Source organism: Trichechus manatus, unplaced genomic scaffold (assembly GCF_000243295.1).
Source record: "Trichechus manatus latirostris isolate Lorelei unplaced genomic scaffold, TriManLat1.0 scaffold00109, whole genome shotgun sequence".
NCBI lineage: Eukaryota > Metazoa > Chordata > Mammalia > Sirenia > Trichechidae > Trichechus > Trichechus manatus.
Window position 1 is genome coordinate 8542538 of NW_004444045.1, and position 71043 is coordinate 8613580.

Here is a 71043-nt window from a genome sequence, read left to right on the forward strand (position 1 = left end):
AAGACCCTGTGGAGCGCAGTCCTACTCTGACATACATGGGGTCACTATGAGTTGGAGTCGACTTGACAGCAACTGGGTTCTGGGGGCCTGCTGGAAACACAGCACTGTCTTTGGTGTTACAAGGAATAAAAACATATAGGATATGACCCCTGCCTCCCCCACAGAGCTTACCATCTAGCTGAGCAATAATTCACTGCTGTCAAGTCAATTCCAACTCCTAGCGACCCTGTAGGACGGAGCAGAACTGCCCCATAGGGTTTCCAAGGCTGTAATCTTTACGGAAACAGATTGCCACATCCCTTTCTGCTGCAGAGCAGCTGCTGGGTTCAAACTGCCAACCTTTAGGTTAGCAGCCAAGCACTTAATCACTGCACCACAAGGGCTCCCCTAGTTACCCCACAAATTCCTTTATTCTGTCATAATCCCACCATCCCTCCCACTATCCAGCCTGAAAACTTAGACTCATTCCTGGCCTATGCCCAAACTTCTGTTTGCCAGGCTCTCCATCTTCAGTCCATCCCACACACTGCCACCGGGTTCAGAGAGCCCCTTAAAGGCCTTCAGTGGCTCCCCACCCTGCCCGCCATCAGAACAAAGTCTGCCTTCCTCCACGTGCCGTTTAGGGTACTGTGTCATGTGGCCCGTCACTGCCAGAGGCTTTGCTTGTCACTACCCTGGGTTCATCTCCTGATCCTAGAAGACACACTTTCATCAGGTCATTCATTCTGCCCGTGAAAACTTACTGAGTACCTGGTACTTGCCAGGCCCTGTGCTGGGGCTGGCAATGTACCTGTACCCAAGATGGCGCATCGGAGCCATCAGGGAGGACAGGCTTTGAACAAGTCATTGTTAAGGGGAGCTCGTATTACCAAGCAGCTGTGCCCCGCATTTTGGAGCATGTAACAGATGGCCTGACCTAGACAGGGCCATGGCAGGCCTTCCCGGAGGAACCGAGGTTTCCACCAAGCCCTGAAGGATAAGTAAGAGTTCCCTGTTTAGCAGCTGTGTGGAAGTGTGTGAGGGGGAGGTGGTGGTTTAGGGTGTGTGTATCCCATATGCTAGGAACATTCCCCTCGAAACTCTTGTTCCTAGAGTTCGTCTCATTTGCTGAGAATGCCTCCTCCTCGCCCTCCCTCCATCCCACCTCCCAAAGGCAGTGCCAACTTTCCCTCTCAACAGTGCTCTCCTGGCTCCTCTCTGCAGGACTACGACTGAGCTCTAGCTCCTTCAATATTAGCTCCTACCTTCTTGGGGACACTCTTTCTGGGCACCCCTGCCCCAGAGTCCTGTCTTCTCAGAGCACATACTCATTTGGCACCACTCATTTGGCACTTAGAATGGACCACTACCTAGTATTTATATATTTTTCTTTCACTGTGTCCCCCCAGCTAGAATGAACCCCCTTGAGAGCAGGCCCCATATTTTGCATCTAATCACAGCTGGTGAGCTCAGCCCAGTGCCCTGTCCCCAGCAGGTGTTTATATGCTCAGGCTGCTGCTTCTTAGTCCTACCTGAGCCTGCCTCCCTGCCTGGCCTGTGTATACGTGTGGACGTCCCTCTCCCCTTGTAGGTGGCTGTGGCGTGGGAAACCTGACAGAGCCAGTGGCCGTTTCGCTGCGGCACTGGGCTGAGGGGGCCGAACCTGTGGCAGCTTCGTGGAGCCAGGAGGGGCCTGGGGGGCCTGGGGGCTGGAGCTCCGAAGGCTGCCAGCTCCGCTCCAGCCAGCCCAATGTCAGCTCCCTGCACTGCCAGCACTTGGGCAATGTGGCCGTGCTCATGGTGGGTAAACTGGGGCCGAGGGGCAGAGGGCAAGGGAACAAGGGAATGTGGGCCAGGTACTCCGATCACCTGCGGCCACAGAGAAGTAAAGGCCGGCAGCCTTACCCAGCCCATAACTGGACTCGGGGGGACTATTCCTCTGGTCTCTCCTACACCTCTCCACCTTTCAGGAGACAGGGAGGTCCTGCCTCCACTCCTACATCAAGAGAGATGGATCTGGAACGAAACTGCCTGACCTTCAAATCCTGCACTTTCTGAGACCCAGATCCTTAAAATGGGGGGAAAAAATTGGGGAATATTTCTCCTCTCTCTGGTCACCCTCCTCACTCACCCCCGTTCTCTCTCCCTCATCACACATCCCCCTCACTTTCCCAGAACCGGAGCAGCATGCAGCTGTATTACAGACAGAACCTTCTGCCTCTTTTCTCACCTCTGATTGTTCAGGCTGGGGATCTCAAAACTCTCCAGAAAGACAGGATAATAGGGGGTGGAGGCAGACAGCAGGTTGTTAGGGCTACTTAAGACCGATTTTCTAAGCGTGGACGTACTGATGCTTACATCCTTATCAGCGCCAAGGCTGATGGGGCTTGGGAAAGGAAAACAGGCCTGAGGACTGGTGAGGTCTCCACTGACAGCCTCTGCTCCTGGTTTCCTAATACTCACTTCCTCTTTCTCGCCCTTCCTCAGGAGCTGAGTGCTTTTCCCCGGGAGGCAGGGGGTTCCGGGGCAGGGCTGCATCCTGTTGTGTACCCCTGCACAGCCCTACTACTACTCTGCCTCTTCTCCACCATCATCACCTATATCCTCAACCACAGGTGGGTGCTTCTTCAGGGAGGGGGCGCTCTGGTGGGAAGGCAGTGAGTGTCACTAAGTATTGGCAAGTGTTTCTTTCTCGGGTGGGTCCACATGACTTTCTCAGGCTCTGGTCTTTGAAGGTTCTGGGGTTGGAAACCACATTTTGGGGGTTGAGGACTTCCTGCCCTGTGACTTCTATCACATACACACCCCTCTATGCACACAGATAGCTGTCTGCCCCCCTTTGGCTCTCCCAATGGCCTGGCCTTAGGTCGGGGCAAGGGGTGGGCATTAACCAAAGACTGTTTCTGGGGCAGCTCCATCCACGTCTCCCGGAAAGGCTGGCACATGCTGCTGAACCTCTGCTTCCATATGGCCATGACCTCTGCCGTCTTTGCGGGGGGCATCACACTCACCAACTACCAGGTGGTCTGCCAGGCGGTAAGCAAAAGGGGCTTGGGCTTGGTGGGGTGGGCAGCAGCATCAGCTCCAAGGTTAGTGATGGCTGCCTAGGCATAGGGTAGGGAGCTGCACAGGAAGAAAAGGGAGGCTCATGTGAATAGGCCCCAGCTCCACATTCTCTCTGTGTCCAGCCTGGCTGGGGAGGCGGGAGGGGGTTGAGGGGGTGGGAGGGTAAGAATCAGGTCAGATAAAATAGGAGACGGGACGTAAAAGTGGAGAGTGGGGACCTGCAATGGAGAGGTCAGGAATGAGCCAGACAGCAAATGACAGGGCCACGGAGAATCCTCAGAGTGGAAGAGAACCCTGGGGTGAAGTAGAGAGGGTAACAGCAAGGACAGAGCCCTGAGGAGTATCTGGGTAGTGGGCTGGGTACAGTAAGAGCCATGGAGTTGGGGGCTGGGAGGATGATGCTCTGGGACAGCCCAGTAGTAGCAGCCCAGGTGCCCCCACCTCAGTGCCTTGACCACACAGGTGGGCATCACTCTGCACTACTCTTCATTGTCTACACTGCTCTGGATGGGTGTGAAGGCCCGAGTCCTCCACAAGGAGCTCACCTGGAGGGAGCCTCCTCCACAAGAAGGGGACTCTGCCCTGCCTGCTCCCCGCCCTATGCTCCGGTACGTTCTTCCACGTGTCAGCTGTGCAACAGTAGAGGGTCTTGGAGAGGGGTGTAGGACATCAAAATCTGCCCACACAGCGTGGATGCAAGGCGGTTCTAAGGTCCCTGGGAGATCACTCTCCTCTCCAAGGAAAGAAGAAGCAAGGCCTGAGGTGGCACCAGGCTGCACAAGGCCACAGAGCGGGTACATCCTAGGGCCTTTCAGCCATGACAACATCAGGGTGATAGTGACTCCAAAGGTCATTAGGCAGGAACCCAAAGAATCTGAGTGGCACCCCTGACTGCTGCACTATTTAGGGCAAGAGAGGGCAATTCTGGATTTCTGTCCTTTGGAACAATCTTGACCGAGTCCCCTAGGGACCTACCAGACCTGAATCCCTGGCAAAATATTCTGCCAGAATTTCAAGGGGAAGGAGGATGGGACAGAGATTACTGAGTCCAAGGGTTCCAAGCACCTGGTTCCTCCTTCTCCCCTTCCCCACTCTCTGACCCCCAAACCCCAATCCTCTCCAGGTTCTATTTGATCGCTGGAGGGATCCCACTCATTATCTGTGGCATCACGGCTGCTGTCAACATCCACAACTACCAGGACCACAGCCCGTAGTGAGTACACTCCCACCTGCCCTAGCGCTGCTCCCTGCCTGCCTCCAAACCTACCCAATCCGGCACCAGATGCTTTTAGTCTATTAGCAGGGGCACCTGCCAGGGACTACCCAGCCAGTGACCCAACCCAAGCCCATGCATGTTGATTACACCAGTCTCTCCCTCTCCACTCACCTATCCTCTACCTCCACAACCACCTCAGCCTATAGGCCCCGCCCTAGACATGCTCCCCCTCCTCACCCACTGCCTCTGTGTCTCCCCTCAGCTGCTGGCTGGTGTGGCGTCCAAGCCTAGGAGCCTTCTACATTCCCGTGGCTTTAATTCTGCTGGTCACCTGGATCTACTTCCTGTGTGCAGGGCTGCGCTTACGGGGTCCTCTGGCACAGAACCCAAAGGGGCGTAACAGCAGGGTCTCCCTGGAACCAGGGGAGGAGTTGAGGGGTTCCACCAGGCTTAGGAGCAGTGGCCCCCTTCTGACTGACTCAGGTTCCCTTCTGGCTGCTGGGAGTTCGGGCGTGGCAACGCCTGGGCCCCTGGAGAATGGTGACGGCCTGTACTCTCCGGGAGTCCAGCTGGGGGCGCTGGTGACCACGCATTTCCTATACCTGGCCATGTGGGCCTGCGGAGCCCTGGCGGTGTCCCAGCGCTGGCTGCCCCGCGTGGTGTGCAGCTGTCTGTACGGGGTGGCGGCCTCCGCCCTGGGCCTCTTCGTCTTCACCCATCACTGTGCCAGGCGCAGAGACGTGAGGGCCTCCTGGCGCGCCTGCTGCCCCCCTGCCTCGGCCTCGGCTTCCCACGCCCCACCCCGGGCCCTGCCGGCCGCCCCAGAGGACGGTTCCCTAGTGTTCGGGGAGGGCCATGCCTCCCTCAAGTCCTCCCCGAGCAGCAGCAGCGGCCACGCGCCACCCCTGGGACCCTGCAAGCTCACCAACCTGCAGCTGGCCCAGAGTCAGGTGTGCGAGGCAGGGGTGGCAGCCCGCGGGGAAGGGGAGCCGGAGCCCACGGGCTCCCGGGGGAGCCTCGCTCCACGCCATCCCAACAACTTGTCCCACGGGCGCCGAGTGCACAAGAGCCGGGCCAAAGGGCACCGCGCGGGGGAAGCGGGCGGCAAGAACCGGCTCAAGGCCCTGCGCGGGGGCGCGCCTGCGAGCGCGGCGGCCGGGGCGCCGGAGCTGCTGAGCAGCGAAAGCGGCAGCCTGCGCAACAGTCCGTCCGAGAGCTACCCGGGCAGCAGCCGCAACAGCCCTGGCTCCGGCCGCCAGCACGAGGGCGAGCCCATGCTCACGCCGTCGGAAGGCAGCGACACGAGCACAGCGCCGCTCCCCGAGGCGGGGCGGCCGGGCCAGCGCCGCAGCACCAGTCGCGACAATCTCAAGGGCGGTGGGGGCGGGGGCGGGGCGCTGGAGAAGGAGAGCAAGCGCCGCTCGTACCCGCTCAACACCGCCAGTCTGAACGGCGCCCCCAAGGGGGGCAAGTACGATGACATCAATATGCCAGGCGCGGAGGCGACTGGAGGCAGCTGCATGAAGACGGGCCTCTGGAAGAGCGAGACCACTGTCTAGGATGGGGGTGGACGACACTTTAGGCAAGCCGGCCCCGGGCTTCTTACCCCCGGCTCCTCAAAGGCGTCTTTTGGTACGTCAACAGATCGGAGGTAGAGGTGCCCGTGACTCACCCGCTTTAGTACTGGAAGCCAGGGGCCACTTTCCAAGAGGGCCATCCTTCTGGGGTAGCAACAATCCCAGAACATATGTGTGATACATTTCCGTCCCAGCCCAGGCTAGTTCTGGCGGCCATGTTATTGGGGCCTACAGAGGTAGGCGGAACAAGTCCCGTCAGTCTGTAGTAACCCAGGAGCAGGGTGGAAGGGCACAGCGCAGCCCAGGTGGGCTCCTCCTTAGGTACTCCCCCGTCCATCCACACTGCCTCATTGGTGGTGGTCAGCCTTATCAGAATAACATGATGGAGTTTGGGGACTGCCTTCTCTCTCTCCTCACTGCCCTCCAAGTCAGCCCAGTCCGTGCCAAGACCTAGGACCCCTCCTACCCAGGTTTTGGCTGATAAGGGAAGAGCCAGCCTAGTGGATAAGCCAGGTGACAAGGACTAATGGGAGGTAGTAAGGTGCTGCTTTTCAGGTTAACTATGCAAGGGGGGAAGATGGGGCAGTGTGAAAGGCAGCTTTGGAGATCACCAGTCCTGTGGAAGGGTAGCTGGCATAAAGAGTGCACAATTAGGGATAAAAACACCATTCTCATGAAGAGTGCCACACAAACCTTACACAAGGCTGAGGGGGTACTTCATGACAGGGTTAAGGCCCTAGACCTAAAAAGCTGACTCTGCCAGATGTCTGAGGATTGTCTGAGGGAAGTAGAGGGAGCTGGTACTTGGATCTAGTCATGACCTAAACTTCGTCCCATAAACAATGAAGAGGGACTCCACTGTATGGCTGCGGGTGGTATTGGGAGCAGCACTTATTGTTCAATTACAAGACCCATATCCCCACTCTCAGCCTTCCAACACCAAGGGACTGAGTAAGAGCACTTCCTCGCCTCAGTGAGGCCACAAGGAAGTACTGTTCCCAGTAACTCAATCTCTAGATCCACAGTTCTGGAGAAACCCCCAACACATGAAACCAGCTTCCTGACTCAGAAGCCCAAGCCGAACACCGCAGTAGTGGCTAGGGTCCCTGCAGCTCAGCTGGGGCCTGTGCCTTCTACTTTCAAACACCAGCACCCATATTTCCCCAACCTAAAAAGCAACCACCAGCCTTTTATTGTAGGGCCAAACGAAAGTGGAGGGAACCTTGGGCCTGTTGAAGAGTAACAGAAAGCCCAGGTCCAGGTCCCCTCCCAGGCTCCATGCCACCCCAGCCCAATCACAAGGTGAAAGAGGGCGCAGGGGAGGGGGAAAGCCCACACTTCTTAGGATGGATCCTGTTATTTATGCTTGCTGCACTGACAGTATTAGAAAGAAAAAAAAAAAACGCTTTGTATTATTCTTCCACATATGCTGGCTGCTGTTTACGTACCCCGCCAATGCCTTAGCACTGGAGAGCTTTTTGCAATACGCTGGGGAGAGGGGAGGGACGGTATGAAAAGTGCCAAAGAAAACATGTTTTTGAAAGCTCGGGTTTTATACAATAGAATGTTTTCTAGCAGATGCCTCTTGTTTTAATATATTAAAATTTTGCAAAGTCCTTTGAGCTATAGCCTTAGTCCAGCCACAATCCTTTTTATTATGAGGTAGAAGATCTCATGACACCATACACACAAACCCACCAACACCTGTGAAGGGATACAGGGTTGAGCGTTCCCCCAGGTCCTGCCCCTCTGAAATGCCAACAGTTCCACAAACAGCAGGAAGCCCCATCAGGCCCGCAGCAGCATCAGCAGCAGTGTGTCCAGTTCAACGTGGGAGCAAGAGCGCGCCTGATTATTTCCCAGCCGCTTAAGAAGAAAGCATCCTATTGCCTATAAATATATGTAACTTGCTCTCTGACACAGGATGTGAGTTCCTCTCCAACCCATGGTCATCCCTGCAATCCTCCTGGGTTCTACTCCAGAACCTGCAGTCGAACTAATCATACAGCCCCTCTTGGTTCCTTCGAACAAGAAAGATAACACCTAAGGTCTCATACACACTTCTCTGGATACGACAGGGCCTGTTATCAAGCTGCCATCAGAATGGGGTGAAGTGCCCCCTACTGGATGTGCATCACAGTGGGTTAGGAACACTCTTGGCAGCCTGGCTAGCAGCCTGGGCTCTCTGAAAGTCCCTAACTTCCTCAGGGGTACGCAAGTACTGCTCTATTTCACTATCGGAAATATTCTCATCTCCAGTGACTGTGCAGACGGCAGGTGTGGGCCGGAGCTGCTTTGGGGGCTTCAGCATACAAGGCGGGAGGAGAAGGGCGGGACTAGGTGGTCGCTTCCGCACAGGCAAATCTAAGGAACTATTCCCCACCTCCTCTTCTCCCTGTCTTTGCCCCTGCAACTCCCTCTCATAGGCCTCCCTCTCTCCTGCTGCATCCCGAAAGGCCTTGCGGACCAGGGTGTGGCGGTGCTGGAGAAGGTCCCCAATGTGCTTCACCACAGACCGTTTGTTGAGTTTCAGGATCTGCAACCAGGCCAGCTGCTCAGCCATCCGCAGCAGCACAGTCAGCAACTCCTGCAGGCGGGATGAAGCAGGGTAGGGCAGGTCCACGTTTGCCAGTTTACAAAATCGGGCAAGGGAACATGTCAGACGTCCTGAAGGCTGCAGTGACTGCCAGGCCAGAAAAGCCGCCGCAGTGATGACAGGCAAAGGGTGTCGTCCGGTCACCAGCCATGTCTCATTCGCTAACTCCACTAACTGCAGTGTTCGTGACAGCATCTTCTCTTTGTCTTCCACGTATTTGGCTGGCACAGACGGGGAGGCTTGGAACAGTTTGAAGCTGAAATAACCAAAATGAGGGCTGGTTTCAGTAATTACTATGGGGGGCTGTTCTTCCAAGGAGAGAAAGAACAGTCCACTCAAGATGGGGAAGCCTTTCCCTTGGAACACTCAACTTGCTGGACAGCAAGTTTATACAGGGTTAGCCTTCTGCTTGTTCGGTGAAGGGAAAGAGAATGCAGAAGAAGGCTAACAATTCTATCGAGCACCTCCCAGTCAGCCATTACTCTGACTGCTTTATAAATGCTCTCGTTTAATCCACACTACAGCCTATTATCTGCATTTATAGTTAAAAAACTTGCCCACACTTAGCAGCCTTCAAACTTAAGGCTATGTGACACCAATAGCCTTTGCTTTCTACTATATTTGTAAGCAAAAAGAAATGAGAGAGCTTACTTAAAAAATTTTTTTTTTTAAAGATTAGCTTCTAACCCCAGCCCTGTCATTTATTAATACCCTTTGAGCTCCATTCACAGGTGATCCCGCTGAGGCAGGGCTGCTTCATATAGCCACGCAGGCCCTGCACTGCACAACTCCAGGAAATGCCATTCCCAAAGAGTACAAGGTGAGCGGTAAAACACCACAGCCCTGTGCTAAGGCTAATACCTACCTTCCCTACATCATTAAGTTACTTTGTCAAGGAGTTTGAAAATTATAGCATCACAGAAACGTAAAACGGGATTGACGTTATTAGTACTAGGCACAAGACAGAGAAAATGAATGTTTTTCCCACATCCTTTTAAATGGGCTTGGGACAAAAAGAGACAGCCAAAGGTAAGAAGATTTAGATGTCAGGAACAGGCATCCATCCCATCCCAGTGTCTCCCCCCTAGGCAAGCACCTGCTACAGTAAGTCTTCACTAGGTCTGCCAAGCACAGAGATGGTACATCCAGTCCCAGAAGCTTCACTATCTGCATGTAGGTACCAGAAAACACATCCAAATCAGCATATATCAGGGTGCAGATGGTTCCTATGGTCAGGGGCCAGTTATGCTGCCGGCAGGTGATTAAGACACAGCATCCAACCAACACCTCCTTCTTTTGCAGCCTGGCAGCACGAATGCCAGAGAGCCGGTACGCCTGCTGGTAGTAGGCAACTGCTGTGTCCTCGAATGTCAATGGTAACTGCAGAACTCGACAAAGGTCTCTCACTCGGCAGAGACCTAAGAAAACAAAGAGTTAGAGGGGATCCAAGGAGCTACTGTGTAGCTCCTAAGAAGTTCTGCTAAAGTGGCCTTAGATGCCAGAGTCACAAATACTGTAGCTTTCTACACTGACAGGAGTGACACTTGGTGTGGTCATTCTAAAGACACAAAGAAATTTACGGAAAGAAATCACATTTCAGCCCACCATTTTTTGCAGGCTGGTTGGATTCAGGGCCAAGTCAAACTTTTATCCAGGCTCCTTGAGGCCGCCTCAAACATACCCGAGTAGACTCAACCCTTATACTGAACTGCTACCTCTCAGAACCATCCCCATCTTTTATTTCTAATTATCATTCTTTTCTACTCTATCCTACACCAAGGAGCCCTGGTGGCACAATGGTTAAGGGCTTAGCTGCTAACTATAAGGTTGGCGGTTCAAACCACCCAATGGCTCTTTGGGAGAAAGACTTGGCCATCTGCTTCTATAAACATTACAGCCTAGACGACCCTATGGGGCAGTCATACACTGTCACATGGGGTCGCTGTGAGTTGAAATCAACTTGACAGCATCCAACAACAAGCACCCTACACCAGTAATGCTGAAAACAGAAAAGGCAAGCAGATTGGCTTGGCCTCCAGCATAATTTTCTTTAAAGACACCGTGTCATAAAAGGGTCGATTCTCACCTCGCTGCTGGCTGCGACTAACTTGTTCATTTTCTCCTGTGCTTCGGGAATACGCTACCTCTGTAAGACAATGAACACAAATAGCTTGTTTAGCCTTTAGTTCCCAGACTCGTGCCCTCCCACATGAGGCCAGGGAGCAGAATTCAAATCACTGAGCATCTGCTCCATGACTCACAGAAGACACCCATCTATGCACACAACTGGCCATTCAGTTTTCTATGTCCACAAGCAGTGCGAAACACACACCGATGAGGAAACGTAGGACTGCACTAAAGTGGCCCAACTGTTCCAAATTTTCAGTCATCCTTCCTGAACATATAACCCAGGCAATTTTCCTGGCTGCAGAGGTCAGGGACTTGGAGGGCAAAGGAAAAAAAAAAAAAGACGTGTTTTTGCCAATTAGTGCTAAAAACCACTTAGGGTAATAGTATGTGCTTTATTCCTAAAGAATTAACCCACAGTCCTTCCACCACGACCATACCACGCAAGTTGAGTGGAACTTTATTTCCCTCTGTTTTATTCATTCAGCATTTATTATACCCACTACATATGCCGGATACTGTACTATATGCTAGGGAAACACAGATAAATAGCAGTCCCGGCTTCCTGCAGCTCACTCGTTTACTTTGGGCCGTTTTCTCCCATATTTAAGTGTGCACGCGGCAGGCAACGGGAGAAAGGTAAGATGTCAATCCCTCCACCGTCCCTGGTTGTCCCCCGGGCCCGAAGAAGGCCAGGCATAGGTACCTCGGAGGTTACCCTCGTCTGCGAAGGTGGTGGTAAGGACCCCCTCGGTGACCACGCAGCCGCAGTCGGAGCACACCAGCTGGCTCTGAGAATAGTGCGAGTCCTCCACGAGCTCTGTGGAGTCACAGTCGGGGCAGCGGCGTCCGCCTGGCATCTCACAATCTGCTCAGGGCCGACCGTGGGGTTCTTCGCCAGCGCCAACAGCAATGGTACAACAGCAGAAAACAGTACCGGACGCTTCGAAGGTTGCACCTTCCTCTTCCGGCCAGCACCACGGCGGAAGAGGTGGTGCCCTCCGCTCTGCAGCAGCGCGCCACTTCCGGTCTGTTCATCTTTTGACTCGGGTGGAAACGTGAGCTAGGACACGAGGTTCCTAAGCTGAACTGCTTCTCCGAGTTGCCGGCTCTCTCAAGTTAGTTTGAAGTGGGGACAGACTGGGGCGTTAATTTGGGCGAACTGTCTACGTACACATGTATAATAGACAAGAAATTGTTGCTACCCCGGAACAATCCTCCTTTCTAAAGCACTAGGGTAATCGCAGATTCTCCATTTCTCTGTGGCAGTGTATGTTGATTTTGGCCCTAGTAGAAAGTATGTTTCTAAAACGCAGAGCAGTGCAGTGAGAGAGTAGGAAATTGTGTTCCACTTCCCAGAGGTGCTTCCCCAGGCAAATTATTTTCTCTCTTTGAGGCCTATTTTTCTCAACTGTAGAATGAGGGAGTTGAATTAAAATCCTGGGTGACAAGCTCAAACGCCCTCGGAGGCTAGCCAAGGAATGTCTAATGGTGTTTGGAGTGAAAAAACGTGGAGTGGTCAGGCCTTTGGTAAACTGGAGAGAGTAGAAGCAAATTCAGATGTTTTTAAAACCTTGAGCTTAAAGATGCTTGAAGTTTGATTCTGGCCCCAAAGTTCCTTGCTTGTAATAGTATATATCAAAGAATCTTGAGCAAAACTGTGCCTCTAGTTATGTTATTACAGAAATGCATAGAACACGATAAAAGACAAAACCAAGCTTACAAATTTGAAATTGGCATGTCGTATTTGAATATCAATTAAAGTCACCAAAAAGAGAATGTATTTTCTTATAAGTAAATCTTAATTATGCTCATTTAAAAGAAAGATTTTGAAGCTTGGAAGTTTTAGATTCAATTTTGCCTGGAATAGAAGAAGATTGTTACATGACAAGGACGACCAAAGGCCTGTCCCTTGTGAGTGCAAGAAAGCAGATGTGGGTAATCATAGCAAGTGCTGGAACTGTGCGTGGAGAATTTCTGTTTCTCAGGAGAAAATCTCAAGTAGAATTTCAGGTAGGCCCCTGGCATTAACAGATTTTAGAAGCTGTTGTGCATTTACTTTTATCCTAGCATTGTGGATTGGGGGTGGAGGGAGAGATCAGCACTTCCAGTTGAGAAGAGTAAATGACTGGACAGCTCCTGCACAGAATGAATTGAGGGATAATAAGGGTGTCTTGTCAGCCCCTTAACAAATAGGCTTGCTCCCTTGAGGAATAAGATACAGGTTACAGCTACCTTCTTTAGAATACCAATAGATTGTATGCAACCCAGAACTGAAAAAAAAATTCAAAAAAGAAAAACGGTGCTTATCAGTCTGAAGAGATGAGCAGGCACAATGGCCCCGTACCTAGTGACTCCTCAAACAAAGGATTTGAGCCTCAAAAAGAAAGAATCTGATCAGGCAGGGCTACAGGCTCTTTTGAAAGAGCCATCATCAGTGTTCAGGTAGAGAGGGCTCCCTCTATGCCCAATGAAACTGAGTTCTCTGGACCACAGTGGAGACCAAGGTCATCACGGACAAAAATATTTCACGTATAACGCAAACATCAGCCTTTTCTGCATCAAATGTCACTTTTCTCTAGTATAAATTTAGAAAGAGATGATGCACTCTACAAGAACTGTCCACTCAGCAAAAGCACCTCTGACTCACAAGTCCCTTCTTCCTGCTCACAGCTACTCCATGGCCCCTCCTCCCTTGCTACTGGATGACAGACATTCCTGCACCTCAGACCTCAGGGGACTGGCAGGATGCTGCCTCTGTTGACTGAGCAATGGCTAACCCTAGAACACAAAGTCGCCAAACTTCCACTCTTTCATGACTGTTAACAGGTTTTACTGAGGAGCTGAAGAACTTAAAGTGATTATAATATAGGTGGAAAAAATGTTTAGAAAATTGGAACCTTCACAAGACTGTCTTCACAGTTCAAGTGGAAAGCATTAACAAAACAAAAGAAAAACAGCTTTACCAGGTGTCAGCCCCTTCTTTTCCACACCTAGTTTCCATCCTTGGTATCCAGATTTGGGGCACTCCCCCCACAAGAGACTGTCTTCTCAGAATGTGAGAATCCCTACTTCTTTTTAGAGAAATCCCATCCTCTACTTCAGGGCTTGATCACACTGGAGGTCCTCCCCAACCCCAACCGAGAGACGTAATAATCCCCAACAGTCCACTCCCTAAACTTTGAATTATTCACTCTAGCCCCACGTTACAAGGGGCTTCAGCACAATGGCACGGGATCGGCTTTGGCATTCTTTTTTTTTTTTTTTGGTTTGATTTTTTTTCTTTTTTTATTGTGCTTTAGATGAAGGTTTACACAGCAAATTAGTTTCTCATTAAACTATTAATACACATATTGTTTTGTGTCATTGGTTGGCAACCCCATGACATGTCAACACTCTCCCCTTCTCAACCTTGAGTTTCCTATTGTCAGCTTTCCTGTCCCCTCCTGCCTTCTCATCCTTCCCCCTGGGTTGCTGTGTCCATTTAGTCTCATTTTGTTTTATGGGCCTGTCTAATCTTTGGCTGAAGGGTGAATCTTAGGAGTGACTTCATTACTGAACTAAAATGGTGTCCAGGGGCCATACTCTCAGGGTTTCTCCACTCTCTGTCGGACCAGTAGGTCTGGTCTTTTTTTTATGAGTTAGAACTTTGTTCTACATTTTTCTCCAGCTCTGTCCGGGACCCTCTATTGTGATCCCTGTCAGAGAGAGCAGTCGGTGGTGGTAGCCGGGCACCATCTAGTTGTGCTGGACTCAGTCTGGTGGAGGCTGTGGTACTTGTGGTCCATGAGTCCTTTGGACTAATCGTTCCCATGTGTCTTTGGTTTTCTTCATGGCTTTGGCATTTGAAGTCCCCTCTCTTCTAGATTCCCCATTAGTGTGAAGTGTGAGATAAGGATTTATTTCAGCTTGTCCAGCAGGTGAATATTGAAACACATTTGCTTGTGCATGTGTGCACGTCTTTACCCCGCCTCGGAGACATTCATTAATTTTAGATGGTGCAGTTGACATCTGTACTAGGGAAGGGAAACATGTCCTTAAAAGCAACATCATTAGCATTGGGGTGTAGTTCTTTACGTTATTATACAGAACAATGTCAGACTTCTCTCATCCCCAACTTTGTGCAGATCTTGGATCCTAATTGCATTAAAAAAAAAAAGTTAGATTTTGTTACAGAGCCATCTACCCATGACAGAAGCCTTGAAATTACATTTTCCCGAACAGTACTCACTGTAAAGTGGAAGAGAGTTTTATGATCCTCTAACCAGCAACTTTAAAGGGAAAGAGAGGGGACGTAGTGTAAGACAGTCTTCTTTCAGACACAAACAGGTGCTAGAGCTGACTGGGAAGTGGGCAGGATCCAGGCCAGTAGGTGGCGCTCCCCACTACGACGTTTAAGTCCGTGAGTCTCTGCTTTCTCGAGAAGTATTTATTTGGGAAAAATACTTAGCTTGCTCCCGGAAATCGGGACAGACACACCATCCTCGGTGCCCTCTCTCCTGCTACAAACTCTCCTAAGAGTTATCACTGTTCAATGACGGATGATTATTTCTTTAACAGAACCCCTCAACCTTCCTGGACTGTGAAGCTGGGACCGTGTTTCTGCTCTCTGTATTGCCAGATCGTGCCTGGCACACAGGCTTTCAGAATGCTGAGTGCCCAGAATGGGCTGGGTTTGAGCAGGAAGCTACTGGAGACGGGAGGCCATTGTCCAAATGTGAAATGCTAGCGTGGAGGCCAGGGTTCTTTCTAGAGGGGAGACTAAGAAGGAAGGCATAGAAGCAGCTACAGATTGGATTGTGTCCCCAAAAAAGAAATGTGGAAGTCTTCGCCTCTATACTTAAAAATATGATCCTGTTTGGAAAGGTGTTCCTTTGTTATGTTAATGAGGGCATAACACAATTAGGTCATAACAGAGTAAGGTCGGTCCTAAACCCTATCACTCAGAAGTGTCTTATAACAAGAGCAGCATGGATAGGCACAGAGACACACACGGGAGAAAGACAGGGAGGGCTGGCACACCGTGAAGTGCTGCTCAGTCCCTGGGTGGGCTTGTCATCTGTACCAAATAGACTGCATTCCTCAGAGGCAAGATTGTTCTCATCTAGAGCAAGTGGTGAGGGATGGGCTACACTTGAGGTCCTTAATCCAGCCTCACTGCTGTGCTCCACCCAGCTCAGTTTACTGAACTTTGTGACTCTGAGTACACTCTTATCATTACACTAAGCCGAGCAATTGGCTCAGGACTTCAGCCTTCCTGACTGGGTTTCCTCTCCACCACTGCAGTTCTTTAGTGGACATCCGTTCTTCTGGAACACCTGCTGTGAGGTAGCCACAGTAGAGCACAGCCAGGGCTTCCTGAATACTGGTGTCAAACACTTTTCCTCTCTCATACTCAGTTTCCCCTTCTGCATTGTTTCTTCTGTCCCCTCACCTAGCCTGAGGACTAATGTGTTCAATTCCTTGAACTCCTAGGAACAAAGGCATCTGGTAACTACAAGAAGGCAATCACAGGCCCCGTTCACTGCACACACTCAGAGCATACATACCAGACACCGTGCCTGGAACTGCTCTCCTCTGGGAACCTGTGGCTTTATCTGGCCACATGGAAAGTCCTGAGAGAGGATTAAGTTACACGGTCTCCGTTTTCCTGCCTGCTCCAATCCTCCACAATTCCAAGTGAATCACATCATTATCTCTTTGGCAGAATGATCCTAGACTAGGAGTTGGAAAACTTATTCCGTAAAGAGCCAGAGGGTAAAAACTTTACATTTTGCGGATGATAAAGTCTGCGTGACAGTTATTCACTTCCGCTGTTGTAGCATGAAAACAGCCATTGACAATTATGAAAATGAATGAGTGTGGCTGTGTTCCTATAAAACTGTATTTATGGACACCGAAATTTGAATTCTGTATAATTTGCACGTCATGAAATTTTTTTTGATTTTTTAAAATTATTTAAAAAGGTAAAAACAATTAACTTGAGGGCCATACAAAAACAGGAGGTAGCTGTAGCTTGCTGAGTGAGCTCTGTTCTAGACCTTCCATGTTGATGGCATGATGAGTTCAGATTCTTTCTTAACCACTTTCTAACTGGGTGACCTTGGGCAACCGAAGGTCTTTATACCTCTTGAAGTCTCAGTTTCCTGATCTGCATAATGGAGATGGTATCTACCTTGATGAGAATTAGGAATAGTATATGTCAGTGCTCAGTACATAGTAGGAAATCAATAAACAGGCCTTCCTTTTGCAGCCAAAGTTTAGCCTGAAGGCAGCACCTGATGGGCAAGGACAAAAGCAGCTTTCTCTCAACTCTGTGAGGGCCAGAGCACTGTCACCAGGATGACTATTTCAAGGGCTCGCAATACTGGTAAAATAATCAAAAACCGAAAGGCTAAGTGAGGACATCCTCCCTAAGGATAGGTTTAGGCTGTGGGATATGCAGACCGCCCAATGCTAAGTAAGCCATCTTTGAGCCTGAGGTGGTGCCCACTGCCTTCCCAGGACCAAGAGGGGGCTACAGAACCCAAAAGATGACCCCTGAAGAGAAGCCTAGGGGAAGGGACACATTTGTTTAGAGACTGAGTTCAAGGACTAGGAGAGGCTGTGCTGTAGATCCTGCTGACCCTTGGGTCGTGGTTGAAGAGCAACAACCATACCCTTTAAGTGACTTTTTCCGTTTGGGGGTTGTGGGGGAGGGCGCTCCCCCAGCAAGTCCCCATTCTGCTCCAGAGGCGGCCAAGGTCATCCTTGCAGTCACCACAGCCCTTCTGAGGTAAAGGGTTGTTCACTGGGGTAAGCTCTCCCTCAGAATCACTATCAGTACTTGTTGCTGAAGACCATCTACAGGCATGGAGAAATGTTCAAAACAGTATGTACTGTGTGACCCTCATCTTTTGTTTTAAAGTGTATTCACTTGTATGAGGGAAAAAAACTGGAACAACGTCAAAGTAACATTGGTTACCTCTGGGTAGTGAGGGAAATTATGATTTTCCTTTTTCTTTTCTAAACATAAACATGTGTACATTAGAAAAATCTACAGACTGAATGAGCAGACAGGGGCGTGGAGGGAGGGGAAGGGCAGTGTCTACTGCTTCTCCAAAGATGACAAGGGAAGAACCTGAGGCCACCCGGCAGAGATAGGCAGGTGCCTACCAAGTCCCCTGACCTTTGGAGCTTGACTTCCTTCAGCTCAGATACTTGGGATTTGGGAAAACTTCACTTTTTATACACCCTAGAATGTTTTCCTTTATTTTTGGTATTGCTTTTAAAGATTTCTGTTACTAGCAGCTGGGGTGAAGGGACTCCAAAGAAAGGAAGGGGTTGTATCCTTGCTTGGCTGGAGTTTTAAAGATACAACTGTCTGCTGCTAAGGGCTGGGGTTTGGTGGCAGTAGTAGGAACCTTGTGGGGTTCAGTGGTAGAATTCTCCCCTTTCATGTGGGAGACCCGGGTTCAAATCCTGGCCAATGCACCTCATGCACAGCTACCACCCGTCTCAGTGGAGGCTGGTGTGTTGCTATGAATGCTGAACAGGTTTCAATGGAGCTTTCAGACTAAGACTAGCAAGAAAGTCTTGGTGATCCATTTCTGAAAATCAGCCAGTGAAAACCCTATGGATCACAACAGTCCAATCCACAATCAAACGTGGGGATGGTGTAGTACCAGGTAGGGCTTCGTTCTGCTGTGCACAGGGTCATCAGTTGGGGGCTGACTTGATGGCAACCAACCACCACCACCACCACCAGTAGGAACCACATTGAAAGAATTCCAAAAGCAAGAGAAATGAATCTTGAAGGGAAAAGTTGGGGTCACTTGTATAATTCACTTCTTCCTTGGAGGACTTTTTTGATCAAACCTGGAGGACTTTGTGTTTTATTAAGAGAATCTGTTTTCATATCAGTACATGGTGGCCCCACCATTGACATCAACCAGCCCCTCCACCGAAACCAGGGATGTCTTCAGGGAGGCCCCACATCCCTCCTCCCCAGGAACTTCCCAGGCACTGCCTGCCTCTATCCCTCTACAATGTGACTTTTATCCCTAAGAAAGAAAAAGTATCTCCCCCTTTCAAGAAGTCTGGGATCCTTGAGCATGGACTATCCTTGGGGCAGGCACACCCACTGCTCTCCATCAGGAAAGGCTCAGAGTTTGGGAGAGTTGAGCTCAGGGGACTCCTTGTATAGCCCTCTGCTTAGAAACGGATAAACTAACTTGACTGGACCAGAGACCTGGTTCCCAGATCTGCAGCAGTTCTGACACCAACTGGAATTAAACTCATGCCCCCAAAGTAAAGAGTCTTTGGGCAATTGGTGGCGAGGAAAGAAGTCAAAGAAGGGCCCTGGCTCACGTGCTCAGCCAAAGGCACCCGACACAAAAGAAAAGGGTGACGCTTTGAGCACCGCTATGAAGCCCTGGTGGCGCACTGGTTAAGTGTTCGCTGCTAACCAAAAGGTCAGCAGTTCGAATCCACCAGCCGCTCCTTGGAAACCGTATGGGGCAGTTCTACGCTGTCCTGTAGGGTCACTAGGCGTTGGAACTGACTTGATGGCAATGGGCTTTTGGTTTTGGTTTTGGCATTGGTGGCAAAACTTCAAATGATATTACGCGGTGAATGCCGTGGTCCCTCAGGCCGGGATGAGGGCGTGTCACAGGGGTCAGAGCTGTCCTGTCCTCTGAGGAAGAAAGGCGTGGGGGGCTCCAGAGTTCCCAAGTCACGTTTCAGGGGTTGGAGAAGGAATTTTTATTGCACGCATACTAAACTACAGACACACATTTTTTACAGGTAGTACCATTTTATTTAGTGTTCTAGGAAATTTTAGGTTACTTCTCAAAAACAAAACCCAAGAAATTCAAAGTTCCCAAAGTAACAAAGCTGGAAAGTAATAATTTTGGAATCCAAAAACGCTAGGTGATCCTTCAGTTGCGGGAGGAGGCCAATTCAGCAGCTCACATAGCTGATACCAAGAAACCACAGAGCTGAGGTTGGTGTGGATACTAGGTTAGGTTCTCCACCTAAGGCAATTAACCTTTCAGCCTTGAGGGATCATTAACTAGTAGTTCTAAAAAAGCAAAAAAGGTTGGCTGGGAGAAGAGGCCCAGGGAGGGGTGGGCCTGCATAATTTAACATTAAATTGCCTCTAGCTGTCAATACATTAAGTGGCTAACTATCACAGACCTTGCTCCCTCTCTGCCCTTTTAAGCTCCTACTGTTAGCAACGCTGGAACCCCCCCACACTTACCCCATTCACACATCATACCTCTCCACTCAGTGTCAACGCTGTTCAGCATGGTGAAGAGCACACTTTCTTTCTCCTCCACTCTGCTACCCTGATGAGGTTAGCACATTGAGATAAAGGGAGGCAGGACACTTGTCAAAGTCCCAGGAATGAGATGATATACAACAATCGGGCAAAGGACGGGCATTTTTTCAGGAAGCTGGCCTCCAGTTAAAGTTGACTGAGTAGTGTTTGGTATTTAATGTGATGCTTCCTGAAAGTACTGACTGGTCTTTCTGGAGGTAGCTGGCAAGGCGCTCCTGGTGCTACAGAGCACAAGCCTCCTCCCAGAGCATCAGTGAGGGTGGCATTTAAACAGCTCGAGGCAAGTCCTAGCTCTCTCCTTGTCTCACCAGGCTTGTACCCTTAGACACACCCAGTCATCAGTGCTTCAAGGATAGTTATTACCTGAATGACCTCCAGGCTATCTACATAGTGAGGTGCAGGAATGCTACAGACTGCATTTTTTTCCAGCTGTAGAAGGAGACGGAGACCCTTGAAGTAAAGTGTCCTTCTTTCTCCAGAGTTCCCAAGTGGCATTCCTGAGCACAGAAATTCACTCCTCCACCCAGAGATGTCCTTCTCAAACACTCAGTAACAGACTCGAGGTCCTAACAGCAGGTATCTCCAGACCAATCCCCTCTCGTGAACAACGCAGGCCTCCATGCCGGCTCTCCCAAGGAAGAGAAGCCACTCAGTGTACACCTGCCGCCTAGCACGCTTGGGCTATCACAGTAAAAATACATTTGTATCAAGTAAAAAACATAATATGGAACAAATATATACATGTACGTTTTCAGAGTTCAAGTGAATAAACAGTTTTCTGTCTAGGTATGTAAATATATTTCCTAGCACTACAAAAATACAAGTCATCTGAGAAGTTTACAATGGTCCCCAACACTGTAAGAGAGTGTTAAATAAAATAGCTGTAGACAATTAAAGGCTAATTAGATAAATCAAGTTACAGTAATATCCTTCAGATTAAAGTGCTCCCAGGTGACCGACGCTGCTGTCAAAAGCATCTTGAAAAGAGATCCCACTGCCCACATCTCTGCTCTTAGCCTCAACATAACAACGTACATAGAAGACAGTCCCAATTAATTAACTGCTATCATGTCACCCCTGCCCACCCCAATGGCCGGTGATCTTCTCTCCTCAGGGCAGATGTCAAGATTTGATGAGATTCTATCACACCCAGGAGAAAAGATGACCGATATGGAAACGTTCTGATTTCAAGACTAGGTTACTAGCAATGAGGTTAGCTGAAAAACCTGAACTGGTGCTATTACTTAAGAAGAAGGTAGGTGTCCTAAAAAAAATGCGTGTATTAATTTAAAAAAGAAAAAAATACAGCAATCCAAAAGTAAGTACCATCATCCCGCTCTTCACGATTTGATAACAAGAATGTCTGAGTCTCTTCATGAAGGGAAAATGAAAAAGCAGCAGCTTTTCTGCTTCTACTGGCTTTTAAATTGTATTTACTAGATTAAGCCCCTCACCACAACTTCCTGTGTTCTGGAAGTAGCCTGGGTATCTGTTCCAGCAGGCCCAAGAAGAATTCAGAGGATAGCCACATGGACCCAGTTCAAGCCCCTCAGGGTCTGACCCCGTGACTCACCACGGCCTGCACAACCAAGGGGCTTCTTCATCTGGGAGGAGTTGGTGGGCCCTGTTCCCCTCCAGGAAATGCTGCTAAGGAAACCAGGCAGCCAAACAAAGACATCACGAAATGGCCAAAGGAATCCTACTGAAGTCATTCCATACCTGACAGAACTGTTTATGTAAGTGCCTGGATGAGCCAAGCCCTTATCAAGGCACTTAATAGGCCATTCTAGCCAGCAGGAATGCTGCTATCACCAGAGGGGAACTCTGACCAGCTTCCCTTAATTGAAGGAAAAGTGATTCTCTAATTCCCTAGTCTGCAGGTCATATCTCCAGTAGAAGGGACCATGAACCTACATGGAGCATATTTTAATGTTGGAGAGTAGTGAAAGCTAATTAGAAAAGGAAGTTTGTTCAAAATCTAAAAGGCACACTCAGAGGTTTTCCCTAAACGCCTCTGTTCTGGTCAAAAACAAACAAAATAACCCAACAAGAGCCGAGTGTGAGAAGCCCGTGAGTTTACATGGTATCAAAATTTAGCATCTGTGACGAGAAAGTCACACCTGACCTACTCACAAGCCAAGAAAGCATGAGTAACAGCACCAGCACGATCCTTCTGATTTCATCCTAAGTTTTAATGGCTGGAAGATATGTATTTTAAAACTTCAATATCAAAGAAAGAAAACCCTGGAGTTAGAATACACTAATACCTCCTGTGCCATCTGAATCTCTGGCCCAGGATCAGATCTTATGACTATGTGTCTGGTGGGCATAAAATAGTCACAACATAGTTAAAGGCACAGTGGCATTTAACAATAAAACCCTGGGAACCTACCAGGAAAAGCTTCATTGTAATAATTAACCTGACTTCAACTGGTAGAACTGACTCTTGCCAGATAACATGCAAAGGAGATAGTGATTTGGAGCCTGTTTGCTGGTTATCGGGCATACTGAGTCCTTGACTTTGAGAGCAGCTGGCAACAAACTCACAAAACCATTTCAGTGCTTTATTCTGGCGGTTCACATCTTTCCCGCCTTTGTGCCGACCTGAGCTGGGACGCAGAGGATGTTGGGGGTTTCTTCCATGACTCTGACCAGCAGATTGTCAATGTACTCTTCCAGCTCTCGGACGTGGAACTCCTTCTTGCTGATTGTTTCCTTCTGCTGCAGGACCAACTGGACCAGCTCGTCATGGGTCAGCTGGGAGTACGCAGAAGTGGGGTCCGAGGGGCTGTGTTTCTTCGGAGAGGGGGGAAAGGAGAAAAAAAACTTATAAAGTCAACACAGAAACCAAGCATCTAAAAGAAATACAAAAAAGGCAAATTAGTGATCTGGGTGTCCTGGGGATCTGTGTTTTCAATTTAGGTGGAAAATAGGCTGTCGACTGACGAAGTTTAAAGACCACACCAGGGATGGCAAACTTCTCTGTAAAGAGCCAGACACTAAATCTTTTAGGCTTTGCCGGCCACATATGGCCTTTGTTGCACATTCTTCTCTGTTTTTTAACTTAGCAGTTACTGTGGAGTCGACCCTGACTCACAGTGACCCCGTGTGTGTCAGCGTAAAACTGTGCTCTATAGGTTTTCAAAGGCTGATTTTTCAGAAGTAGATCGCCAGGTCTTTCTTCTGAGGAGCTTCTGGGTAGAATCAAACCGCCAACCTTTCGGTCAGCAGCCAAGTGCAATAACTGTTTGCACCACCCAGGGATTCCTTTAGCAACCATACTTAGCATGCAGGCTGCAGACCCCTGGACTAGACTCTAGGTCCGGGGTTTAAGAAATGTAATCACTGGAGCACTCCATCCTCCAAATGAGTGTCCGTGCCTCCGTGAACACTGAAAGCTCGCATAGCCCAGCACCAGTGCAGGGCTGAGCAACAAGCCCCAAGCCCGACGGGCCCATGAAGATAGAAAATGAGTGCTTTCCTTCCAACACAACAGGTCGTGCCTAGCCCAGGCTCTCTGCCCCTAGCCAAGTGACACTCAGAGGATTCAGTGATGAGATGGAAGCGGGAGCCCTCAGAGACCTCATCTGCAATCATTTCACACTCATACTTTATTGGCGTTTATAATCTGGGATGACCGGAGTCCAACTGCAATCTGACAAGGCCCAAACCATTAGGAAATACAAGATAAGGATTAAAATAAAAAGTAACATGTCGTACCAAGTCTCCAGGAACCACTCACCCACCCACTGCTGTCCAGTGGATTCCGACTCAGAGCGACCCTATAGGGCAGAGTAGAACTGTCCCAACAGGAGAAAAAACTAATTTTTAGCCCTGTCTGGAGCAAGGGAGAATGAAGAAAACCAAAGACACGAGGGAAAGATTAGTCCAAAGGACTAATGGACCACAACTACCACGGCCTCCACCAGACTGAGTCCAGCACAACTAGATGGTACCCGGCTACCAGCACCAACTACTCTGACAGGGATCACAATAGAGGGTCCAAGACAGAGCTGGAGAAAAATGTAGAACAAAATTCTAATTCACAAAAAAAGACCAGACTTACTGGGCTGACAGAGATTGGAGAAACCCCAAGAGTATGGTCCCTGGGCACCCTTTTAACTCAGTACTGAAGTCACTCCTGAGGTTCACCCTTTAGCCAAAGATGAGACAGGCCCATGAAACAAACAATAATACACGTAGCTCAACCATGTATATAAGACTAAATGGGCATATCAGCCCAGGGGCAAGGACAAGAAGGCAGGAGGGGACAGGAAAGCTGGATGAATGGATATGGGCAACCCAAGGTAGAGAAGGGGAGAATGTTGACATGTCGTGGGGTTGGCAACCAATGTTACAAAATAATACGTGTATTAATTGTTTAATGATAAATAATTTGCTCTGTAAACCTACATCTAAAACACAATTTAAAAAAAAAAAGAAAGGAAAAAAAAAACCCTCATTTTTTCTGGCTCAGGAGTTTACAAGTTTAAAAAAAAAGTCCTAGAGCAACTTCAAAACACGTTTGCCCATAGAACTCCGAGGCCTGCCCTAAGGGTATGACAGTTTTTACTGCCTAACAGGGAGGACAGGAGGCGCCTTCTACAAGCAGCAGCCAAGTCAAGAGCAGAGTCGGTGCTCACTCTTGGGTGGCAACGTGGCAGAAGCCCTGCCAGTCTAGTGAAGCAAGCTGCGTACACACAGCCAGAATCCAGGGGAGAAATCCCACCTCTGGTATCCTGCCCAGGAAGCAAAGCATGCTGACTACAATACTAGCTTAGAAACTCACACACAGACATTTTCATATACACGGAGAGTTTTAACCTAGTACAGGACAGGCTGCACATAAATAGTAAGAGGTAACTTTTCAAAAAACTGCTTCTCCTTTAATCCTTTTTTTTTTTTTTTTTTTTTAAACTTACTGAAAGCATACATTCACAGAGAACATCTGGACCTCGATCACTCTGTTTCTGACTTCAAAAGCAGTATTAAACCAAAAAGCAACATGTTTACATTTCATATGAAGAAAAACAGTAATCTTTGTCTGCAGTAGCCAAGAATATGCCCTCAAGGTTTTTCAGGTTATATCTCTGTCATATAAGGATTTTCTCTCTTTGAAAAATGAGATACTCTGCAAGGGAGCTTGGAAGATAGAAAGATGAAGAGGCTGGCAATGGATAGTGAAGACCAGGTAGGCGCTCCTGGAGGGCAGGGGCCAGGGTTTGCAATTTGCCAACTCCAGGTCCGCACAGCATCCAACATACACGGCGCAATGCCAAGAATACAAGGCACAGAGTCCACAGAGGTCCAACATGCTTTAGGAGCCTGGACAGGCAAGAATCACTGTTTCACAGGTGATCAAAACAAACTTCAATGATGGGAGTGCCATCTGAACTAGACCTTGAAGCATGTTAAAACTGGTTTTCCCCCAAAATAACAGGATTTTTAAAAATCATTATTATAAAAAGAATATTTGCTCATCATAGAAAAATCTCAACCACAGAACGATGAAAAAATCATTAGCTATAATTCTGACACATAACATTGAGGTCTCTTATTTTTCCTGGGTTTGCTCATGTTTTACAATTTTAGCATCATACATAAAATACTTTCATAGCTTTTCTTTTATACTTATTATTTTGTGAGCATTTTCACATCATTAAATTTTAGCAAAAATTGCTTTAATAGCTGCTTAAAATTCGATTATATTTTAACCAATCCTCTATTGCTGGATATTTAGGCTGTTTTCAATTAAAACGCAGGAATTTAAATCTTTGGCCATATCTCATGTACATATCTGTATAGGGTAAGTGCCTATGAAAAGCCAAGCACATGTAAGGTAATACAAACTGTCAAAGAGCTACTGAATTTGGATTCTGAAATCCAAAGGGGGGAGGGGGTGTATGTACGTACACATGTATAAGTATATGAAAGATTTTTAAATCATGAGAAAATCCTATTTATGTGATGATTTTTAAAAATTATAAAACAATCCAGCACTACATAAAAGTAAGCAACTGTGGAGGAAAGGGCAAGGCAGAGAAAAAATACCTGCTAATAGGAAAAAAAACCCAATGGTGCCCGTTATCATGTATTTCCTGTCAGGAGTTTTACGCTGGATTTTGTTTTTACAGTTATAATAATGAGGTACATTGAAATATGTGTCCAACGCTTTCCATATAATATGACAGATGGGTTTTTGGATCTAGTTGCCTTCACTATTTTAAAATGGAAGTGCTAAAGCCACCTGAGCAAATACTATACCCCTAGTTATAAATCATCTATAAAGGGCGGAGGCCCTAAAAAAAATAAGAAAAGAAAAAACAAGCCATTGTAGTAACGATCCAGCTAGCTTTTCGTAACTTTAGCTGTGCAATTTCGTTCTTTAACCTCCCTCTTACTTTGCAACATCCTCAAGAATGGCTTTTGGGTTTTGTTTTTTGGAAATATTGTCTTAAGCCTTATTACAAAGTGTCTATATGGCAGGCCAATAACAGAGTCTCCAGGAAACCTGCCATACTTACTCAGAGTATTTACTAGGTATGCATGGTCCAAGAGCTGGGTTGCAGATGGGCAGAGGGGCAGACACAGGGCTTAGAAATCATGAGCAAACCAAGCAGCAGTTGCCTTTGCTTTAAGACAAGTTACTCTCCCAATCGAAGGAGCCCTGGTGGCACAGTGGTTAAGTGCTCGGCTGCTAACCAAAAGGTCGGTGGGTCAAGCCCACCAGCCACTCCATGTGAAAAAGATGTGGCAGTCTGCTTCCATAAAGATTACAGCCTTGGAAACCCACTGAGGCATTTCTACTCTGCCCTATAGCGGCCCTATGAGTCAGCACACAACAACGACTCTCCCAATCAGTACCAGGAGACAAGCCCCTGATTAAATGCACTTTGAAGGGTAAATAAAATGGGAGCCAAAGGTCTGGCTAACTTCCCAAAAGCTAGGTGTTTGTCTCTCTTTGGAGCCAAGCTGCACTCCACACTAAAAGGAAGGGCGGATGGGAGGCTGCTGAATGATCCTAGGTATCGTGACCATCTCTTACGCTGGTTATGCTGACATCTTTATTCTGTTCTTTTGCCCAATTTCCTGGTAAATATCATTAACTCCAGGAAGACAAGTGCTGCCTTTTCCACCTGCAACACAGAGGCCAGCCAAGCTGAGCTGGTCAACTTAGAGTACACTTTATGGGCTGGGCCTAACACATAGTTGGCACACAGTTCTGGTTAGGGCTGCTAGCTTTGAAAATGACAGTGACCATCTGCCTTGTCCACAAGCACTACAAGGGAAGAAAGGGCAAGAGGGTGAGAAGATGTTAACTTGTTTTCAGCAATAATTAATTACTGCTGAATATCAAAAAACCAAACCCATTGTGGTCAAGTCGATTCTGACTCATAGCAATCCTATAGGGCAGAGTAGAACTGCCCCAGAGGGTTTCCAAGGAGCAGCCAGTGGATTCAAACCAACGGCCTTTTAGTTAGCAGCCAAGCTCTTAACCACTGTGCCAGATAAAATATAAATAATTATTGCTAAATAAAAATAAAGTTTATTTGTACAGACTGTAGTCCCTAGTAGTCGATTAGGAAGTCCCTCTCCACGTATTTGAAATACAATACATCGTTACAAACTTAAGGTCACCAATTCCTTAGTAAATCATCCTCTCCTAGTCCATGTGACATTGAATCAGAGAAAACCAGGGGTTTGCAAGAAGGCAGTATTCTAAATCCTTCTGGTTTTATAACCAAAAAGGGCAGGATGAAGACACCCTAAAGCAGAGATCATCAAGGATGTAATCTGGGAGACTGGTTTTGTTTTTATGGAGAGCGGCTTTTTTTTAATGTTAACTTCATGTTTTTGAAGGAGAGGAAATCCTCTAATCCACTTAATACTCTTCCTGGCAATTTAGCTTAACGACATAATCTAAAAGAAGAGACAAAAGTTCTATACTAGAAATTGTTTATGACAGTGTTATTCATATGGAAAACGGAAAACAATGTAAATATGCAATAAAAGGGGAATAGTTAAGTAAATATTGGTATAACCATTTCAAAGAATAATCAAGTAGCAACATGCAGAAAAGCTTATGATATACTATAAAGTGAAAAAGAGAATTCAAGAGTGTTTCCATGTATGTGACAGAGCTGGCAAATCATCGTTTTGTAACCCACCATATTCATCGATGGACACTGGAAGTCTGAAGTGAAAGCTTGTTGAGGAGCAGGATATTTACATAGTACCAAATCATTTCCCCACAAATCACTCATTAGTTGTAAAGAAAAAAAAACAGCAACTTTACAGTGGAGAACCTGGCAGACACCACCTAAACTAAGTCATCCGCGTTAACACCCCACTAACGGGACAAAACAATATCATGCGCCTCCTTAAATGATGCACCAAGAAGGACACATGACTTGTGTAGTTAATTCCTGTCAAGAACGAACATAACCTCAACCAAATCATAAGGAAACATCAGACAAACCCAAACTGAGGAAAAGTCTACAGAACAATGGATTTAAACTCTTTAAAAAGTCAATGTCTTAAAAGACAAAGACAGACTGAGGAAGTGTTCCAGAACAAAGGAGAGTAAAGAAACACGGAGAAGGCTTGGTGGCACAATGGTTAAGCACTCGACTGCTAACTGACAGAGCAGCAGTTCGAAACCACCAGCCATTCTGTGGGACAAAAGACCTGGCGATTTGCTCCTGTAAAGATCTCAGCCCAGGAAACCCTACAGGGAGGCTCTACTCTGTCCTAGAGGGTCGCTATGGGTCAGAATCGACTTGATGGCACACAACGACAACAACAAAAGAGACAAGAGGAATCCCTGGGTGGCACTAACAGTTAAATGCTCAACTAGACGAAAGGTTGGCAGTTTGAACCCACCCAGAGGCACCTCAAAAGACAGGCCTGGCGATCTGCTTCTGAAAGGTCATAGCCTTGAAAATCCCTTGGAGCAGTTGAAACACAACACATCCTTACAAACTTAAGGTCATCAATTCCTTAGTAAATCATTCTCTCCCAGTCTGTGTGATACTGAGTCAGAGAAGACCAGGGGTTGCCATGAGTCAGAATAGACTTGACAACTGACAACAACAGAGACAAGAAAACTATATGCAACCAACAATCATGGATTGGATCCTTGACTGGGGGGGAAAAGAAAACAACTAAAACTAAGAAGGACACTACTGGGACAACTGATCAAATTGAAATACAGATTATAGCTAAGAAAATAGCATTATGTTGATGCTAAATTTCCTACTTTTGAAAAATGTCATGACAGTATTCTTACGGTTTACACAGTTTTTTAAGGGGAAAGGGACCTGATAAGGCAACTTACTCTCAAATAGTTCAGAAAAAAAATAATATATGAATATGTGTAAGCATATACATAGTGAGGAGGGGGAGAAAGAGTGAGGGAGAGACTGATAAAGCAAATCTGGTAAAATGTTTCCAACTGTTGAATCAGGTTGAAGGACACATAGGAGTTCTTTGTACTATTCTTGCAACTTTTTATCACTTTGAAATGATTTCAAAATAAAGTTACAAAAAAAGTACATTCACATAATGAATACAACTACAGTTATACATTCTTACTGAAAGATAAGAAAGGAAACATGGGGAAATGCAAATATCTGCTCTGAATGGACCAGATTGTGGGTGACATTTTCTTCTCATTAAAAAGAAGTGCTGGAGTCAATCATGTTCCTTTAGACACAAAAAATTAAACAATAACTACATAATTATAAGGGAAACAGTAATTATCTAATGGAAAATCTAGGGGCTTCCAAAGGCTATCCAAAGACACTCGAAGTAAGATTAAACTAGGCCTGGCATTACCTGTTATCAAGGAAATGTACCTAACGATGACTCTAGAAATGGTTTTTTGGTAGAATCCTAACTACCATGCCAACTTCTTAGAGCAGACATACCTTCATCATGGCTTCATTGATCAAGTTCTCACTGATGATGGTGGCAGTTCCCAAGGTGGAGTTAGCAACCTTCGTGGCTGTTGTGTTCATTGGCTTCACAGGATGAAGTCTAAGGAGAAGGAAAAAAGGGATCCTTAGACTTCTCGGTAATGGCAGAACTGAGAAACTGCCCATCTCAAAGATGGCAGCCAGCAAGATCGACAAGGAGGGCAACTGGCAACACACTGTGCTCACATCTCCAATCCAACACACTCCAACATCTAAGTTCCTGTGAAATTAAAGAAGTCAGAACCAGGCAGCCACATGCAAGCCAGCAAAGCATACCCTTGGTCAGGGGTCTTGATGTTTGCACAAGACCTTTGTCTCATTATGAGTATCAGGAGAACATAAAAGGCAGTCTCTTACTGTGGGAAAGGAGCCCTGGTGGCACAGTGGTTAAAGCACTTGGCTGCTAACCGAAAGGTTGGCGGTTCAAAACCACCAGTGGCTCTGTGGGAGAAAGATGTGGCAGTCTTCCATCAAGATTTATAGCCTTGGGAACTCTTCGGGGCAGTTCTACTCTGTCCCTATAGGGTTGTATGAGTCGGAATCGACTTGACAGCAGTGGGTTCCTTTTGGAGGCAATTATAACCTAGGACCCTACCCTGCAAGTCCCTATAGGACCTATGTTCTTCAACAGTAAAAAGTTCCAAAGAAATATGCCAGAAGAAACATGCTAGCTTCACATTAGGCAGTGCTTAAATTAAAGGAAGTTTTCACACTGCTAGATTCTACCACTCAACCTCAGCTGGTTTCTGAGACTATTAAAATACTGGTCACAGAACATTGCTGCAATTTCAAAGCTCCAGATGTGACTGCAGGACAATTCCTAAACTATCTTTGAAGAACACTACTGTTTTTGCTACAAACACAGGGGTGTCTTGAGGTATTCCCACCACAGGGGATAGCCCTTTTAAAACAGGCCCCACCAGCAAAACAGACTGGTTACAACTTCAGAACATCTGTGTGGCTGGAGAGCCATAACAACTGCAGGTAAAAAGCAAGGGGAGGAACATCACTCACATTTATGAAGACAATCTTGCCCGTCTCTCACCTGTGCTTGGCTGACCAAGTTCCAGTGCCTGGCTGAGCTGAGACTGGCTGTGTCTCTGAGGGTGAGACCCAGGCCTGGAGAGGCGGCTTCCTCTTGCCAGAATTGTCAACTTTAGCTGCGGAGCCCTCTGCTGTTGCTTTTTTTGGAGATTCTGCTGTACTAATGTGGTGAGTGTTAGAATGTGGAGAGCTAGGGACAGACTGTGTGGCAGAACAGGGCTCAGAAAGGGAAGGACTGGAAACGGGAGAGTCCAGGGACGTGCCAGGAGGCTGGCTTGGCCTCCCATTTCCCTCCAGTTTTTCTTCCTCACCACCGCCAGGACCTGGCAGCTGTTTATCCAAGCTTGAGCTCTTGCCAAGATGTGGTTCATGAATTCCTAAAGCTGCAGTTTGCTCTGAAGAAGTTGTAACAGAGGCTTTGGGTGCTTTGGATCTGAAGTCACACGGGCTCTCTGCAGGTACTGCGGGACCATCTCCCATGCCACTTGGTCGCTTTTTCTTCTCAGGACAGGGAGGTAATATGCTTAAGGAGGAAGCTCCTACTTCCAGAGTTGCCACCCTTACTGTCTCTCTGACACCTTCAACCTGGTCTACTCTTTCATCATCCGATGCAACTTCAGGAATGGAAGGCAGGGTTAGGTACAGATCGGCCATGACTAGAGATTTAACATCTGCGGCACATGGAAGATCACTTAGGGGATCAGACAGTAGGCCTTCATGATCACTGGCTTTGCTCTGATATTGTTCCATAAGGGCATCATCTTCCTCAGTCCTAATGAGTGCAGTGTCTTTCTCTGAGCTTGCTTCACTCATGAGGGCTTCTGAGAAACTCTCCTCATGATCTGCCATGGGAGCCAGCACACCACAGTCCAACAGCCCAGGTTCAGCCACACCTTCCCTCTCTGAGTCTTCTGTGTGGGGAGACTCAGAAGGCTCCCTGTCACACACACTTTCAGTGGTAGCCCTTCCACGGGTCAGCTCCTGGGGATTACTTCTGTCCTCTTCTATCCATCCAGTGGACTTCTCCACCTCCTCTTCTGTGAAGAGCTGCTCAGAAAATGACACACGCTTCTTGACTTTCTTTTGGTCTTTACTGGGATTCAGACCCATCTCTTCATGTTTCTGTGTCACCGAGTCAAGTGGGGGGACTGATTCTTCCATTTTAAGAGGGGGTGCCACTTCTTTAATTGCAGAAGTCATCTCACCTTCTTTAACTTTGTTTTCCACCAAAGATCTAGACTGAGTCTCAAAGTCTTTGTTTTCCCCCATCTGTGGCTTCCCCACTGAGCTTTCAATTCTGCCACTTCTGACTGAAAGGACAAATGTTTTTTCTTGGGCCTCTTCAGATAAAGGGATGTAGTCTTGTTCTGAGGATGAAAACCTCAGAAGCTCCTCTTCTTGTTGCCCCACATCAGGCTGCTCCAGGAGACGGTTTTCTGATTCCTCATTGCTGGTGTTCTTCTCTGTCTCTACCTCCCTGGTCTTCCCCATTGGAGAGACTTCTGTCCCTTTACACACTGGATCAGGTGGCTGTTTGGAAAGTGATCCCGAGGCAGAAGAAGTATTATTTGGAACTTGTGTTACACTCTCCTTTTGCAACTCTGCTTTAAGGTGTAAAGATGGTTCTTCAGAACTGGCTTGGCCCTCATCTGTGTAAGGCCAGCTTTCAATAGGAGTGGATGTGGAAATGGGAGCCACTATGGGAGATGAGGAAGAGAAGACGGAAGGACTTTCAGAGGACTGTGTCTCTGAATCATTCCCCAGTTCAGTAGGGAGAGGGGTCTGACCAGAACCAGAAGAGAGAGCAGGAAAAGAGAGAGGCAAGTCAGGGGAAGAAGGAAGCCTGGCTTTGGGTTGAGCCTCTGGAGACACTTCCAGTCTGTAAAAAGGACAAAATAAAATCTGCAGGTCAGTTGCAGATGCATCGTGAGAGACCAAAAAAAAAAAACCATATAAAACTAAAGTTGTTCAAAAGGGGAGAACTTCTTTACATTTGGGGCAGAATCTTAAGAAACTAAAGAAAGCACAACAATACTTAACATACCAAAGGGACAGTTTTATCACCAAGCACATCTGCCACACAGAGGCCTGTTGCAACAGAATTGGAAAGATCCTAAAGCAACAGCCTATGGTCTCTCTTGGTGATAAACACAAAGCCCTGGCATTTGATTACTGCGGGGCAACAAGCATCTAACAAGTTAAAAGCAGTAGAAGGTGTATCACAAGGCAACAGGCACAGATTCTGAAGAGGAACTGTGTGTGTGTGTGCGTGTGTGTGTGTTTGTGTCAGATCAAAGTAAGCAGAATCTCCAAAAAAGCCTCACACCCAGGCCACAGAGGTATGTCACTGTGAATGTGAGTCATGCCAAAAAGAAGAAACTCCCCAAGGCCCACTTGGGCTCTTGCAACAGGAGGCAGAATGAACACACAGAGAACTGTCGCAACCCACTCAGGAGTGGACCTCATGCCAGCAAACCAATATGCCGATGTTAGGAAAGGTAACACTTGGCCTCAAAAGGAAATTTGCAACAAGAGCTCAATAAACATACGTTCTGCACGTATCACAACCCAAATCTAGTATTCCCAACTTGCAATACCCAGGACCTGCTACAAACCATGGCATGAACTTCCACTGGGGTCTGATTATTATACTCAGATGGACAGGCCACACCTGCTGGACTAGCGGCTTTGGGCTGGGCAACGTTATTTTGATTTGTGCCGGGCAGGCTAGGCAGGCAGCAGGGACTGGTTAAAAAAAAAAAAATGACTGAGACTAGTAAACCTTTGGCATATACGCGTACTACCATGGAATAAGCAAGGTATGTTTTAACGGTAGGCTTTGCTGAGTACCATGAGCAGTGTGAGGTGGAAGGCCCTACATGAAAAGAGCCAAGACTCACCGTGGTTTGACGGCTTTGGTCTGGGGAGCCCTTGCAGAGAAGACAGGTGGCTTAGGTTCAGATTTGGGCTCTGGCTCAACTGCTGGTTCTGTGGTCTGCATTTCTTCAAAGGGGTTCAGAGATTTACCCCATCCGGAGACAACAGCTGAAGTGTCTTTCTCTGATTTTTTCATAAGGTCTTTAACAGGCTCCGACCCATCCTCCCTTGGTTTGATTTCTGGGAGTGCACCTTCCTTCTCCTTTGCTGGGATGGTAGGAGGGCTTTCGCCTTCACTGCCCTTAGCCACGTCCTTCTTTCCCGTCACCAGAGAAAGCAAAGAGGGCTTCTTGTTCTCCTGCTTCTTGCTCTCTTTGGTGTCTTTTGCTGCCTCCAAGTTCCCTGGGGCCGTGTTTCCCCCAGTGTCCCCGCTGACCACTGGTCGATAGGATGGCAGAGACATGGATTTCAAAGGGTCTTTTGTGGAAGATTCAGAGAGCTGCCTGTCAGAAGCCACTCCACCTGCTTCCCCAGGCTCCTTCCAAGACTTGGGAGCGAGATTTTCTGTGGATGAGAATAAACGCTTCCTGTTGAAGCCCTGAGGGGACGGGGAGGAGGAAGGGGTACTGTCCTTGGTCTCACTCTTGGATTCTGGCTGCTCCAGGTAAACATGGTTCCCATTGATACAGACGTTAGAGCGGGAAAGGGTGTCATTCTTTGACCGAAGGCCACCGAGAAAAGAGAGTCCTTCCTTTTTGGACAGGCTGAAGTTGATCTGGTTCAGTTGCTTGGGATCTGCGCTTGGTGTTCTCTTGTGAGTCATGACTATGGGGAGAACAACAAAAAAGAGGAAGGGGATAAAAAGTTAAACAAGCAGTTCACAAGTGGGGGGGTGGCATTTGTCAATGACTGGAAACATATTTGGTTGTCACAACTAGTAGGGTGCTACTGGTATCTAGTGGGTAGTCAGGGATGCTGCTAAACATCCTATAATGCACAGCACAGCCCCCCATAACAAAGAATTATCCAACCCAAAATGTCAATAGTGCTGAGGGTGAGAAACCCTGTGTTAAATCAATGAAAAGAATAGCACTCTCGGTAGAGTAGCAGAATCTGGCCAAAAGTAGGGATTTGGTAATTGAAATTGAAGTTCGAAATACACAACTAATTCAGAGTAGAAGGAACTGGATTCTTTTGGTTCCATCAGAATGTATCCCATGCGGGTTAAAGCACATAACAGGAGCCCAATAAATAACTGATAAATTACTGAAATATCAGAATTACCCTAAGGTTGTATAATTACTATAAAGTTTTACCATTAAAAAAAAAATTGATATACTTTTTGTTAGCTTAAAAAATGTGTACTAATACACTTTAGTTACAGAACCAGGCTTTTGGGTTTTTTTTTTTTTTTTTTTTTTTTTTGGTGAAAATACACACAGCAGCTCATATACCCATTCAACAATTTCCACGTGTACAGTTCAATAACATTGGTTACATTCTTCACAATGTGTCACCATTTTTGCTATCTCTCCCCATATTATTTCACTACCACTGACTTAGGCTTACTACCCCATAAAGTACTCATCTATTCTTTAAAGTTACTATTGTCAATTTGATCTGATATATATAATTCTTTAAAAGAGCATAATGCTCAAGGTGAACTTTATTAATTCAGCTAAATTGTTGTTTAGTTTGAAGATGATTTCAGGGGATAATTTCAGTTCAAGGTTCAAAAATTTTCTCAGGGCAAGAGATTTGGGGGTTCCTCCGGCCTCAATTGGTCCAATACGTCTAGATTCTTTAAGAAATCTGAAATTCTGTTCCACATTTTTACCCCTTTTGATTAAAACTCATCTATTGATTCCTTGATCAAAAAGTTCAGCAAGGGTAGCTGGGCACCATCCAGTTCTTATGATCTCATGGCAAAGGAGTTAGTAGTTCATGGAAGCAACTAGACCAGTGCCAGGCAGTTTTTAAAAGTATTTATACATTTTTAGAAACCAGAGGGCTTAGAAGATAGAGAGGGCCTCCTAACCAAGATTAAGATACCCCATCGTCTTCATTCTTATCCTCATCATCTTAGTAACTAAGAGCTGAATTAAAATCTTTTTCTCAAAATGTGTTTTTGTGTGCTTATGCGTGCGTACACGCACACACATGCACACACGCAACGTTTGTTTCTTCTCTCTCAGAGCAAAGTAGGCTAAGTTAAGGAAGAAAAACCAAGTCAAAGAAGAAAGAAACTCACTGTCTGAGGCGGAAGAGGAGTCATCCTCGTTGTCGTCATCTTCCCACCGGGACGGTAAGTCTCCAGGACGAAGCAGCACTCTGTCTGACTTGGAAGTAGGCAGGACGGACATGGACTGAGAGACTGGTGTTTTCTGCAAATTAGACTTGGAAAACAAGGTCTTGATCTTTGATTTCTTTCTCTTATCTTTTGTAGAAGATTCATCATCACTGTCGGCTGAGGGCGTCACGCTGGGGACAATGGCAGAAGCAGAATCTGATGCACTATCCTTGTTCTTCCGCTTGATCTTGTCTTTTAGTTTTCCAAATGGGTTCCGAGACTTATCTTTCATGGAAAGGTCAAACATGCTAGCAGTCATGTTATTTCTCATAAACTGGATGTCAACCTCAATTGCTCCTCGCTCTTTATCCTTCTTTCCTGGTTTGGATTTCAAGGTATACCACCTACAAGGAGAAAGACTGAGCAGTTAGTTACCTTAGAACTGAAGAGCCTGAAACAATGGGTTTTTTTAACTGTGGTAAATATATAGATATTGAAACAATTTTCACAAATGATCTCCAATCCTAACTAGCCTCTCCTCTCTGCTACTACCAACTTCATACACAAACACATTCTTACGCACTCTGTTTTCGCAGGGGCAGTGGGCGGGGTGGAGGATGAGGGCAGAATTTTTGAGAAGACACTCATGAGGCAAAGATCTGGTCTGATTCTGTACTTACTATATAATCACCTAAACTCCTGATTCGGTAAAAAGCTATTTCTAAAAAAAAATTTTTTAAATAAAATAAACATTCTATGAAGTCATTTCCTAAGACTGGTATTTTCCTTTGATAGAGTAAAAATTAAAAAATCATACACCAATGGCTAAGAATATAGTGCGCAAATCTATATGTAAATCTCAGAGAAAGATCAAGAGTTTGTAGTAAGGAATAGTCCCTGCCAGGAAGTAATGGAATACATACGACGGAGATTAAATCAGAAAAATGAATATTTCAAACATCATTTAAGTATTTCACCTGGTCATCTGCAATCTACTTCAAGATATGGCGGATGGTATTGTATCAGTCCAACTCCACTGACTGGTTTGTGGGCAGGTAAGCACTGACTGGTCTGTCTCAAAAATAACCTTTCTGTAGTTAAAGCAACATTCCAGAGAGCAGATAGAGAAATGACTTCAAAGATTCAGTTCAAATTTTTTTTTTTTTTTTTGAGCACCTACTACATGCCAGACACTTAAAAAAAAAAGAAAGAAAGAAAGAAATCTCCCCTTGGTATTCATTTTCCATCTGAGAATCTGGTATCTTTGGTGAGCTGCAAGAATGTGAGCCTGGTTAGTGATATAACCACTACGGGACAAACAGCTCCCAATACAGGGTCACCCTCACAAACTGAGAACCCATATTCTGATGTTCTTTCCAGTGACCTAGTTAAGAGCTGAGGGACGTGGACTTTAAGGAAATGATGATTTTGTCCAAATAAGTACAACTTCCTCTTTCTCCTTCATCTGGGTCTTGCTCACAGGGCTGATCGCTACCTCCACAATCTTAGCTCATTCTACACTCAGAGAAAAGGGGCTGGGGGAAATAGAAAACTCACATTTAAATGGCACCTACAACATACCTGGCACTGGACACACTTAGAAACATCCTTATCTAAGTCTCACAAGAATGATGAAGTGGATATTCCACCCATTTCACAGATGAAGAAACTGAGGCTCAGAAATTAGGTCATTTGTAGCAAGTCATGCAACTGTTCAGAGGCAAAGGCAAGATTCTGAACCAGCTCTGCTTTTCCCCAAAGCTCATGCTCTTCTCTCCTCCAGGTTTCCTGCTTTGCACTCTCTCGCCTAACTTACCTTTCATGGGCCATCTTTGCAACACAGACAGAAGGACTCAATTTTAAATTCTTTCTGAGGCAAGTTTAAGCTTCTAATTTAAATGTCCCAAGGTGAAAGGAGAAAACCCATAGCTCGCCATCAGTCAGTCAATCGTAAGATTACATAAAGCCCATCATACAAAGTCATTAAGAAGAATTCAAGCTGCATTAACAAAGTGCATCCCAGATCTGATAAAATGATGCAAATTCCAATTTCAGACCTTCAGGAGAAATTTTTATGGCTCTTAAAACTACAATCCACAGCTGGAGGAGAAAGAAGGGTTGGGTGTTATCATCACATAGACAACATCACTCCTGCCAGCTTAACACCTTTCCAATATATTTTCCAGGGCCAGGCCTGGAATCGTTTGCATATTTGTCACTTAGATGTTGAGAAGACTATTTGTATTGTTCTCTTCTGACAGTCATGTGCTAAACGGTAGCCTAGGTGATGAAAGGTTTTTGTAAATACCCATTACAGACACCTGAAAAAGGGAAGTCGCTGGCGGCTGAATGCTGTGGATCAGATGACCACAGCAGGCAGCTGCAAGCAGGCAGAGCACTTCACCTCTCCATCCCCGGGAGGCGGGTCAGCCTCCACACAGCCTCTTCTTAGCCCTCCCTGGGGATGCAAAGCCGCTACAGGCCTTCAAAGAAGGCCACTTGACAGTTCCTCAGGGCCAGGCTCCCCTTCCCAAAAGTATCAGAGCCAAAGTCTGTTTATTTGGAGAGAAGCTACAGCCAACTCCAGAGTCCTCTCTGGGGGCCTGTTATTACCTGAGGCTCAAATCCAATCCGTTGGCACCAAAGTGGAATTTGTTTTGGAAACTTCCAACACCACTAGGAGGTGTGAACACAAACTGTACCAACTGTCCTTGCTGCTTATTTTCACAAGCATCCGTGCAAACCTAAAACCAAACACCAGGTGGCAAGAAAAGCCACAGGGCTCTTTTAGGATGTGAAAACTATACTGGCTCCTGGGCAGGTAAGCATTCCCTGCAAATGTTCAGAATTTCTAAAAATCTGTGCAGGATTTATTAAAGCTGGAAAGGAGGTCAGGAACTGCTTCTTCTATTATCCAATAGCACTCCTATCATTACATGAAAAAATTGTTTAAGCAAGGGCTATCTGACACGGGCATAATTTGATAACAACAGTGAAAGCCGTAGCCCACGAATGGCTCACCCTGAGAAATCCCGAACCAGGACACTTTTGTAGGTTTTAACCCGTAAGCATCAATTCAGTTTTAACTGTTTCTGAGCCTTTGTTTTTTGGTTCACTTAATTCCTGCACCTCACAGAAGTAGTTCATAAATAATAAAGACCCAGCAAAGGCCACAGAGCAGTATGGGCATGTTCTAGCATTACCTTTCAGGGAGGCCCAGGAAACTTAAGCTATCTCAGAAATCCGGGCTGGGTCCATTTTCCTGGTCCAAAGTGCAAAGCACAGAAAGAAGGTCATAATCCCAATAGAACAACTTTTTTTTTTTTTTTAAAGCTCATATTCTGGAAAAATCCTGCAGCCTATCAAAAAATTAAATGATCCCTTATGTAAGCAAATAATCATTTTCACTTATAATTCAAATTCAGTCCTTCAAAATTTAGAAGAATCTCTAAATATCGAGAAAGTGATAGGAAACTTTCAGAAACTATATTTTAAAGTAATAACTCGGGTATAAACTTGGGGTAGAAACTCAAATCCTACAGCATGGTACAGAACGACAGGCTGAGTCTTCCTACTCCTCCTGGGCCCTGCCTCAGTCTTCCTCCCAGGCATAACCACTGTCACCAGTTTCTCACACGCCCTCCCCGGGGTGGTCTGGGCAAACACAAGCAAAAATGCCTATCATCCAAATAGGCTACCTGACTCTTCTTTTTGGTCATACCCAAGGTAATGGCTAAAAATACACAAAAAGTCATTTAACTCTTCTATACTTTCAAAAAGATGTCTCATTAAAAGAAATAAGTAGAGACAAAGAATAAGGAGCCCTGGTGGCGCAGTGGGTTAAGCACTCCGCCACGAACCAAAAGGTTGGTGGTTCAAACCCACCAGCCGCTCCGCAGGAGAAAGATGTGGCAGTCTGCTTCTGTAAAGATTACAGATTTGGGAACTCTATGGGACAGTTCTACTCTGTCATATAGGGTCGCTAGGAGTCAGAATCAACTCGATGGCAATGGGTTTTTAGACAAAAGATGAACTAGATACAGGTAAGGAAGACACACACGGGAACAAGCTGCAGGACACAGATCTACCTCCCAAGTAAGCTGGCTGGGGGCTAGTGCCTGGATCCACATTGTCAAAGCTCTTGGGCTTTTAGACAGTCATTCTGGGAATGGTTACAATCATCTAACCATACCAGTTTGCCTCAGTACAGTTTCTCAAACACACTGAAAGCTGGCCCAGGGGGCCTTCCATCGGAATGTGGCCGGGGCAGGGCAGTGCGGTTCCTGTTATTGGGAAATGCAAAGTCTCACGGTGCATCCCTAACGACATTCAGGACTACACTTGTGAAGGACTGACTGGTATGTCTCAAAAATAATCTTTCTGCAGCTGCAGCAAACGTGTTTTTCCTTTAAAGCATTCCAGAGGACGGGCAGAAAAATGATGGCTTCAGAGATTCAGTTCAAATAAAATAAAAATTTTTATTTTTGAGCAACTACTACATACATGCCAGACACTGGAAATACAAAGAGACCAGGCCCTGCCCCTAAAAAGCTTGCCCTCCAGTGTGATAAAAGCAGCTCACCAAATATAACAAAGCATTTGTAATACTGGGAAAACCGCTACCTATTCTTTATTAACTTTGAAGCATGGGGAATTAATTAAATATGAAAAGAAACTCCTGCTAAAACATACAATTTCCTCACAAATACAGACATTCACACACAAATAAGTCTCTCAGCTAATTTAACCCTCCAAGGGGCTATAAGAACTAGCTGCTTAGGAACTCTTCAGCAAAATGAATAAATACTGCATCCTTGTATTCAACATGGAGTCCCTGGGTGATGAATGTGGTTAATGCGCTCTTAGCAGCTAACTGAAAGGGTGGAGGTTCAAGTCCACCCAGAGACGTTTCAGAAGAAACCCCTGGCGAACTACTTTTGAAAAATCAGCCACTGAGAACCCTATGGTACACAGTTCTACCCTGACATACACGGGTCGTCATAAGTTGGAATCGACTCAATGACACCTGGGTGTATTCAATACAGAGGCTACAGGAAAGCAAAGGCAAAGGAGGACAATCAGCTCTACATGTCACTTCAACACTTTAGATGTTTTAGTAGTTGATTTCAAGGGATAGTTGTCTATGGGTCCAGTGTGGATTCACAGCCTACTTCTTGTTTAAAATTTCAACCATGACTTGTAGCATTTGTCATCTCCACAGTAACCAAGCATCATGAGACAGGGGATTATGTCCTTCAATGAGGAAAGAAGCAGGAAGGGCAGAAGAGCATCTGACATCCTGTTTGGGACAGAAGATGCATTCGACGTTGCTTAGATGAAGAAATTTTTAAAAAGCAGTTCATTGTTTTCCCTATGGGATGAAAACAAAGCTGAAAATCATCTGTTTAGCAGTTGAGAACACCTAAACGGGTTCTACCACCACTTGTTTGTCAGTCTGTGGTACTGTGGTGGCTTGCATGTTGCTGTGATGCTGGAAGCAATGCCACTGGTATTTCAAACACCAGCAGGGTCACCCATGGTGGACAGGTCTCAGCTGAGCTTCCAGATTAAGACAGACTAGGAAGAAGGACCTGGCGATCTGCTTCTAAAAAAAATTGGCCAGTGAAAACTTTATGAATAGCAGCAGTACACTGTCTGACAGAGTGCCGGGAGGTGAGCCCCTCAGGTTGGAAGGCACTCAGAATACAACTGGAGAAGAGCTGCAGCCTTAAAGTAGGGTCAACACTAATGACGTGGATGGAGTAAAGCTTTCAAGACCTTCATTTGCTGATGTGACACAACTCAATATGAGAAGAAACATCTGCAAATATCCATCAATAATCGAAACATGGAATGTACAAAGTACGAATTTAGCGAAATTGGAAGTCATCAAAAATTAAATGGAATGCATAATGATCGATAACCTAGACATTCAAGAGCTGAAATGGACTGGTATTAGCCATTTTCAATCGGACAATCATATGGTCTACTATGCCGGGAAGGGCATATTGAAGAGGAATGGTGTCACATTCATTGTCAAAAAGAACATTTCAAGATCTATCCTGAAGTACAACGCTGTCAGTGATAGGACAATATCCTTACATCTACAAGGAAGATCAGTTAATATGACTATTATTCAAATTTACGCACCAACCAGTAATGCCAAAGATAAAGAAACCCAAGATTTTTACCAACTTCTGTAGTCTGAAATTGATCAAACATGCAATCAGGTTGCATTGATAATTACTGGTGATTGGAATGTGAAAGTTGGAATCAAAGAAGAAGGATCAGTAGTTGGAAAATATGGTCCTGGTGACAGAAACAACACTGGAGATGGCATGTTAGAATTTTGCAAGATCAACGACTTATTCATTGCATATGCCTTTTTCCAACAACATAAATGGCAACTATACACCCGGGCCTCACCAGATGGAATACACAGGAATCAAACTGACTGCATCTATGGAAAGAGACGAAGGAAAAGCTCAATATCATCAGTCAGAATAAGGCCAGAGGCCAACTGCGGAATAGACCATCAATTGCTCGTATGCAAGTTCAAGTTGATGCTGAAGAAAATTAAAACAAGTCCACAAGAGCCAAAGTACGACCTTGAGTATATCCCACCTGAATTTAGAGACCATCTCACGAATAGATTTGATGCATTGAACACTAATGACTGAAGACCAGACAAGTTGTGGGATAATATCAAGGACATCATATATGAAGAAAACAAAAGGTTATTAAAAAGACAGAAAGAGAAAAGATCAAAATGGATGTCAGAAGAGACTCTGACACTTGCTGTTGAACGTAGAGTAGTTAAGTGAACAGAAGAAATGATCAGAAGATTTCAAAGGTCAGCTTGAGAAGACAAAGTAAAGTATTATAATGAAATGTGCAAAGACTTGGGGTTAGAAAATCAAAAGGGAAGAACATGCTCAGCATTTCTCAAGCTAAAAGAAGTGAAGAAAAAATTCAAGCCTCAAGGAACCCACGGTCGAGAAGGGAGAGTGTTGACATGTCATGAAGTTGTTAGCCAATGTCATAAAACAATATGTGTACTAACTGTTTAACAAGAAGCTAGCTTGTTCTGTAAACCTTCATCTAAAGTACAATAAATAAATAAATAAATTCAAGCCTCGAGTTGCAATATTGAAGGATTCTATGGGCAAAATATTGAAGAACACAGGAAGCATCAAAAGAAGATGGAAGGAATACACAGAGTTTCTGTACCAAAAAGAACTGGTGGATGTTCAATCATTTTAGGAGGTAGCCTATGATCAAGAACCGATGGTACTGAAGGAAGAAGTCCAAGCTGCACTGAAGGCAATGGAGAAAAACAAAGCTCCAGGAATTGATGGAATACCAATTGAGATGTTTCAACAAATGGATGCAACGCTGGAAGCACTCACTCATCTATGCCAAGAAATTTGGAAGACAGCTACCTGGCCAACATATGGATCTTGAGAGATCCATATTTGTGCCCATTCCAAATACAGGTGGTCCAACAGAAAGCAGAAATAATCGAACAATATCGTTAATATCACACGCAAATAAAATTTTGCTGAAGATCATTCAAAAACAGTTGCAGCGGTACATGAACAGAGAACTGCCAGAAATTCAAGTTGGATTCAGATGAAGACATGGAATGAGAGAGATCATTGTTAATGTCAGACGGATCTTGGCTGAAAGCAGAGAATACCAGCAAGATGTTTACTTGTGTTTTACTGACTATGCAAAAGCATTTGACTGTGTGGACCATAACAAATTATGGATAACATTGCAAAGAACGGGAATTCCAGAACACTTAATTGTGCTCATGTGGAATCTGAACATAGGCCAAGAGGCAGTCGTTCCAAAAGAACAAGGGGATACAACGTGGTTTAAAATCAGAAAAAGTATGCCTCAGGGCTGTATCCTTTCACCATACTTACTCAATCTGTACACTGAGCAAATAATCCAAGAAGCCATACTATATGAAGATGAACACGGCATCAGTATTGGAGGAAGACTCATCAACAACCTGCGATACACAGCTGACACAATCTTGCTTGCTGAAAGCGAAGAAGACTTGAAGCACTTACTGATGAAGATCAAAGACTACAGCCTTCAAAATGGATTATACCTCAACATAAAGAAAACAAAAATCCTCACAACCAGACCAATAAGCAACATCATGATAAATGGAGAAAATATTGTAGTTGTCAAGGATTTCATTTTGCTTGTCTCTACAGTCAACTCACATGGAAACAGCAGTCAAGAAATCAAATGACGTATTCCACTGGGCAAATATGCTGCAAAAGACATCTTGAAAATGTTCAAGGACTAAGGTGCACCTGACCCAAGCCATGGTATTTTCAATCACCTCATATGCGTCCGAAAGCTGGACAATGAACAAGGAAGATTGATGCCTTTGAATTATGGTGCTGGCGAAGAAAATTGAATATACCATGGACTGTGTCTTAGTCATCTAGTGCTGCCATAACAGAAATACCACAAGTGGATGGTTTTAACAAAGAGAAGTTTATTTCCTTACAGTAAAGTAGGCTAAAAGTCCAAATTCAGGGCGTCAGCTCCAGGGGAAGTCTTTCTCTCTCTGTTGGCCTTCTCATCAGGGTTCCCCTGAACTAGAAGCTTCTCCGTGCAGGGGCCCCGGTGCGCTCTGCTCCCAGCACTGCTTTCCTGATGGTATGAGGTCCCCCCTGTCTCACTGCTCACTTCTGTCTTTCATATCTCAAGAGATTGCCTCAGGACACAATCCAGTCTTGTAGATCCAGTCTTGCCTTACTAAGGCAACTGCCACCCATCCTCCCCCATTAACATCATAGAGGCAGGATTTACAACAAATAGGAAAATCACACAGTACCAGGAATCATGGCCCAGCCACACTGATATACACATTTTTGGGGGGACATAATTCAAACCATGACAGACTGCCAGAAGAACAAACAAATCTGTCTTGGAAGAAGTACAGCCAGAATGCTCCTTAGAAGCAAGGATGCCAAGACTGTCTTAGGTACTTCGGACTTGTTCGCAGGAGAGATCAGTCCCTAGAGAAGGACATCATGGTTGGTAAAGTAGAGGGTCAGTGAAAAAGAGGAAAACCCTCAAGGAGATGGACTGAAACAATGGCTGCAACAATGAGCTCAAACACAGCAACAATTGCGAGGATGGCACAGGACCGGGCGGTATTTTCTTACAATGTACAAAGGGTTACTATGAGTCAGAACTGACTCGATGGCTCCTAACAACAAAAGCGTTCTGAAAAGGAGTCATTCCATAGGGTGAAATGTCCAGAGTCTTCTCTTGGTAGCCTGGAAGCAATGCATAGCAAACAAGGACAGAAATGTTTATGACCTATATAAAAAGTTGGTGGTATGTACCGGACAGAAGCCATGCAGTTTAACAAGTTTTGCTATTGAACAAGGTAGCTGGTCATCATTACCTAACCTTGAATACACAATTACCAACCACTTAGTCTCGCCTTCCTAGGAACTCCCCTCTGCTCATTGTCAATTACTTGGCAGACCTCCTGATAAATCATGAGAGCAGCAAATAGCTCATTTTTTTTACCCTAATCCCTAAAACCAGCCATTCCAGTAGCACCAGAAGTCAATTTACAGCCACCAGACTCAATCTTTGGAACTGGTAAAAGACATGGCGGAAGAAAGCTAACAGAAAAAGCAGGTTAAAAATGCCTTTGGTCCTTTCTATATTATTTGCTCTTATAGAAATTCCCTTGGAAAGTAATCAAAACACGTCATACAAATCTTGAAAATAAAAGACTCAATTCCATGCTAACCCAACCATTAATTTTTTGTGTATTTTCTTGCAGTCTTTTTCCTATACATTTAAAAAAAATTAACAACGACAAGTGAAGAGACCTTGGGCAAGTTACTTAACCCCTCTGTGGATCAGCCTCCTCCTCTGAAACAAGGTTAAGAGCACCCACCTCATAAGGATGTTATGAGGACTAAATGGCTCAATATACGTAAAGTGCTTAGGACAGTGCCTGGCACGTAGGAGGCACTTGGTAAGCGTTAGCTATAATTATTACTAGAGTACACGTGCAATTTTATTTGTAGCACATTATGCATTACTGCCTTACAGTCTTCAAACCCATCATTTTTAATGGCTATCTGATATTCTGTGAAGTACACAGGTACCATTATTTTTCTGTCCCTTCAGATAGTTCTCAAAATTAAAAGTGTAAGAATAAAAAGAATACCGCGATCAGTGTTATTTTTTTCTGTCACTTATTGGGAGTGTCATGGTTTGAATTATGTCCCCCAAAAAATGTGTGTATCAGTTTGGCTGGGCCATGATTCCTGGTACTGTGTCATTTTCCTATATGTTGTAAATCCTGCCTCTGTGATGTTAATGAGGGAGGATGGGTCGCAGTTGTGTTAGTAAGGCAGGACTGGACCTATAAGACTAGATTGTGTCCTGAGGCAATCTCTTGAGATATAAAAGACAGAAGTGAGCAGAGAGACAGGGGGACCTCATACCATCAAGAAAGCAGTGCTGGGAGCAGAGCGCGTCCTTTGGACCAGGGTCCCTGCACCAAGAAGCTCCTAGTCTGGGGGAACACTGATGAGAAGGCCGAGAGAAAGAAAGCCTTCCCCTGGAGCTGACACCTTGAATTTGGACTTTTAGCCTACTTTGACTATGAGGAAATAAACTTCTCTTCATTAAAACCATCCACTTGTGGTACTTCTGTTATGGCAGCACTAGGTAACTAAGACAGGGAGAGTTCATGATCCCCAGACAGAACCCTGCAGGGTTTCAACACAGGTAGGAGAGACAAGAAACAGAGGGCTCCCAAAATATCTCAGAGATGTGCCACGACGGCATATTTACTTAAGTATATGGATCAAGACATGTTTTTCTAAACTGAAAGAAATGCTAAACTCTTTGTAGGCTAAGAGTAAAGGAAATGCCAAACAGCAGTACTTTAAAATTCTCCGAGAATAAGAAAAATGAAAGCATTTCTAAACATGTAAGTCTACCATTCCTGTAATCATCTACTTAATCAACTTTTTACAAAACTTGATCATAGCTCAAAAAGCCACAGATGTTAATATTCTACCATCAGATTAGGTATCTCACCTCTTGCCCAAATGTAAATGCCATTGATGTATTGTATTTGGTCTGCCAAAGAACAGTGCCTCCTGGCAACCGTGGGGTCCTTTATTGCTCTGGCAAGAGACTTTAAGGATGGAAAAATAAATGCAATGGTGTGGTTTGGAATCCCTTGCCAGAACAAAAGAAAACAACAAACAGACACACTTCAGCATGACAGACATCAAAGAACATCCCATCCACTCCCCACCCCACAAACAGATTCACCCACTCCTTGCTAGGAGAGTTCCTGACAAGACAGCAGAGTAGCTACCACTTGTGTTATAGGTAAGTCCAAATGACACCAAACGACGGCACTAATAACCAACAACAGCACCAAACAACAACCAACACCAACACCAAAAAGCAGAGTGTGCTCTACGAGCCGACACCCTTGAAGAAATGTCCGGGACACAGCCCTGCTACTGAGTGCCCTTCATATGGGACACCCGTTCTCTATGATAAAAAGTCTTTTCAGACCAGGCTTTCTGGGGGCCTTAACTGTCCTACCTAAGGTTAGCCATGCCCTTTTCAATAAATTAAAAAAAAAAAAAAAAGTAGTTAAGAAGTGAAGTGTGTTGCTGCCACCCCTCTAGAAATATTCTCCCGAGAATTCTTACAAATGCCTTTCCTCTACTCCATGTAGCCCCGGCTTTCAGGAAGAGACAATTATAGATACCTTTTTTCTCTCCACAGGCACATTCCTAAATGTGTCCCCCAGGGACACCCTGGAGACTAAAGCCCTTGGTTTTTCTCTAACAGATTATCTGCAGCCTTCTCCCTGCAGGAAAGGAATTTCTTATTCATTAGTGGCTAAACCTGGCTCTTTTGCCAAAGGCATCGTTAGCCACCAAGCTGTGGAAGGTAAGCTGCTTGGCAGTGTTAAGAAAGGACACCGACAAGGAAGCCATATCCAGAACTGGAAAGCTGAAAGCAGCAGTTTTTATCTCACGCTTGGGACATCCCTAGTCCTTAATCCATTGGGCTAAATCTAAGACTCGATGGTCCTCCGCGTCCACTCAAACTACTGCCTGCCCTGTGCCTACAGGATCCTCACCCCCTTCTCACTCACATGAAGAGACATTTATCAAGCCCCTGTGCTGGGTCCCACCACGCATCTGTTGGGTCACGTGACAAAAAACAAGACAGACGTGGCCCCTGCTGAGGGAAAAGCAGGTGGAAGTCAGGTTTGATCTTCCCCTGAGCCAAGTGGGGCATGAGATCTGATCCAGGATACCTTCTGGGGAGTAGAACCCACTGGCCAAGTTTATTCCAGAATAAACAATCCTTTGGCAGCTGACTGACAAGGGTCTGGGTGTTCATTTTGTTGGAAGTCATAAACCCTGAGGTTTAGGATTTATAACAGACTCAGAACTAAAGGCCACCCAGGAGCTGCTCTGAGATGAAGATAAGGCCAAAATGACCTCCTATCGCTCCCTCCATCTAGGGCTAATGCATCTTAACCCTTCTGGAGCTAAGTCAGAATTAGCTGTCCCTCCAAAAGTACAGGGTGGCAAGCACGATTTTCCAAGACATATGATAATTACAATTATAATATTTTAATTTTATATCTAAGATTATAGTTAAGGGGGAAAAGGGTGATGTCAGCAAATATATGTTGGAGTTGACGGCATTTTAATAAGCATGTGTATTACTTTTAATATAATTATAACATTTTTTAGTTAATAACTACAATTAAAATCACATATCAGATACTACTTATAAAAACCTTCCTCTGGTGGTAGTTACAGAAATACAAAAGAAATGAAACCAAGGCCATGAAACACTTTATGTACAAGCTATCGAATGGCAATCTAATTTGCTCTGTCAACTTTCATCACCTAACACACAGTAAAAAAAACCAAATAATAAAACAGAAGTCTTTGTAACCAAAAGGAAGTTTAAACAAAATGAAAAAGGCATACTAAGGCTTTCTTCTACACTTAACCTTCCCTGATGTGAAAAATATTTAAATGGTTCACTTACTTGTCTCAGAATTTAGGTTTCATATATGGGTTTATCTTTCTTAATGTTATACATTATTTTTTCCCTTTTTTAGACCTAGGTTCCTTACAGCACTGACTTCATCAGCTGTGTGAGAGCACATCTGTGCAACTGCAACAGCTACCCTATTCCACTGTGTCAACACACAGGGTCGCAATGAGTTGGAACTGACTTGACGGCACCTGACAACAACAACTCTATTACAAAACAAAGACTTGACCTGTACTGACTCTAAATACTTGGGGACACACATATACACACCCTGGTTTCAATGGTATTTCCTACTAGTTCACACGAACAGAAGACTCAACTCACAGTTGTCACCACCCAATTTTGTCTCTGTAATGGTGACCTCACTCTAGTGTCATAGTGACAATGGGAAACAAAAGCAGTCGCCACTTCCTGGTTCACCAACGCCAAGCTCCCCTGATTTTGTGTTTATTTTCATCACTTCTTCTCACTCCCCCCCCCCATCCAATCCATCACAAGTCAAATCAATTGAACATCTGAAATATTTCTGAAACCCACCCATCTCCATCTCCCCAGTCATCATCCTAGGCCAAGCCATGATCATCAGTTGCACTCTTGTTGTTGGGTGCCATCAAGTCGATTCCAACTCCTAGTGACTCCATGTGACAGAGGAGAACTGCCCCCATAGGGTTTTTAGGCTGTAATCTTTACAGAAGCAGACGGCCAGGTCTTTCTCCCACAGAGCCGCTGGCTGGGTTCAAACTGCCAACCTTTCGGTGAGCAGCCGAGTGCTTAATCATTGCATCACCAGCTTACTGCAATAGCCTCCCGTTTGGTCTGTCTGATACTAGGCTTGGCCAGCTTCAAAACCGTTCTCCACCCAATAACCAGTGATCTTTGACAAACAAATTCAAACACATCACTCCTCTGCTGGTATACTCAATGACTTCCCACTGTTCTGAAATAAAGCCCTGCCTTCCTATCTGGCCTCCTCCTACACAATCACTCCAGCTTCCCAGGTACTGTACCCCTCAGGGCCTTTGCGCAGGTTGTTCACCCCATCCCCCTTCTCCACTCTTCACTAGAAAAATTCCTCTTTATTCTTCGGGTCTCTGCCTCAGAGAGGCTATCTGCAACCTTCTCCTTTAAATCATGTCCTTCCTGCTCGTTTCTCTTATAATACCCTGTTCTCTTCCTCCACAGTACTTATCACAGTACATAATTATTCATGGGTTCATCTGTTTAATGCCTCTCTCTCCTATAAGTATCTGAGTTTCCTGGGAGCAGGGAGCATATCTGTTTTGCTCACCACTGTTTACACTGAATACCCAGCTCCTGGCACATAGTAGGTGTTAAAAAATATTTACTAAAACAATGAATGAACTTCAGAGACAACAGAAGGAAAAAAAAAGCAGTTAGAACTTTCCCCATGCTAACTGAATGTCTTAAAAATGAAATAATCAAATAAAACCGTGAAAAAACATCAGGGAACATCTTTCGTATCACCCAAGCCACGGCTTTGACTTTCTTAGTCATTTCATTCCATTGCCAGAAGCAGGTTAGGGTTGTTTACCCCAGAGTCTACAGAGCACTGTCTTGGGCATTGAGCTATCAGTTTCCTATACTAGAGTGGGAGGGGGCTATGACCTGGTGAGAGGTGTGAGGGTTTCCAGTAAGGCCCAATGTTATCTTTAAGTTTTTCCAAAAAAGGAAAAACTTAACCAGAAACAACACTGTTCGGTTTTTCCTGTTACAAAACTCTAAATGTGCTTAGGAAGCCTAAAGGTATAAGCACAGACACCAGCTGCTTATAGTTTGTGAATTATAGATCTCTGTGGTTATCTAAGCCATTTCTCTGCATGCAACTCTCCCAGAAAAACATCTGTCTAGCCCTTATGTCATTTTAATAACCCAAATTTCCTTTGGCAACTTATTTCAGTATCTCACTATACTTTAAGATATCTAATCTTTACAATATCCAAATCCTTTCATATGTAGCCGAATTCCCTCTTGCATCTTCAAGAAATATAAGAAAACAACCCTCCGTAACTCACACTCTCTCTTCATATCTGGACAACTGTTACAATATTAAGTCTCCATTCAAATATTTGTTTTAATCTGTTTTTAACGACTATTTCCCCACATTTTATGGCTCTAGGTAAACGACAAGACTAGAGAGCTGAGCAGTGAATCAATCCTACCTGCTGGTCACTTGATTCTGCCTCCCAGATTCATATCTGCTTTGTGACCATGGTACTTAACTGATTCCCATCTAAGCAAAGCTCAGGTCTTTATAACAGATGTATAAATGCAGAATCAATACATTGTGGTTTCCTTCTAACTAAATGTATCCTATATATATGTCAGCTTCCGTTTGGTGTTTTAAAGATGTGTGTCATCACACTAAATTTGAGGTCTGCAAATTCTGAGTCATGATAGAAAGCATAATCTCTTCTTGACTCTAAATAAATGTGACAGGGGCTTATCAAGAAAGCAAATAGAAATATTAACACAGTTAGCTCTTAAGTTTCAGCTTCTGGACCCATGACAAATGTCGAGTCTCTGTAACAGCAACTCTTCTTTGCTAGAGATCAAGACAGACAGACACACACACACACACACACACACACACACACCAGTCCAAGAATTGAGCTTTTGTTTCTGATTTTTAATGTCTAAGGAGGAGTCAAACCATTAGTAACTGGTTCAAGTGACTTTTCTAGCCCAACCAGTTTCTTTCTGTTAAACTTCCGCCTCCCCTGTGCTACTCTGAGTGAAAGTGTGCATATCTCATTCTCCAAATCTTAGCTATCTCAGGCACCCAGGTGATGTACTGGGGCATCAGACGGGCTTAATTTAACTGGGTTGTCCCAGCACCTTGGAAAGTCCCAGGAAGTGGTGAATGGGAAGCTTGCAGTTTCACCTACTGGTAAAGGAGCAAAGAAGTCCTTTGCAGTTGTTAAAAACCATCAACTAAGCACCATCTTCCTGCAAGCCATACTGTACCTTCAGCGGTAATCAGCTCATAGAATAGGAGTAACCATCAAGGAGTACATTGGGGAGAATGAGAAAAATGAAGGTGCAGAGACTGAACCCTTCCTGAAAAACAGAGCTTACAAAGGTTTTCATTCCTCACAAAGCAGTTACAGAATCTTTTCAATCTATACACTGGTCTCTTTAATCCAGGAACACAGAAACATCTTACAAACATCAATCAGGGCTGGCAACAAGCTCTGTTTATAAATAGGGAAACTTGGGTGTTTAAGAGATCAAGCAGCCTGAAGCCCAACAATGAGTCAGGACCAAAGTTGGCACCAGACCCAGGAATCTGGAATCCCCATCTCTGGCCAGGAGATGCACTTCATCTTTCAAGGGGATAAAATGTTCACATAAGAAACAGATGGCCGTGATGAAAGTTAATATCCACACATCCTGGGGCAGGACAAGACAAAGGATGGTCAACAGCAGCCAGCTGAAGTTGAAAAGGAAGCCAACCCAAGGTTCCAAATGTCATTTAATCAGATGGAATATCAGCATTGTTTCAGCTGCTCTTGAATGATGACACTGCTCACTTTATGGCTTGTAAGTTGATGCCAAGAGATACTCCATCCATCCAAACATCGAGGCTCTCTACTTTTTATCTGATTTGAGTTGAGAAAAGTCTCTTCATCTTTAGCAAGATAAGTGAATCAGGTATTGCATTCGCAAGAATGCGTGCTCAAGTTGGACCCACCCTACAGAATAAGGAGCCTAGTAACTTCAAACCGTCTGGCTTTTCCTGTCTCCCTCACAAGGGAAAGTTAAAATATTAGGTGTATATAAGACACACAAACTGAATCAGTGTACTTCATAAACTGTAGAATTTAAGACTTGATTGGCTTGCATATTTAAGGTCCAGAAAAGTGACCCAATTAAAATTAGCAAGGTTAGCTTTTGGTATACTTTAAAAAAAAAAAAAAAAACCAAAGCCATTGCCTCCGAGTTGATTCCAACTCATAACGACCCTATAGGACAAAGGAGAACTGCCCAATGGGGTTTCCAAGGAGTGGCTGGTGGATTCGAGCTCTTAACCACTGCACCACCAGGGCTCCTTTGGTATACTACATGAGAATAATCATCAAATGTTCCAGTGGGTTAAGCATTGCCCTTTCCAAGCACCTATGAAAGAGAATAAATTGGTAACACACTGGAGTGAACTAGGTTTTGACCAGCTTTCTGTGTGAGATGTAGGTACCCTGACACAGAACCCTTGACTGGAGAGAAAGAGATGAGCGACCATTCATAAGGAGTAAGACCAGAGAGAGGAGCTTGACAAACTCCAAAGAGAAACAATGCCTGCTTCCCAGTTTCACTAGGCCAAGGGCTGACCCTGGCTCCAGCCATCACTGGGAAATCCTTAGTAAAAATATTAACCCAGGGCAAACGGGTAATATTTTTCAGTCTGAAAGGAAAGACCAAACTGTTCTAGCATTCTTTCTGGAGGAGCAAATTCTCCTCCCCAGCTCCGTTCCGGGTTGGGCAGTCGGTTAGGTCTCACAGGGCAGCCTGCATTTCCCGTGCCCCGCCCCCCACCTGCCCGCACTGTAATGCCTCTACTCTGTCCCGGGGGTGTCAGTGGGTCTCACTCCTCCAATTAATCCCCGTAGCCCTGGCCCATCCATTCTCACCGCGAAGTGCTCAGGCCAGTGAAGTATCCAGACTTTCTACATAAATTAATGCGTGTATCACATATCCACACTACCCACATAAGGAGGAATTCGCTTGACCCACATATATTTTCAATTCATCAAAAATTCATCAAGCGCTTACTATGTATGTGCTGGGGGCTAAGCAGCGTCCTGCAGATTTAAAATCGCCCCAGGTGACGCACCTACTTCCAAAGAGCTCAAACACTGGGAAAGGTAGGGCGCAGAGCCGAATGAGAAGTCGAAGCCAGGTGAGGGTATGATTACTAGTAGAGAGGATCCCTCTCGAAGGGCCTCTCTTCGTCCGTCCCCTTGAAACACAACAGCGCCGTTTCGGCCGCGCTCAGTCTAAAAGGGTCCCAGCGCCGAGGCCACACGTTTCTTCCTCCCCCCTCCCCCATGTCCCACAGCCCCAGGGCCCGCGCCTTTCTCCGCGGCCCTTCCCTCCACTCCCTCTCCCCTCCCCCGGCCCGCACTCACTGGGTCTTCCTGCGGCCCTGGTCCCGGTGCAGCTCCTGCAGGTCCACCTCGGCGCGGCCCAGGAACTTGTCGAGGCCGAGCAGCGAGCGGTGCAGCACGGTGAGCTGCAGGGTGGCCGCGGCCGCGGGTGCGACCCCGGAGGCCAGCAGCGGCGGCAGCTCGAAGGTGGCCTCCTCCCGCCACACGGGCGCGCCCAGGCTGCGCTCGGACACCGAGGTGGCGTACTTCTCCTTGCCCACCTGGATCACCGCGTACGCGTCGCTCGTGCCGCCGGGGCCCTTGGCCCGCAGGCCCCGAGCTTGCAATACGGTCACCTGCACATGGGTTGGGGACCACAAGGCCCCCGGACTCCGGCCCGCTGAGGCCGCCAGGGACATGGTGACGGCGGCACGGTCAGCTCAGATGCAAGGAGTCGATCGCCGCGAACCGCCGCTTCAACCACCCGTCCCGCAGCCTCACCGCCCCGGCCACTTTAAAGCTTCCGGCCACGCCCCCGCCGGGGCCTGCCTCTCCCGGTCGCGCCCCGCCCCCTCGCCCGCCCCACCTGCCGGCGCCCCAGTCCCGACTCTGCCGCCGCTGCGCTTGGCGCCCGGGGTATCCGGGGCGCCCAGGGTGGAGCTGGCGCAGTTGGGGCCAGGGCGACGACAGGACGTGGAAAGGGCAGGCAGGGGATTTGAGAATTTGGATCTGAGAGGCAGTAGGTGAGCGATGGGGCCGCGAGCTGCACTGACTTAGGAGTCAGACTTCATTTCCAATCTTCTCATCGCCATTTGGTGGGTGTGTGACCATGCGCAGGATCAATTAACGTCTTTAAGTCTCAGTTTCTTCATCTGTAAAATGAGATAACAATCGCCTCGTTACTGTTAGGCAAAAAATAATGCATCACAGTTCTCAGTACAGTGCCTGGCCCGTTGTGAGTTCTTTATAAGCTCACTGCTTTGTCCACTTCTGCCCGCCTGGAGCATTGCTCAGGGGGAAGGTAAGCGCACAGTGACGCCAGGTGGATGGGGAAGGAGAAGGAACATTTATTGGCCTGAAAAGGGGAAGTGAAAGGCTACCACCCCGCAGTGTGGTCGGGGTGGGAGTGTCCTGTTTTGCCCTGCTCTCACCAAATAAGGTGAAGCGAAATGAGGCAAAGGAAAGAAAGGATGAGCTGAAACAGGATTGCCAAACCAGTCATCAGGACCAGAGGCTCTCCCCCAGGTTCCTCATTTCTCCCTGGCTGGGGCCCTCTTCAGTCTCTTCCTCTTTATCTCTGGGGTCTAAAAGTCTACTAGATTGGCCTCTTTCCTTTTTTCCCAGTGCCCTAGCTCAAAGGCTCACCTGTCAGTTGTCGGATTGGGAAGTTGACTTAGAAGACTTTTAGGTTGTACAGTTAAGGAAAGGCCCAAAGCAGAGAAGCGACTTGTTCAAGGTCTCACTAGCTCAGGGTTAGGACTAGAACCCAGGTCTCCTGGCTCCCAGTCCAGTATTTTTACTGCATCCTTTGCCTCTTCGGGATTCTCAGAACTCCAGCCTTGGGTTGCTTCTAGTCTCCCCGCTGGTCTCCATGGCCTCCTCCCTCCAGTCCACACTGCACCTTGCTTCACTAACCTGCTCAAAATCCTACAATGTCACCTCACCACCTACTGCACTAACTTCAGACTTAACAGAGTTTTCAAGACATTCCTATTGTAGCCCCACCTAACTCTTTCTCCTCTATCTCCTGAACAAACAAACCTGGAGCCCAGCTAATCTTCCCACCTCAGGGCCTTTACTAACTTTGTTGTCCCCTTGGTTGCCCTTGCCAAGCCCTACCCACTTCAAGGCTTCACTCAGATGGCTCCAAGCTTCGACTCCCTGTAGCCCCTTTGAGGGAGGGGACCAGATGGTGACTTATTTATATGAGACCCTAGCAGAAACCTGGGTACACAGGTACTCATGAAGTGCTATTGATTGAAAAGTTTGCAGATTATTGCAGCCAGCCATGAGTATATAGTAAAGATTACAGCCAAGAAAACCCTGTGGGGCAGGTTCTACTTTGTGCTGTAGGGTCGCTATGAGTCAGAATCGACTCGATGGAAATAGGATTGATTTTTTTGGTTTTTTACCATGTAAAACATTAGGGGGCAGACAGTATATTGCCTCAAGTTGGCAAACGAGGGCAACTACTGTGTGGGAAAGGCCTCTTTAGTACGTTGTAAATGTAAATACCTAATGGAAACCCTGGTGGTGTAGTGGTTAAGAGCTATGGCTGCTAAGAAAAAGGTTGGCAGTTCAAATCCATTAGGCACTCCTTGGAAACTCTATGAGGCAGTTTTACCCTGTCCTGTAGGGTCGCTATGAGTCAGAACCGCCTCAACAGCAACGGGTTTGGTTTTTGGTTTAAATATTTAATGGTGATAAAGAGGAAGAGAGAAAAGAGGCACCAGACGTGTGGGAGGCAGGAAAATCTTACAGAACTCTATTGTTTTGGTACATTTCCCCTTCTTTAAGATCCATGAACTTCATTCAACCTCACGGCTCAGTTCGGTTCCATGAAGATTTATTGAGAAATTACTTTGTGCCAGGTATGGGCTAGATGGCACAAAGCTGAATGAGACCCAGTTCCAAGGCACTGCGTGCTAAATGCTATAAAGGAAGTCTTGTGTAAATAAAGTGCTTTGAATGTTTTGAAGAGAGAGCAATTTCTCTAACTGGGTAGATTTTTATGAAGGAAATGGCATTGAGCTGGGCCCTAAAGAACATATAAGATTTAGCAGATATGTGGTATATACATACTATGGAATATTATTCAGCCATAAAGAGAAATGAAGTTCTGACACGATACCACATGGATGAACCTTGAAAATGTCATGCTGAGTAAAATCAGTCAGGCACAAAAGGACAAATATTGTGGCCTGAGACTGGAGGAACCCCGGAAAACATGGCCCCAGGACTCTCTGTCAACCAAGAACTAGAACAATTCCCGAGGCCAGCTCTTCAGACAAAGATTGGACTAGACTGTGGGGCATAAAATGATACTCGTGAAGAGCGTGCTTCTTAGCTAAAGTGGATACATGAGACTAAATGGGCAGCTTCTGTCTGGAGGTAAGATGAGAAGGCGAGAGGGTTAGGAGCTGGTTGAATGGACAGGGGAAATCCGAGGTGGAAAGGAGGAGTGTCCTGTCACAGTACAGGGAGAGCAATTAGAGTCACGTAACAATGTATGTATAAATTTTTGTATGAGAGACTAACTTGAATTGTAAACTTAAACTACAACAATTAAAAAAAAACAACAAAAGGACAAATATTGTATGATCCCACTTATATAAACTATCTAGAATAGGCAAATATATAGAGACCAAAGTTAATTAATAGTTTCCAGGCGTGGGTGGGAAGGGGACAAGGGGCGGTATTGCTTAAGGAGCACTGAGTTTCTGTTAAGAGTGATGGAAAAATTTAGAAATGGATAGTGGTGATGGTTACACAACATGGTGAATGTAACTAATGTCACTGAGCCATACATGTAAAAATGGTTGAAATGGCAAATGTTTTGTTTTATATGTGTATAGTTTTGTGTATATATAGAACTACAGTAAAAAAAAAAAAATTGACAGAGAAGGGATGATAGAGGAAGAGTATTTCAGGGGGAGAGAAGAGGACAGCCTAAGCAAAGGCATGGAGGCTAGAGAGTTCATGGCATGCAGAGGGGATAGGAGCACTCGACCTTGGCTGGAGTGTAGGCTACTTTTGGAGGACATTGGGTCATGGAGGTAAGACAGCCAAGGTATGTGGGCCCAGATCATGTAAATCATGAACACCAGGCTAAAGAGTGTATGCCGTAGTGTTAGGCCAGGGTGAGCCAGGCTTCAGAAGATTTTGAGCAGTGACATGACCAGCTGTGCATCAGTTGTAAGGCAGGTGTGAGCAGAAGGAGCTCAGTGTCCAACAGCATGGCAGGTCGTGACCAGATACCTTCATTCCTTTCACCTGGGGATTGTCTGCCTCCAGCCCCAACCTGCCCCACCCCTTACCCATCCTTGATATCTAAGCTGATACTAAATTAAATAAGGCATACGTTTTTGTTATGGATTGAATTGTGTTCCCTAAAAATATGTGCTGGAATTCTAACCCCAATACCTGTTGTAAACCCTGGTGGCATAGTGGTTAAGTGCTATGGCTGCTAACCAAAAGGTTGGCAGTTCAAATCCACCAGGCAGTTCTTAGAAACTTATGGGGCAGTTCTACTCTGTCCTATAGGGTTGCTATGAGTCAGAGTCAACTGGACGGCAATAGGTTTGGTTTGGGTTTTATACCTGTGCATGTCATCTGTCTGGAAATAAGGTTTTCTTTGTTATGTTAATGAGGTCCTATCATTGTAGGGTGTGCCCTAAACCTAATCAGGAGCAGCATAGACACAGAGATAAGCAAGCACAGATGGGGAGAGATGGATGCCCCTTGAAGATTGCCAAGGAAATGAAGAGTGCTGGAAGAGACAAAGACCTCCTCCAGAGCCACAGAGAGAGAGAGAACCTTCCCCTAGAGCTGATGCCCTGAATTCAGACTTCTAGCCTCCTAAACTGTGAGAAAATAAATTTCTATTCTTTAAAGCCACCCACTTGTGGTTTTTGTCTTTTATTTTTTTAGTGAATAATAGAAAATTGGCCAAAGGGTGTGAACTGACAAGTCAGAAAAGAAGAAATATAAATAGACAATAAACATGTGAATCGATGTTTACTAACTTGGTATTTTTGTTACAGCAGCACTAAGGAACTAAAACTATTTTCCTCTTGGCTGTGTTTCCTACTTGTCCACTGTTCCACTATGTTCCATCCGGGCGGTCACAGAACTGACTCTGGGCATAAATTTTTCAGCTCTGGTCTCCCCTTCTTCCTGACACTAGCAGTTTCAGTGGTGCTCTCACAGTAAACAGAGCAAGGAACGAAACAGCCTCACAGGCTGAGTATGAAATGAAACATCTTTTCTACTCACGGAAAGGATGACAGGACAAGGAGGGAGGGGGAGCATGAGAGGAAGGAAAAGTTATTAGCACCTGTGACCTCATGTGTTTGGGTTTCTGTCAGACACAAATAGACTCTGTGATTAAAGCAGAGGCGGTAGGTTGCGGAAGGAGAAGGCTGTCTTACTACCGGGGAGAAATCCACATCCTTCTCCTCTAGATCCTGGACACTGGCAGGGATTAATTCAGAGGAGTGGGACTCACTGGAGGCAGAAATTGGACATTAGAGAAGCACAGGACTTGGGTCCAAACCAAAAAAACTCCACTGCCATCCAGTCGATTCCATAGAACATTAGAACTGCCCAATAGGGTTTCCAAGGATTTGAACTGCCGACCTTTTGGTTAGCAGCCAAGCTCTTAACCACTGCACTATCAGGGCTCCTTGGACTTGGATCAGAGCTGGCTTATTGCCCTCTACACTCCTTGGTTTTTTTTTCTACCCTTCTCCAGGCCAGACCACATTGTCCCTCAAGACTCGCTCACAGACTGCCCAGAAATAAGTCTGTCTACTCCCAGTTTTGCAGACCCACAGTCTGGGCTGAGGGGTGCGCAGGCAGGAGGATGAGCTGGCCACTGCAGACCCTCCCTCTCCAGCCACCGTGGAGGCTTCACCTGGCTGCCCCGCTCGCCCTTTCCCCTCTGCAGAAGGCCGGGGTGTTTGTAAACACCTCCCATGGCCTAGGTGTGGCAGATGACTGCTCTTTCTTCCCACCCAGCCCCGCCTCTCTCTCTGACTGAAAGAGGAAGAGTGTCAGGTAGCCCTGAGCACACAGACCAGGTGCCTGGCAGGTTAGACAGGAAAAGCTGTCCTTCCCAAGAGCAGCAGAGCAGAGTGCCTGGCTCCCAGCCCCTGGAATGGTCCTGGGCCTTTCTACAGACAGCAGGCAGGATGCCCAGGACAGCTGGGAAGAATTTTCCTGAGTATCAGAGATCTTGGAAGGCCATGCTGAGGGTGGAGCGGGGAGGCAGAAGGAGAGTCTTCGATGGCCCTGTGGTCAACCACCCCTCTCCACAGCTGTTCCTCATCCACCAACTGCAGGAACAATAAAGCAAAGGTCATCTCTGGGTAGCTGTGGTTGCCTGATACTGCGTAGTGGGCCCCGTGGTGACCCCATGTACAACAGAATGAAACCCTGCCCAGTCCTGCGACTGCTCCATGATCAGTTGCAGATCTGGGCGTTGTGATCCGTAGGGTTCTCATTGGCTGATTTTTGGAAGTAGATCACCAGGCCTTTCTTCCTAGTCCGTCTTAGCCTGGAAGCTCTGCTGAAACATGTTCAGCATCATAGCAACACGCAAGCCTCCACTGACAGATGGGTGGTGGTTGCACACGAGGCACACTGGCTAGGACTCTCCAGGCCACTCACGGGCTAATGTGTTATCCCAAGGAGGATAACAGAAAGGATCTGGTAATGGCTGGTTTTCTTTCTCTTTTGCCTCAGACTCTGGGGTGTGGTGACAATGACTCATTCGCTGGGCACTTGGTAAACAGCCATCTGGCTTCTCCAGGTCCAGATACCTTAGCTACCTGCCCACTTGGTTGGGCAAGACTACCTTCCAGGTGCAGGCTTGAGTAGCAAAGACTTCTTGTGGGGTCTGTGAGATGTGGGAGGGGCAAGTCCCAATGACTTCAACAGGTAAATGGCTAACCATTTCCTCTACAATCTTGTTCTAGTATTACTTTGTTTAACGAATGCCTGCGTAACACATAAGGCAAAGGTATTACCTTTCCAGTTTGCCAAGTTCCTTCAGAGACGGTCCCCGAGTCCTCAGCTAAAAGCCTGTAAAGAATGTTTGCCCCTTATCTTTCCACTTTCTGCACAAAGCCTTCGCTTGTGCCTCTCTCATTCAGAACTGCTTCTTGTTTCTTCGTTTATTTCTTGTACTTTGATTCAGCACTTATTTTATTCACTTGTAAGCATCCCAAGCTGGGAAATGTGTCCCTCACCTTTGTATTACCATTTCTAGCTCTCCCAATTCCTTGCAAAGAGAAGGCACTTCAAGTTGAGTAGAACAGACACAAATGACTCTTAGACATTCAGCATTAGTCCATTCAACCCCTGCCACCACCACTTTTAGCACTAACCTATATGACCATCTTTATAAAATAAAAAAGCTATTTTTTCTTATTATAAAGGAAATATGTGTTCATTATAGATGCAAGCCCCACACCACCTTTCCAAAATTAGATTCCTGGCATAGAGGGAGAAAGCAGAAGTTATGACTGTTTTTTCCTTCTTCTGTTGTCTCCTCGGAAGCTACCCCTCAAGGTCTTGTTCTCTTCCCAGCTTCACCCATATCAGCCATGGCCCCCACTCTCTTAACTTCTAGGCCCCCTGGCACAGACCACTCCACAGCAGAGCCAGCCAAGAGGTGGACGTGAGCAGCACCACCTCTCTTTTGCTCTTCTTCCCTTTTGATGCCACAACACATAGGTATGTTGTCTTTTGACTCCAGGTAGTCACAACGTAGGCCTGAGAGCTTAAAGCTGAACCCAAGACCAATGGGCAATAACCTAGAATAAAGCTCTTTACCGAGCAGGCCCTTCTAGGTGGCAACACCAGGCTGTAACCAGGTTCTCTCCTCAAATGCCCATTCTTACCTGTCCCTATACTCTCTCCTACGAATCTCTACGCATTCTCAGGAAATCCCACCTACCCCTTACCTATCCCAGGATACATAACACATTTCCTAAGTCAGAATCACTCACCTTGGAGTAACAGCTCCTACCACCGCCCTCAATCACCCACAATTCAGTGGGGAGGATTCCTTCAGCAAGGAATGTCAGTGACACTAAGGCCTGTCTTATAGAATAGTTAGGGGAACTTTCAAGACAGCCTGTTTCAGAGCACAATTGGATCCTCCAAGTTGAGTATTTTTTCCAAGCTCTCCCCAGCAGCTATAATTTGCAAGTATGCTTGTTTATAATCCCAAATTTTCCAGTAGTAACTGTTAGACCTGTTAGATTAAAAATATGTGTACACGTCCAAGAATGAACACTCCTGAGAAAAGGTAATTGCCTAAACCCATATGAGCCAAAACAAAATCATTGTTCTAATCACAAGTAATTATTAATAAACATGTATTAAAATCTAACGCTGTTGTTGTTAGGTGCCATTGAGTCGGTTCCAACTCAAAGCAACTCCATGTACAACAGAATGAAACACTGCCCGGTCCTGCACTATCCTCACAATCGTTGCTATGCTTGCGCCTACTGTTGCAGCCACTATGTCACTCCATCTCGTTGAGGGTCTTCCTCTTTTTCGCTGACCCTCTACCTTACCAAGCATGATGTCCTTCTCCAGGGACTTGTCCCTCCTGATAACATGTCCAAAGTACATGAGACAAAGTCTCACCAACCTTGCTTCCAAGGAGCACTCTGGCTGTACTTCTTCCAAGAGAGATTTGTTTGTTCTTCTGGCAGTCTATGGTATATTCAGTATTCTTCACCAACACCATAATTCAAAGGCATCAATTCTTCTTCGGGCTTCCTTATTCATTGTCCACCTTTCACATGCATAGGAAGCGACTGAAAATATCGTGGCTTGGGTCAGCGGCACCTTAGTCCTCAACATCTTTGCTTCTCAACACTTTGAAGAGGTCTTTTGCTGCAGATTTGTCCGATGCAATACGTATATACAGAAAATAGGAGAAAAATGTTTGTGTAACATAGGTACAGTTTTCTTAAAACAACACTTTTTTATAAAAATGTAGCATACCTAACATAAAGGAAAGAAAATGAATTATAAACATATATGCAGAAAAGTGCACAAAACTGTTCAGTTTGGTGAATTTTCACCACCTGGATCAAGAAACAGAACAGTATCAGCACTCCCAGAAATCTCCATCAAGTCAATCCAGACCACTATGTTTCATTCCTCTCCAAACTATCTCCATTGATTAGTTTTGCTATTTTTGAACATTATATAAATGGAATCCTACATTAGTGTCTTAGTCATCTAGTGCTGCTATAACAGAAATGCCACAAGTGTATGGCCTTAACAAAGAAAAGTCCATTCTTTCACAGACCAGTAGGCTACAAGTCCAAACCCAGGGCGTCAGCTCCAGGGGTATGCTTTCTCTGTCGGCTCTGGAGGAAGGTCCGTGTCATTAATCTTCCCCTGGTCTGGGAGCTTCTCCGTGCAGGAATCTCATGTCCAAAGGACGTGCTCCGCTCCCAGCACTGCCCTCCTGTGGGATGATGTTCCCATGTGTCTCTGCTTACTTATCTCTTTTATATCTCAAAAGAGATTGGCTTAAGACACTATCCAATCTTGTATACCTCATCAGTATAACTGCCACTAATCCATCATATTATATCATAGTGATAGATTTCACAACACGTAAGCAAACAAGATGGTACACAGTCATACAATACTGGGAATCATGACCCAGCCAAGTTGACATATTTTTGGGGGACACAATTCAATCCATGACATTTAGGTATTAGACCAGCACTTTGGTCTGGCCTTTCAACATTATGTATGAGATTGATCCATGCTGTTTGTGTAATTTGTTCATCTTTATTGTTTTATAGTATTCCATGGTATTAATATACCACAATATATTTTTTTTTCCTATGGGTGATGGATGTTTAGGTTGTTTCTAATTTGGGACTTGTAGTGGACTGAATAAGGAGCCTCGATGGCATGGTGGTTAAGCGCTAGGCTGCTAACTAAAAGGTTGGCAGTTTGAACTTACCAGCCACTCTGAGAAAGGAAGAGATGGCAGTCTGCTTCTGCAAAGACTGTGTTGTTATTAGGTGCCATCGAGTCAATTACGACTCATAGCGACCCTACGTACAACCGAATAAAACACCGCCCGGTCTTGCATCATCCTCACAATTGTTGCTATGTTTGAGCCCATTGTTGCAGCCACTGTGTCAATCCAACTCGTTGAGGGTCTTCCACTTTTTTGATGACATTCTATTTTACCAAGCATGATGTCCTTCTCCAGGGACTTGTCCCTCCTGATAACATGTCCAAAGTATGTGAGACGAAGTCTTGCCATCCTTGCTCCTAATAAGCATCCAGGCTGTACTTCTTCCAAGATAGATTTGTTTGTTCTTCTGGCAGCCCATGGTATATTTAATGTTCTTCCCCAACACCGTAATTCAAAAGCATCAATTCGTCTTTGGTCTTCCTTATTCATTGTCCAGCTTTCACATGCATATGAGGCAATTAAAAACACCATGGCTTGGGTCTGGCACGCCTTAGTCGTTACAGTGATATCTTTGCTTTTTAACACTTTAAGGAGATCTCTTGCAGCAGATTTGCCCAATGCAATGTGTTGTTTGATTTCTTGACTGCTGCTTCCATGGGCACCCTGAATGAGGATCCAGGTACAATGAAATCCTTGACAACTCTAATATTTTCTCCATTTACCATGATATTGCTTATTGGTCCAGTTGTGAGGATTTTCTTTATGTTGAGGTGTAATCCATACTGAAGGCTGTAGTCTTTAATCTTCATCAGTAAGTGCTTCAAGTCCTCTTCACTTTCGGCAAGCAAGGTTATGTCGTCTGCATATCATAGGTTGTTAATGAGTCTTCCTCCAATCCTGATGCCACGTTCTTCTTTATATAAGCTTCTCAGATTATTTACTAAGCATACGGATTGAATAAGTATGGTGAAAGGATACAACCTTGATGCACACCTTTACTGACTTTAAACCACACAGTATCCCCTTGTTCTGCTCGAATGACTCCCTCTTGGTCTGAGTACAGGTTCCTCATGAGCACAATTAAGTGTTCTGGAATTCCTATTCTTCCCAGTGTTATCCATAATTTGTTATGTTCCACACAGTCAAATGCCTTTGCATAGTCAATAAAACACAGGTAAACATCTTTCTGGTATTCTGTACTTTCAACCAAGACCCATCTGACATCAGCAATGATATCCCTTGTTCCACGTGCTCTTCTGAATCTGGCCTGAATTTCTGGCAGTTCCTTCAGCAAAAGGATTACAGCCTTGGAAACCCTATGGCGGCAGTTCTACCCTGTCCTATAGGGTTGCTATCAGTCAGAATCCACTCAATGGTAACGGGTTAGTGAACTGAATATGTTCATGTCCTAATCCCTGGAACCTGAGGATGTGATGTTGTTTGGAAAAAAGGTCTTTGCAGATGTAATTAAGTACTTTGGATATGTTATCAGGAGCGACCAGTCCCGGGAGAAGGACATCATGCTTGGTAAGGTAGAGGGTCAGTGAAAAAGAGGAAGACCCTCAATGAGATAGACTGACCCAGTGGCTGCAATAATGGGCTCAAACATAGCACGATTTTGAGGATGGTTCTGTTGTGTATAGGGTCGCAGAGTCGGAACCGACACGACGGCACCTAACAACAACCTAACATCTCTTACATCTCTAAAACCCGTTTAATCCCACTGTTAGTAAAAATGACTTTTCAACGCTTAGATACCTCTCACCACAGCCTTTGGTTGAAACACCTCAGAGAAAGCAAGGAAGTACTTCTAAGTATTTGGTATCGCCATGTTCATTTGCTAGTAGGGGAAAAAAAATGTGTGAGCTAAAACTGAAAACCAAGGCTGATGCTGGAGGTTACAGAACATCATTTGGTTTGAAAGTGACTCTGTGACGACTGACTAGAAGGACAACCTTTTTTTTTAATTGTACTTCAGGTGAAGGCTTACAGAACAAATAGTTTCTCATGAAACAGTAGTACACATATTGTTTTATGACATTGGTTAACAACCCCGCAACATGTCAACCCTCTAACTTCTCAACCTTTTTTTTGGTGAAAATACACAGAGCCAAAGATACACCATTTCAAAAATTTTTACATGCACACTTCAGTGACATTGACTACGCTCTTCCAATTGAGCTGTTATTCTCACTTAAGATGAAGGCTTACAGAACAAAATAGTTTCTCATTTAACAGTTACTACAAATGTTGCCCTATGACAATGGTTAACAATTTCACAACACATCAACAATATCCTTACTCAACCTTGGGTTCCCTATCACCAGCTTCCTTGTCCCCTTCTGCCTTCTGGCCCTTGCCACTGGACTACTGTACCTCGTTAGTCTCATTTGGTTTTACGGGGCTGTCCACTCCAGGCTGAACAGTGAACCTCAGAGATAACTTCACCACTGAGCTAAAAGGGTGTCTGGGGGCCATACTCCCGGGGTTTCTCCAGTCTCCTTTAGGCCAGTAAATCTGGTCTTTTTTTTGTGAGTTAGAATTATGTTCTACATCCTTCTTCAGCGCTGTCCAGAGCCCTCTGTTGTGATCCTGGTCAGAGCAGTCAGTGGTAGTAGCCAGGCACCATCTAGCTGTACCGGACTCAGTCCGGTGGAGGCCTTGGTAGCTGTGGACAATTAGTCCTTCAGACTAATCTTTTCCTTGTATCCTGTTCTCTTCATTCTCCCTTGCTCCCGAAGGGAAGAGACCAGTGGAGTATCTTAGATGGCCGCTCACAGGCTTTTAAGACCCCAGACACTACTCACCAAGGTAGAATGTAGAGCATTGTCTTTATAAGCTGTGTCACGCCAATTGAGCTAGATGTTCCCCGAGACCACGGTCCCCAGAGCCCTCCGCCCAGCAATTCAGTCCCTCAGGGAGTTTGGATGTGTCTATGAGGCTTCCGTGACCTTTGAAGGACAACTATTTTGAGTAAAGGGAATGTTAGGTCCTGCAGTTTCAGAATTGCTTAGGTCTGTAACTGGCGTAGTAAAATGACCACTGCCCCCAGTGGCTTTTGTATAAATGTCGAGGTCACCATGTGGTACATTCTTCTGATACGGACAGCCCCTGAAGGGGTAGGGGGTCATTCCAAGTGTCAATCAGTCAATCATCTGGAGAAGAAGCAGATCCTCAGATAGAAACTGGAGCCTAGAGGAAGGCCTTGGGAATGTTGACAGACAAGGGCATACTCTGTTTCTGTCTAGACCTTGCTCTCTTAGGTTAGACTTGGAGGAGTTATATGGGTGCATCCACAGATGGTATCACTGTCTTGAGGCAGGTGAGACACTAGGGAAGAGGGACCCCTCTAATGGAAAATAAAATAAAAATTGTAAGCTTATGAGTTGGATGACCTAGTTTCATGTTAGTTTTCTGTTTATTTTTTGCTTATCTCATAGTTTTTTTAGAAAAGTCCCTGGGTGGTGCAAAGGGTTTGTACTCGACTACTAAATGCAAGGCTGGTGGTTCAAACCCACCCAGCAGAGCTGTGAAAGAAAGGCCTGGTGATTTGCTTCTGAAAGATAGTTGTGGCTGTTGTTGTCAGGAGCCAATTTTGACACATAGTGACCACATATGACAGAGTAGAACTGCCCCGTAGGGTTTCCTAGGCTGTAATCTTTACAGGAGCAGATCACCAGGTCTTCTCTTTCGAGGAGCTGGGTGGATTTGAACCACCAACCTTTCAGTTAGCAGCCAAGCACTTAACTGTTGTGCCACCAGGGCTCTCTCTACAAAGATAACAATTAAGAAAATCCTACGGAGCAATTCTACTCTGCAACAGGTGAGATCATCGTCAGTCAGAATTGACTTGATGGCAACAAGTCTGTTTGTTTCTTTTTTGTTCATAGTCTTCTTAAAAGTCATTTGAAATGTTCCAGGCTTATGAGTTTAGAGCTTTAGAAGCTCTACTAGAAGGCACTAAGAGAAAGGTCAGGCATCCACACTGGCAACATAGTTAAAGGGGCACAGTATTGATGCCTTTGAATCATGGTGTTGGCGAAGAATGTTGAATATACCGTGGACTGCCAGAAGAACAAACAAGTCTGTCTTGGAAGAAGTGTAGTCAGAACGCTCCTTAGAAAGGAGGATGGTGGGACTTTGTTTTAGGTACCTGGGACATGTTATCAAGAAGGACCAGTCCTTGGAGAAGGACATCATAATTGGTAAAGTAAAGGGTCAGTGAAAAAGAGGAAGACTCTCAAAGAGATGGACTGACAGAGTGGCTGCAACAATGGGCTCAAACATAGCAACGATTGTGAGGATGGCACAGGACTGGGCAGTGTTTCATTCTGTTATATAGGGTCACTATGAGTTGGAACCGACTTGACAGTACCTAACAACAACAACACAACATCCCTGGCCCTCCCCCTCCCTAAAGCTTGCTGATAATGGCAGCAAACCCAGAGAGATGGGGGGAACAATCTCGAATCCTGGGGGTCAAGAGGCAAGGCTCGGTGGATCCGCCACCTTTTCCCATAAGGAGGTCCTTTCTCCACTCTCAGTCCTGGAGTTCGGAATGTTATTATGGTCACTAAGGGATGTGGTCATTTTGTTACATCAGCACAAGGTCCAGCTAATATCAAACATCTAACCTTGAGAGACATGTTTTTCTTTCTATTTATTTATACTCTGCCCTATTTCAAAAAGGATTTAAGGCTGTGTACAAAACCACATAAATGGAGGTAAACGACGTAATAGAACACTAGGAGAAAGGTGAGGCAGGAGAAAAACAAGGGTAGGGACATAAAAGTATGCTAAGAGTGAGAACGGTGTGCCATGAAGTTCTAAAGGCATAGCGGGGCTTTGGAGTTGCAGGGCTTTTTAAAACTTGCTGAAGCTGTCAAACCAGTGTTTGGTTTTCATTCCCCAGAATCCTAACATTGTTGGGTGCAAGAGCCCCATGAAACAATCAAATACTGATTCACAGGGTAGGAGGAGGGCCACCTAATCCAGTGTTCTAACACACACAGACGTACACAGTTCACCAAGTATTACTCCATTTATGCTTTCTGGAACCTCAGTTCACTGGATAAAAGTCTGAAAATGTAAAAATAAGCTTAAGGAGATGTTTTTCAAGTGTTGGCTCTGTTTTACTGTGGAGTCCCAGACTCTTCAGAGCAGTTTGAAAGCAACTTTCCAAGGAGAGAGGGCAACTCGAGGACCAAGAAGAGCAGGCAAAGCTGCTGAAGCTCCCCTTAGCTGTGGAGAGGGTGAGTCACCTGCTGATGGAGGGGTGTGTGAGAATGCCTCAGGATTTCTTCATCCCTTCCAGGCAAACTTACAGGTGGCCCACTGTGGTGGCCCACACCCAGGACTTCACCTGAGCCACACTCCAAAGACATTTGGGATACCAACACACTTGTGGGAAACACACAGGAGAACAGATCCCAGCCCTCCCTCCTCTCTGGAGCCAGCTGGGGAGCTCTAAAGGGCTCAAAGAGGAAGAAGATTCCCATCTCCCACACCCTCCTCTGCTCCGGCAGACGGAAGGGAGAAAGTTATGGGGGTGGAGGTGCCCGACTTCTCAAGTTAAAAACTCGTTTCTTCCTCTTGACACCCAAGGTTGCTAAACAGCGTCACCTGCTGTTTCAAAAGTCAGGAAACCCGAGAGAGCTGATGTTTGTGTGAGCCTTACACATTCACGTTTAGGGATGGAACAAGTTTCTCTCTGTCTTTCCTACCTAGTGGAGCCCTGGTGGCGCAGTGGTTAAGAGCTCAGCTGCTAACCAAAAAGTTGGCTATTTGAATCCACCAGCTGCTCCTTAGAAACCCAGTGGGGGCAGTTCTATTCTGTCCTAGGGTCACTATGAGTCGGAATCAACTCGATGGCAATGGGTTTGTCAGTTTTGGTTTTGTTACCTAGTACTGCTGTAACAAAAAAATACCACAAATGGGTAACTTTAAAGAACAAGAATTTAATTTCTCACAGTTCAGGAGGCTAGAGGTCCAAATCTAGGGCGTGGCTCTAGTGGGAGGTCCTTCCCTGCCTAGTTCAGCTACTAGTACCTGCCAGCAGTTCTTGTAGATGCATCTGTCTCCTGGTTTGTCTTCCTCTTCTCCCTGTTGTTTGTGTTCATTCGGTTCTTTTGATAACTGAAAAGTGATTAGATTTAGAACCCACCCACTCGAGTATGACCTAATTAAGATAATAAAGAAAAACCCTATTTCCAAACAGAATCATATTTTATAGGTATAAAACCCAAAAACCTGTTGCCATCAAGTCAATTCTGACTCATAGAGACCCCATGTGTTACAGAGTAGAACTGCTCCATAGGGTTTTCTTGGCTGTAATCTTTACTGAAGCAGATCGCCAGGCCTTTCTTCTGCAGCACTACTGAGTCGACTCGATCCATCAACCTTTTGGTTAGTAGCCAAGTGTGTTAACAATTTGCACCACCCAGCGACTCCTATTTACTGGTATAAGGGTCAGGGTTTCAATATATATTTTGGGGGGACACAATTCAATCCATAACACCCTCCCACTGTGTCCATGAGGTGCTCAGAAAAGACAGAGGGAGGACAGGACGTACCAGCAGTCTGGCTTTGTGTCCTTTCCTCCACAGTTCCGCCTATCCCTCTCCAACCCCTAATCCCAACAAAATCCACTGTTTTCCCAGAGCCTTATGTTAGTTCCACCACCATCACCACATCAACCATCACTCAGTCACCAACTTACCCTTGATAAAACAGGTCCTGGACCCAAATTCTGTCATTGAACTTCTGCACTTCCTGTAGGAGAGGTGGTTAACTGCTCAGGGTTCTGAGATGGTAGACCCCTAAAAGTTCTCATGGAGGACGCGTTGCCCAGTGACATTTTCAACGCCATTCTCCTCCAGTTCTCATCCTCTACATCCCCTCTCCTACCTAAAGTTCTTCTTGGATTGCCATACATTTTTTTTTTATAAAATATGCTCCTCCCAGCTTAGCCATTTCTTGGTTTCCCACAAACTGGTTTTAGCACTAGTTTATTTATCTCCCTGTATTGGCACCTCCTGACAGAGGGAAGTCAGGAAGGGGCAAGGAGTTGGGT

The 71043-nt window shown here is 45.7% G+C and overlaps 3 protein-coding genes across 5 annotated transcripts in view; 1 reads left to right on the forward strand and 2 right to left on the reverse strand.

Annotated features, from left to right (window-relative positions):
* ADGRA2 (adhesion G protein-coupled receptor A2) overlaps nt 1–5820 on the forward strand; it is a 41124-nt gene extending 35304 nt beyond the window's left edge. The window contains exons 14-19 of the mRNA XM_004383397.1: nt 1571–1779; nt 2467–2594; nt 2892–3015; nt 3508–3653; nt 4169–4258; nt 4524–5820. Of these exons, the coding sequence (XP_004383454.1) occupies nt 1571–1779; nt 2467–2594; nt 2892–3015; nt 3508–3653; nt 4169–4258; nt 4524–5820 (1994 nt within the window). The remainder of the gene's footprint in view (nt 1–1570; nt 1780–2466; nt 2595–2891; nt 3016–3507; nt 3654–4168; nt 4259–4523) is intronic.
* A 172-nt stretch (nt 5821–5992) lies between these two features.
* BRF2 (BRF2 RNA polymerase III transcription initiation factor subunit) lies at nt 5993–11493 on the reverse strand. Its single transcript, XM_004383426.2, has 4 exons — nt 11268–11493; nt 10521–10580; nt 9531–9852; nt 5993–8690 (listed from the first exon to the last, which is right to left on the reverse strand). Exons 1-4 carry the CDS (start codon nt 11419–11421, stop codon nt 7973–7975), a joined length of 1254 nt encoding a protein of 417 aa, XP_004383483.1. The 5' UTR covers nt 11422–11493; the 3' UTR covers nt 5993–7972.
* Nucleotides 11494–19345: 7852 nt separating this feature from the next.
* Nucleotides 19346–55459, reverse strand: RAB11FIP1 (RAB11 family interacting protein 1). Of its 3 annotated transcripts, XM_004383398.2 has the most exons (6): nt 54329–55459; nt 36033–36475; nt 33805–34606; nt 30906–32783; nt 29813–29921; nt 19346–22679 (listed from the first exon to the last, which is right to left on the reverse strand). In XM_004383398.2, exons 1-6 carry the CDS (start codon nt 54703–54705, stop codon nt 22461–22463), a joined length of 3828 nt encoding a protein of 1275 aa, XP_004383455.1. In that variant the 5' UTR covers nt 54706–55459; the 3' UTR covers nt 19346–22460. The 3 variants fall into 3 exon arrangements, with proteins under 3 accessions (XP_004383455.1, XP_004383456.1, XP_023593613.1); XM_004383399.2 differs by lacking the exon at nt 30906–32783 and having other exon boundaries at nt 54329–55450; XM_023737845.1 differs by lacking the exons at nt 33805–34606; nt 36033–36475; nt 54329–55459 and having other exon boundaries at nt 30906–32844.
* Between the last annotated feature and the right edge of the window lie 15584 nt (nt 55460–71043).

Bases quoted from the DNA above. Each gene is read 5' to 3' on its own strand.
- RAB11FIP1 (XM_004383398.2), bottom strand. From the start codon at position 54,705: ATGTCCCTGGCGGCCTCAGCGGGCCGGAGTCCGGGGGCCTTGTGGTCC. The intron at 34,607-36,032 runs GTGAGTTTCTTT...TTCTCCCCATAG, and splicing joins CTCCTCTTCCGCCTCAGACA to TCATGACTCACAAGAGAACA. The intron at 32,784-33,804 runs GTGAGTCTTGGC...TCCTTTTTACAG, and splicing joins ACCAAAGCCGTCAAACCACG to ACTGGAAGTGTCTCCAGAGG.
- BRF2 (XM_004383426.2), bottom strand. From the start codon at position 11,421: ATGCCAGGCGGACGCCGCTGCCCCGACTGTGACTCCACAGAGCTCGTG. The intron at 9,853-10,520 runs GTGAGAATCGAC...TTGTTTTCTTAG, and splicing joins TAGTCGCAGCCAGCAGCGAG to GTCTCTGCCGAGTGAGAGAC. The intron at 8,691-9,530 runs GTGCTTGCCTAG...TGGTTATTTCAG, and splicing joins GTGAAGACTTACTGTAGCAG to CTTCAAACTGTTCCAAGCCT.